General features: G+C 37.1%; 1 pseudogene; it reads left to right on the top strand.

The window, feature by feature from the left end:
* Nucleotides 1–778: 778 nt before the first annotated feature.
* On the top strand, nucleotides 779–38,671 carry LOC110635751 (uncharacterized; annotated as a pseudogene).
* Nucleotides 38,672–60,076: the final 21,405 nt, after the last annotated feature.

Here is a 60,076-nt window from a genome sequence, read left to right as displayed (position 1 = left end):
CTTTGACATAAATATTTACTTTTTTTTTAATAATTACACTCTTTTCGAGATTAACTTTTCCACATTTAAAATAAATTAGTAATCTTTTCTACATTATTAAATAATAGTAAATATAATTTTATAAATAATAAAGCCACTTAACATTAATTACACATAATTAATTTTATATAATAAATATATTATTTTTGTAGCTTAAATTTTGGATATATTTTTCATGGATCCAAATTGTGATTAGATTGAAAGTTTCACGCTGCGACCCGATTGGAATAAAAAGTGAGATCTGTAGTGTTAGCAGAGGGCATAGGCCGATGCGGGGGCAACGCCTCTGCAGTATGGATTAGTATAAATATTGTAATGTCCTACCCTTTGTGGTAAAGTTGTGAGATATTCAGAAAACACACTGGATTAAGGTTTAAGAGTTCTGACTGATTGTATCTTATTCTTTTCATCATAGTGGAACTTTTTCTCTTGTCTTGCCTGTTGACATAGATCTTAAGATTGAACCACGTTAAATTATGTGTTATTTTTCTTTTCTTTTTTATACTATGTGATTGTTCGATTTTTGTGTATGCCTTAGATTTGCGTGCTAGTCATAACAAACTGGTATCAAAGCTTTGTGCGCAAAACCTAGGGTTTACAAATGGCGTTGTCTTCAACAAAGTATGAGATGAAAAAGTTTAATGGTGGATCGAATTTCACTCTGTGAAAGATTAAAATCAAATCTTCCTTGATCCTGCAAGGTCTATGGAAAGCAATTGAGGATAACTTTCCAGAATGTATGAAAGAGGCGAAGAAGGTTGATCTGAAGGAGAGAGCCTTAAGTGCGATTTTCATGAGCATAATTGATAATGTCCTACGCGAGATTCCTGGTGAAAGCTCAGCGTCTGCGGCATGGAAGAAATTGGAGGAGTTATACTCTGCTACATCGCTGACCAACCACCTGTATTTGAAGAAAAGACTTTACAATATGAGAATGAGTGATGATACGCCCATTAAAGAACATCTGGATGAATGTGAAGATACGCCCATTGAAGAACATCTGGATGAATTTAATTCAATCATTATGGACCTAAAGAATATTGATATTGAGATTGATAGTGAGGATCAGGCCCTTATTGTGTTATGTTCTTTATCACCCTCCTATGAGACTTTTGTTGATACTCTATTGTATGGGAAAGATAGTATTTCACTAGACGATGTTAGTAATTCTCTAAAATCGAAAGAGTTAAAAAAGAATTTTCCCGATAATAGAGAAAGATTTGAGGGGGAAGGTTTGGTGAGCAGGGGAAGAACGCATTCAAGGGAGGGTTCTTCCAGCATGAAGAAATCTAAGGCCAGATCTAAGTCAAGAATGAAAAAGGCTAACTATTTTGGGTGTGGGGAGCAAGGTCACTACAGTAGAGACTATCCCAAGTTGAAAAATAAAAAGGGAAAGCAACGAGAAAGTTCTGCGAATGTGGTTGATAGTTTTATCAATTCTGATAGTGATGATAGTGCTGGGGAAATTTTATCCGTGAGTTCAAATCATGCATGAAATTCCTAGATTCTTGATACTAGTGCTACTTATAACATGTGTCCACACAGAAACTGGTTTGTCACTTACAAACAGATGAGTGGCAAGGTGTTTTTGGGCAATGATCGTGCATTATCTGTGGAAGAAATTGGTAACATCAAATTAAGGATGTTTGATGGCGTTGTCAGAACTATAGAGTGTTGGTATGTTCTAGGACAAAAGAGGAACCTGATTTCTCTTGGGACACTTGACTCTCATGGATTCAGATACCATGTAGAGAATGGAGTTCTCAAAGTGTGCAAGGGCTTTATGGTACTCATGAAGAGCAGTTTGGTTTCAAGATTGTATTTTCTTTAGGGCAGTACAATTTCAAGGGAAGCTACAGTAACATCTGAAAGCAATAATCTGAATTAAACTCAATTGTGGCAGCTGCATCTTGGTAATATGAATGAAAGAGGATTATCTGTTTTGAGCAAGCGAGATTTATTGAATGGGCAAAAAACAGAATCTGTGGACTTTTGTGAATAATGCGTGTTTGGCAAACAGATCAAGGTGAAGTTCGATAAAAAGGCAGTGTGCAAGACCAGAGGAATGGTGGATTATATCCACTCAGATCTATGGGGTCCTAATAGAATCCCTTCCAAGAACGGTGCCAGGTGCTTCATGATTTTGATTGATGATTACTCTCGGATGGTGTGGGTGTATTTTCTAAAAATAAAAGATGAGGCATTTTCAACCTTTGTAAAGTGGAAGACGATGATTGAGAAGCAGATAGAAAAGAAGGTCGAGCATCTTAGAACTGATAACAGGTTAGAATTTTGCAATCGTAAGTTCGATGCATTCTGCGGCAATGAAGGTATAGTGAGACATCGTACTTATGCAAGGACACTACAACAGAATGGTATTGCAGAACGCATGAATAGAACGCTTTGTGACAAAGCACGAAGCATGCTCTCACCTTCAAGATTGGGAAAAGATTTCTGGGCTGAAGTAATTAATATAGCCTGTTTTGTGGTTAATAGATCTCCATCTACAGCTATTAAGTGCAAAACTCCTTTTGAGATCTGGTCCGGTTCACCTGTTGATTACTCTCAGCTGAGAGTGTTTGGTTGCTCTACTTATGCTCATGTGAGAGATGGTAAGCTTGAGCTGATGGCAAGAAAATGCATATTTCTAGGGTATGCATTTGGAGTGAAAGGCTACAGGTTGTGGTGCAATGATCCAAAGTCTCCAGGATTAATTATCAGCAGGGATGTGACATTTAATGAGTCTGCTTCATTAGATAGTCAGAGGGAGAAGTCAATAGCAGAATCAGATCACAGTGTCAGATAACAGGTAGAGCTTGATATTTATACTTCAGCAGTTCAATCCAGTGATTCAGAGGATGATGTAACACCCTCACATTAGGTAGTTCTGTACATTCTACTGTTTCGATGACTAATGTCTATTCGGACAGCTAGAATATCTAGAACCACACTTAAATTAGAGTGAAAAGTTATAATTTAATTTAATAAAGATCTAGTAAGATTGTAGAAAAATAAAAGACGTGGTATGTAAATCGGTTAAATGAGCTCAAGCCCCGGTGATGGGTAACCTCACTAGGAAGTGACCATAGGTCCAGTGGCTATTATAATTCTTGTGAAATCTTGTAAGACCCTTAATTAAGACCTAATTGAGGTATTATTATGAAATTAAAAAGGCAAGGAAATAAAAAGAAATAAGTTCAAATAAGTAGATTTAAAGTTAAGGTGAAAAATGGAGTTAGGGACTTATTGGTTATTATGAAAAAGATAAGCTGAACACGGTAAAAGGAAAATTTGGTCAATTAAATTTAAGAGTCCAACATTGACAAAAAATGAGACAAATTGAGTTAATAAAGTTAAATTAGTTTAAGTAATTGTGATTAGAAAAATTAAACCTAATTAAGAAAAAGTCAAATTCAAATGATAAAGAAAGACTACTTATTTACAAGTTTGCCATTCTAATTAATTACAACTTTGCCATTATACATTAAAATAAGTTAAATATCATTTTTATCATCATCTTCCTCATTTTTCTTCTTCTTGGCCAAAAATCACTCTCCCTTCTCTTCCTCCATTTTTGATTTCCCAAGCTTTGGGTTACCTTGAATTCTTAACATCCTTCACTCCTAAAAGCCTAAACTAGCTTCAATTTGGTGAGAGCTCTTCATCTAAACAAGAAATTTCAAGGATTAGGAAGCTTTCAAGAAACCAAGGAAGGACCCCAAGGTTGAGTGGTGGTAGATTGAAGTTGTTTGAAGTTGATTAGAGCTTGTGAACAAGGTTAGTGTTAAGTAATCTTATGAATTTGAGTACTTTGTCAATTGGGAGTTAGGGTTTTTATGCCAATTAGGGTTTTTATGCTATGTGGCCTATTTAGTGATTTTATGCTTGTATTATGATCAAATGATGTTCAATTGTTGGGAAATATTGATGATTTGATGAATAAATTAAAGGAATGGGTGTGGTGCATTAAGTGCTGAATTTGGACAGCTTGAGTTCAGTAAGGTTATTAGCTCATAACTTTGGCTACATAACTCCTATTGATGTGAAACCAATGGGAGAAGAAACGTAAGACAAAATGCTAAAACTTTCATGTAGAACACTTGACCTGAAAATGGCTGAAAAGTACCTCAATCAGGGCTAGAATCCGGTAATGAAAACCTGAAACCTGGAAAACTGATCAAATAAATAGTACGTAGTAAATTAGGCATAATTCACTCTACAAAACTCCAAATTGAGTAAATCTTGAACCTGTATAATCCTGAGACACATGGAAACAATTCATATGAAGACCATGAAGTCAAACTATGATTGTAACCTATCCAAATTAGCTAGACAAAGTAAGTCCAGAATTCTGCCCTGATTCTGGAACTAACCTAAAAACCTGGAAAATTGCCACTTGAATAGTTTTAGAAAAATGACTATCACTAAGGCTACATAAATGCAAATTAGATTATTCTAAAGCTAAAATACACATAATACATAGAACTACAACTTTTATATTTTGACCTAGACCCAGATGTGAAGGCAAATTGGTTAAAATGTTAAAGTAATTTAGAACATTAGAACTGAGAATTTCCTACAACTCAGTAATTTTACCGTGTGACCTCCGTGTGGTTAACAGAGCATAACTTCCTTTGTATATCTCCAATTGAGGTGATACAAAATGATTTGAAAACTTAAGATAAAGGCCTAAAACTTTGTTTTAGAGACCTGATACAAATTCTGAGCACAAAGTGCTCAATTATGGAATGTAAGTTTAGGTGAAAATCTAGAAAACTTAAGAATCGCAGGGTAACACACCCAGGAGTAGTACCTAGTATTTTGACCATAAGTGGTGATCTAGACCTCCAAATTAAGTGATTCAAAATGATAATTAAAATTAAGATATAGAGGAATAATTTTTATGAAGATCACTTTGATAAATTATAACTAGAACTAGGTTAAAATTGAGTTTTAAAATCAGGTGCAAATGCTGCCCTGAATCTGGAAAAGTTGGAAAATGTAGTTAGTTTAGGAATTTTACTAGGGATTTATTTTATTTGTTTTTGGGGATATTAGAATGAGTATTGGAGCTTTGAAATTGTGTATTGTCAGTAGAGAAGGAAACCTTGAAGTAAAAGAGGGAAATGGTCAAGAGGGGAAATTAAAACAAGGTTTGCACACAACTTGATTTCCTTGTGTTTTATTTTTCAAATGAGATGAATAAATTTTCTATAAATCAAATTTGAGTTTCTTTTGTAATTGTGAATTATTTATATTGTTTTGAGATTATTTGAATGTTGAAATGAGTTTATTAATGGGTTGAAAAGGCGGATGTTGGCCATTGATGTTATTGTAGCAAGGGGGTGATCAGAATGAATGCCTTTTAGAAGTGTTTGAGAAATTATTTTGTTTCTAACCCTATGTGTTGAATTATGATGATTTGAAATGCTTGGGTATTTGAATGGAAATTGTTTAAATTATTTTAAAATAATAGTTGGCATGATAGATGTAACACCCTCCCTGTAGCAACTCCGTACATTCTACTGTTCTAGTGACCAATGTCGGACTGGACAGCTAGAACATTCGGAAAAATATTTAAACTAAAGTGAGGAACCATAATTAACTCAAATATTAATAAGAAAAATTTAGGAAAAATTTTAGAAATAAAATACAACCAAGTTAAATGAGCCGGTACTCTAGTGATGGGTAACCTAGTGGGAAGTTGCGGTTCTCGCAACTAGGAGCCCTCGACCCGGGGAAAAATTCATAAAATAATTTTTAGGACTCCAAAGAAGGGTCATTGAGGTTCCTATGGCATTAGAATGCCAAGAAAATATTTAGAAAAATTTTTCAATCGGTACAGACAATTTTGACCAGTTAAGCCAAACAGAGGGCATTTTGGTCATTTCGTCTTCAGAGATGATTTTTGACCAACTTGTCCAATTAAGTACATAAATTATATGACATAAATATGAATTAATGTTGATGAAAAATTAATTTGAAGTTAGTAGAAATGAAAGAAAAAAAAAAGGGAATAAAATGCCTAATTATGACATCATAATGATGTCATTTAAAACCTCCCACCAATCACCATTTAGCAAGTCGTCTTAAAACAAATAAAAGAGATAAAAATTAAGAAAAAAAAACTCCAGAATTTTTCTTCTTCTTCAACCAGCCGAAAATTCTCTCCCCCTTCCTCCATAACTCTTATTCACTTATACCTTCAATCCTTTGATTTCTCACCCCAAAATCTATAAAATCATTCACTAAAATTTATCACCCAACCTTGCTAGAGTGTTTGGTAGCCAAGAAAACAAAAGAAAGTGAAGAATTAATAAGAGAAAATTCTGCCCTACTAAGGTTAGTGCCATCTTTCTCTTTCTTTCTTTGGATATCCATGTTAAGACACTAAGTTAGGCTAGGAATTTGTGGGAATTGAAGAAAATTATGCATGCTAGGGTATATGGTAAATTTTGGCAGCCTATTGGGGGTGGTGATTTTGATTGTTTTGATGGGTTTAGAGTGGATTAGAGATGGTGTTTGAAGTGTATATATATTGATAATGAATTAGTAGGTTTAATTAATGTATGTTGTGTGAATTGGAATGGGGAACTAGGGTTTTGGAGAGAAACTTGGGCTTTGCTTATGTAATGGTGAATGAACATTCTAATGGTCAATTAGTGACTATTTGAGATAAATTGACCATAACTTGGAGTGAATTGTAGCATTAAAAACTGATTTGGTATGCTGCCTAGTGAGACCTGCAGGTTGGGATGTGAGTCCAGCCTGTTTGGACAGCCATAACTTGGGCTGTGTAGGTTCAATTGGTGTTTGGCCAATTGGAAATGAAACTAGACACAAAATGGCACAACTTTGGTGAAGAAACCATGCCCATAAGACCAAACCAAGTGGACCAAAAGCCTGCCCCAATTCGGGTGTCCTGCAATCTGTTTTTGCAGAATGACCAAATAAACAGTGTTCATTTGGCCATAACTCAGTGTAGAATGCCCCAATTGACCTGAAATTTTACCAGCAACAAGCTAAGATATAGACCAACAACTTTCATGAAGAAATCCACCCAAAATTATGACTAGAACCTATCCAACAAGGGAGTTGCGATTACTGATTCCTTGCCTTTGTAGATATGGTCAGTCCAGAAAAATTCCAATCCGGCCAGTTGTGGTTTTTAGACCATAACTTGAGCTACAAAACTCCAAATGGAGTGATTCAAAAAAATAAATTCAACTAGACAAAATAAGAAACAACTTTCATGTTTATCATTTTTCCAAATTCCCACTACAACAGTAACTAATGGAACAGTAAAAATAAGGTATCAAAACTGAAAATTCTGCCCCATTAACTTTAAACTTAGAAATGGTATTGGCAACCAATACCAACAAATTTTGAATGCAAAATGTGGTATGTTGGGAGTATTAAAACCAATGTACCTATTTTCTATGCAAAAGTCAACATTTTTGTTGACTAATGAAGGGAATAGTAACACCAAAACTTGAAATTCAAAAATTGTAAAACTCAAAAGTGTCAAATGCCCCAGTATACCTAACAAGATTGGTTTGGATAGCTTAGCATGCCAATAGGGTTCAGTTAGCAGTACTGCACATAGCATTATGCCATTCTGTGATTTCATGGCTTTTAGCCATTCCGACATTGTGTTAAGATTTGGCCTTGTGCCTGATGTTATTACAACTTATTAGCTGTTCTGTTGCACACCGGGAGATACATATGCGACCGATGGTGTGACGGCCCGAGGTACTTGATACCCAGTGCCAGTTTACCCGTTTATCGATCCGATCGTCAAAGATAGGTTACTTGGGCAACCAAAAATGAAAGTGGATAAATTTAATGAAATAATGAATATAACCAGTACAAAATAAGTATGACTACAAATACTCAACAAAAATTTATTTACAATGAGACATCAATACATTCACTACATATTTATTTTCTGTTATTTCTTTTTATTTTATTATTGGCACCACTAAGCATTATTGCTTAGCGCGTTGCTTTTGCCACGCGTAGGTTCTGGAGATACTGACCGAGAGCCCAGTAGACCACAGACTGGGTGAGACCTCCTATAGCTCTGTATAGTGTCCGTGTCACCTCACCATCTTCAGTGCATTGGTAGGACACTAGGTTTTATTTTGGTATTTTGTAACCAACTTTTATTTTCTCTTGTGTAATTGAGACTTATGTAATGTATTTTGATGTTAATGTAAATAGTGAAAATTGTGTTTATGAATGGAAAATTGAGTATTTATTTATTGCTTATATATGAATACCATGAGAAATGAATGATTGAGAAATGGATATGTTGTTGAAAAATATTGAGATTTTGATGATTATTGGAGTTTGAGAATGATTGGAAATGATTATTGGAAGTGTTTCTCACAGGTTCCGAAGAACTGTTTTTTCCATTTTTAACCGGTACTCTGTCGGATTTTCTATAAAATTTTCGGAACCTCAAATAAATTATAATTTTAATAAATGACTTAAATGAATTATATTTCACAAATTATATTCAAAACTATGATAAGAATAAATTAAGGAAGAATAAAAATGATTAAGATAAAATAGAGTGTTCCGGTACACCGTGTGACATATCTTACTCGGATATACTGTAGACGGGTAAGGGGTGTCACAATAGACTTGTTTGCTTCCCTCATTAGTAACGGCTAGTGAGGTTGAGATTAATTATATTACTTCCCTCTCCGGCTTGCCAGTTGAGGTTGAGATCGAATGAGTACTCATATTTGCTAGCTAGCCCTCCCTCATTAATAACAGTTAGTGAGGTTGAGATAGTTTTATCGTGGTGTACAACACGGCATTGATCGTGAAATTTTGTGTCATGACTTAAACTGTATGATGTTGGCAATACTAATGATTTTTTAATGTTTGAAATGAATGAATTGTTGATACTTGGAAAGCGTTACTAAGGTTTTATGATTCATGGAAAATTTAATATTTCAAATATTTTGTCATGAATTAAAAAATTATGTTTTATTGGGATTTTGAATTAATAGTTGTGCACCACTGGGTTATATACTCAGCGATAGCAGTTTTCATACTGTTGCAGGTAAAGGAAAAGAGAATGCAGTAGAGTGAGCTTACTAGAAGTTATACTTGGTTTGATCAGTGGGTATATTTTAGGTATAACCCTTTTTATATTTTACTCAGATGTAAATTAATGACTATATGTATGTAAAAATATTTGAGCAGTTGTACCAGAAACAATGTAATGTTATTTTTAGTTAATGGAGCAAACTTTTGATGAACTATGAATCTAATGAAATGTGGATTTTATAGATTTTGAATTACCTATACTACACAGGTTTTAGACAGGTTTATAAATTTTTGGATTGTTGAAATTTCAACCATCACTACACCGATTTTTCGTAAAATTTTTCTTTAAGTTTAAAATGCTTATTTTATTTCTTAACTATGTTCACAGTACTTCTCTCAACTTTTCATCAATAAGTTTACTTGAAAATGAATTTGAATCGTTTAAAATCCCTTATAGTATGTTTAATGGATTATCGGTAGACGAAGTTCGGTAATTCATTAGGCATATTATGGGATCATGTCATATCTTATGGAAGGATAAGGTGTGATAGATGAGGTGTAAGATCCTGATCAACAAGAGGATGCACCTGAGCAACAGCAACAGGAACCATATAGCATTGCAACTGGTAGAGAGAGAAGACAGATTAGACCACCGCAGAGATATGCATATGCAGATCTAGTAGCGTTTGCCTTATCAGTTGCTAAGACAGTTAATGTGCATGAACCCAGCAATTATAGAGAAGCCATTTTTTATTTAGATGCAAATTAGTGGGTCAGTGCTATGAGTGAAGAAATTGAATCTCTTCACAAGAATCAGACTTGGAAGCTTGTAATATTGCCTAAGGGATAAAAAGTGGTAGGTTGCAAATGGGTGTTCAAGAAAAAGGAAGGCACTCTAGGTATTGAAGCACCTCGATATAAGGCACCGTTGGTAGTAAAAGACTTTACTTAGAGGGAAGGGATTGACTTTAATGAAGTATTTTCTCTAATTGTGAAGCACAGTTCTATCAGAGTCTTACTTACTACGGTTGCTCTTCATGATTTAGAGCTTGAGCAACTAGATGTGAAAACAACATTTTTGCATGGTGAGTTGGAGGAGCAAATTTATATGAGTCAACCTAAGGGATTTGTCATTTCAGGTATGGAAAACCATGTTTGCTTGCTTAAGAAATCTTTATATGGTCTGAAACAGTCCCCTAGGCAGTGGTACAAAAGATTTGATACATTCATGGTTCATAATGGCTTTAATCGTAGTTCATATGACAATTGTGTGTATTATAAGAAGCTTTCAGATGATTCCTTTGTTTATTTGCTGTTGTATGTGGATGACATGCTCATTACTGCTAAAAGTATAACACCCTCATACTAAGTAGTCCTGTACATTCTACTGTTCCGATGACTAATATCTGTCTGGATAGCTAGAATGTCTAAAACTATACTTAAATCACATAGAGAAGCCATAAATAAAATTGATAAAGATCAAATGAAGTTGGATAAAAATAAAAAAAATGGAGCACCAATAGGTTAAATGAGCCTAGGTCATAGTGATGAGTGACCTATATGGGAAGTGACTATAAGTTCAGTTGCTACCTTAAATTCGTGTGGGACCGTATGGAGACCTTAATGAAGGAATTATTTAGAAATTATTGGGAATATGAAAATCATAGAAATGAAAAGAGAATAAGTACCAATAAGTGAATCAAAACTTAAGGACTCATCGGGTACTATGGGAAAAAGATACCGTATAACCCGATGAGGGGCATTTTGGTCATTTCACTTGAAGAGGTGACTTTTGATCAAAATGTCAATTAAATTAAGTGAAATTAATGTATTGAAAAATGAAGAAATGTTGATGAAAATTTAAGTAAAAATGTGAAAGGAAAATAAAAGAAATGAAAATTCAAAATTTAATTAGCATTATAACCTAAGCATGACCTCATGATGATGCAATTAAAATTAATGGCCTATTAACATTAGACAACCATTCTAATTATCAAAATTTAAAAAACAAAACACCTTCCTTTTCCTACTCAAACCAGCCAGCTCACTTCTCTCTCTCCCTTCTTTCATTTTTCCTCCATTGATGAACACACCAAGCTTTGAATTCTTGAGTTTTCTTCCATAAATTACCTAGCCACTTAAGTAGAAACTTGAAATTAGACCTTGATTAAGAGATTGGGAGCAAGGAAAATCAAAGGAAGTGAAGATTTGGAAGATACAAAATCTGCCTATTAAGGTAAGTGACCTTCCAAGTTTAATTAGTGTTATATCTTTTGAAATTAAGTTGAGTTGAGTAGAAATTGACTTGAAAATGGATGAATCATGGTTGTTAGGAGGGGTTTGAATTTCGGCCAACAGTAGGAAGGCTAGGGTTTTGATGTAGTTTGATGAAATTAAACATGATTCCTAACTTAGGTGATGATGTATGCTTGATTGGTGTGTTTGAGTTGCATGAAATTATTTGAATTGGAAAGTTGAGCAATTAGGGTTTGGAGAATTAGGGCTTTTGTGCTAGGAGTGTCATTGATGTGTTTAATATTAAATTATGGCCATTTGGTATGAATTGAATGTAGTTTGGTGTTGGTTGGTAGAAGGAATTAATGGAATAAGAAAGGGGTGAGTGTGCTGGAATTCTGGACTCTGGAGTCCAGCACACTTAAATGCTCATAAGTTGAGCTCACAACTCCAATTGGTGTGAAACTAATTGGAAATGAAACATAAGACATAGAGCTAAAACTCTCATGAATAATGCCTGCCTAGAAAATGATCATAAGTTACCTCAAATTTGGCTTAAATCCGAAATTACAATTCTGGACCTGACAAAAATGACCAAATGAACAGTACTTAGTAAATTATGCATAATTCACTCCAGAAAACTCTAATTTAGGTGATTCTTGAACCAATGGAAAGTTGAGACATAAGTTTTATGAAGACTATAGAGCTAAATTATGACCCTAACCTGATCAAATTGCTAGACAAAGTTAGTCCAGCAAATCTGTCTTAGTGCTAGACTGAACCTGGAAAATGTGAAGCAGTAGGCATCCGATCAGTTTTGGAAAAATTATCATAACTTGGGCTACAAAAATAAAAATTAGGTGATTTCAAAGTCAAAATTCTCATAAGATATAGAACTAAAAACTTTATGTTTTGACCAGAGCCCAATTCTTACGGCAAAGTAGGAGAATTATTGGGATAAGTCGGGTGGAATTCCTGCACCTTAGCTAATTTACCCTATGACCTCCAAATGGTTATCAGCCCATAACTTCCTCTACAAAACTCCAATTTAAGTGATTCAAAATGATTTGGAAACCTATGACAAAAACCTAAAACATTGTTTTAAGGACTAGGGCCAAATTATGAGCTTAAGATGCCCAGATATAGAATACAAAATTAAGGTATAAATCTGAAAAACCTGGAATTTCAGGATATAGCACCCAGAACAATGTTTAGTAATTTGGCCATAACTTGAGATCCAGAACTTCAAATTGAGTGATTTAAAAAGGAAAATAAAACTAAGACATAGAAAAATAACGTTCATTGAGATCATTTTCCCAAATTATGACTAGAACTAAGTTTAAATGGGATTGTAAAATTAGGGTTTCAAACTGTCCAGAACCAGAATTTATTAAAATTGCATAGCCAAATTAGGAGACGTGTCTCCATCCTTTACACCCACATAATTTGAACCATCAATAGTGAAAGTCTGAGGCAGTAAAATGTCCTTTGCCCATAAAAAAATTATCATTAAATAGATTGATAAGTAAAATAAAAGATTATCATAAAAAATTATTGTTAAAACTTGTATAGGTAAAAACTAATTTTTTTAAATAAAAAATTATAATTATTATCTAATTATTATAAAATGTAAAATTAAGCTATTCAAATTTAGTTTTTTAAAAAATAATCAGAAGAATTTTAAAAAATAAAAGAATAGTCCATGGTAAAAAAAAAAAAGAGCATGCGCTGTTTGAGCGTGCCACATGGTATTGCAATGCCACATGTCGACACCATATTTTGGTCGACCCCTAGAATCAATAAAAATTCTTCTTTGAACAGCTAATCACGTTTCCGATCCCTCTTTGATAGGCGGTCACATTTCCGATCTTTCCTCACAAAGGATTGAATCAATGCCAAGTCCTCATATTCATTAAAGCCTTGCCGATCTCTCAAATCATTTACTGACCTCTCAAACCCGTTGTCGAATTTCCGGACCTGTCAAGTATATTCCTGATCTCTGTTGATAAATAAAATGAACTGGCACTAGATCTTTTCCTACCAGTTTTATTGCCGACCTCCTTTCCGAAGGTTTAAGAGCTAAAGTTTTAGTTCGATTTAATGAGGATTCCGATCTTAAGTGTTCGAGTTAAATTTTCAATCAAGTTCCGTCAAAGATTTCTTCCCTACCGATCTCATGCTTAAAGTGCTTTCCGATCTCTCATACTTAGATTAATAATCACATTTAGTTTTTGTTTCTTTGTGCTCATACAATCAAATACTCGGACAAACAATGGTTTAAAATTTTCCGATCACAATCATTCATTGAACAAAGAGGCATTTCATTTCATGTCATAATCAGTACAGTTATTCGGTGAGGATCACCCCACTGATCTACATTTGGATGACTCTCCCTCTCTCCCTCACCTTGGCTTCCTCCTCACTATCTTCGCGCCGCCTGGAGCCAGTCATCCATCCAGAGAAGTCCTCTTGTGGTAGCGCTTTTGGAGTTCGGCCAAGAGATCCTTATGAGCATTCACATAGGCTCCGGCTATTCCTGACACCATCTCTTCATCTTTTTCCTTAAGCTCTTTGCCTTTCTCGGTAAGCTCCTTATCCTTCGCGTTAAGCTCCTCTATAAGTTGAGCGACCTGAGCGGCTTCGTTGGCCTGAAGTGCCTGGACTTCTCTCAGAGCCCGTTCTCTTTCAGCCAGGTCACGAGACTTCTACCACCGTGGTCTTCATGGTACTTCGCCCGTCCCTCGACTTGAGATATATAATCCCGAGCGGATGAGAGTTGGGATCGGAGGGAAGCCAATTCCTGATTTTTCTTCCCGACCTCCTTACCCAGACGTTGAATCTTTTCCCGAACCATGGTCTGGTTCACCAGACACTCCACATTCAAGCTCATGGTTCGAGTCAAGATATCATCGAGACCATTCCGGGATAGCCTGTCCCGATCCTCTTGAAAGAAGATGGTAGATCCCAGGACTTTGGCAAAATCGGAGTTCTCCCTAACAGTCCGGTTATTCTTCAAGCAGTCGATCAGTATCTGAGCGCCACGAGAAGAGGTCCTCCCAGAAGATTGAGAAGGCTCCCTTTCCGTGCTTGGAATAACTGAGAGAGGCGGGGGCTGCTCTTCCGATCTAGGAGGAGATCGCGGCCTTGATGGTCGGCGGACCCGAAGGTTGAGGTGGGTCTCTTTGTATCTCCCCAGGTTCGTGACCGGGTGTTTGAAGACGTTCCGAACGCTTCATCTCCTTTATCTTCCGGGAGATCTCTCTTTCCTTCTTCCGCTTCCTAGAACCCTCACCACCCGCCATACCTGCACAGAAAAGAGGTTAGTGAGATCGCTAAGGTCCTGAGAACTGAGATATAGAAAATACCAATGCCGAGGTCAGAGAGCGGAAGTTCGCGATCTTGGCCGGTGATCAGTTGCATGGTCCAATGGTGCGATTCAGCCACCGCATTTGGACAGAATATTTTAGAGTGGCGGCCCGACTTTTCACTCCATCACTATTAAGCTTTCCTCTTGACTCGGGTAATGTGCTTGGAAGCGAGGGGCCCCTGGTACCACCAAATACGAGGAAAGTCCTCAAAGCGGCTCGGATCTTTACTCCTCGAATGAAGAACCTGGTTCTTCCAATTCTTAAGGGATGAGGCAGATCGGAAAAGAGTCCGCAATGAGGCTTCGCTGAAAGAACCGATGTTCGTCATCCTTTGGCGAGTTAGTGCATGCTCTGGCGAACACCTTAGCCGTAGGTCTGATTCCCTTAGCTCGGCATAGACCTCGGAAAGCTACCAAGATCCGCCACGAGTTGGGGTGAATTTGAACAATGGATGCTCGGTGAAGTTTTAGGACCTCCTTATAGAAATCGGCTAGAGGGAACCTCAGACCGCCTTTAATCGTTCCTCGTACACCATGACCATGTCATTCTCTTCAAAAGAGTGATCGACACGAAGATCGCCATGGCACTTGATCAGCTCATATGAATCAGGACAAATATTGTATTCTTGAACAAACGATTGCAGATCGGATTCTCGAAGAACCGACGGAAGCTCGTCTATAGGAAGGGTCTCTCTCCTTGAAGAAGGTGCGAGCCTCGATGGTATGACCAGCCCCCGAGTTGGAGCGGAGGCCCTGGGAGGTTCTTGTTGAACGCTTGGCCCGACTGCCTCTTCTTCAGACGATGACCACGAGAACTGAATCGAAGGAGGGCTTGCCGCTCTCTGACCTTCGGCACCGTTCATTTTCAAAAGAAACAAAGAATTTAAATTAAAAAGAGGATCAAAGCCCTTACCGGAGTCTGATCGGCATCGGAAGAACTTGAGAAAATGAGAGAACTTCGAAGTTGTGAGCAGAGGATTGAAAATGGAATGAGAGAACAACTGGCTAACCCTCCCACCCCTATTTATACTAGTCCGAGCATTTAATGCTCGCGAGGTTCTAGGCAGCGCATCGATTGGTGGAACTCGACAGCTGTTCTGACACTTCTCTCAAATATCTGAATGTTCAGAGATCGGTTAATTAGAGATCGGCATAATGAGCTAAATATTTTGAATAAAGGATCAGTTAAGTATCATTCAGGTAAAAAAACCAGATCGGATAACCACATTAGAGATCGGAAAATAATCAATGCAAAAATAATAAGATGATAACCGATAAAATAAAGTCTTTATTTTCAAAAGTTCGGATTACATCATTTGGGCGATCTCTAGGGATCGGATTACACTAACATTGGATCACATCATTTCTGTGATCTCTAGAGATCGGATTGCATTGAAAATAAAATACATCATTTGGGCGATCTCTAGGGATCGGACTACAATAAAGGTCTAACTACATCATTTGGGCAATCTCTAGAGATCTGATTACATTTCAGGATTACATCATTTGGGCGATCTCTAGAGACCGGTGGAACATCCTATCTAAAAGGCCTATGTCAAAGCCTAGTCTTGTGGCTGAATCAAAAGATGTGTTTGACCAGGAGACCTACTGTTGGCATCGGATAGATGTGCAGCTAAGATGGTGTGACTATGACTCCCATTTAGATTAGAGAAATCGTCACCGATGTTACCACTCGAAACCGACCCGCTGTCGGAACACCAAATGTGGAGGAAAGACGCTGTCGGAACACCCAATGCGATGAGAAGCCGAATGAACTCAGTTGAGCGACTCGAGATCGGTACAACCAAAGTCCGCAATACAGATCGGTCAAATCCAGTCCTCTCACCATCATCAGTAAAGGTCATTCGATCACCGGATCGTGAATTTTGATCGGTAAGTAAAGAAGTTCATCGGAAAAGATCAAAGCCACGATTATAGCGTAACTTCCACCGAGCAGCTAGAACAGGAAAGTAAGAAAAGAAGAGAGGAAAGTCGATGAAGAAAATGTCTCCGTCATGTGGGTATATATAGGGGAAATGGGCATTTAATGTCGAATGAAACGGCGACGCTTCGAGAATCCAGATCTAATTAATGCATGGACCGAATCGGCATCGATTAAGGGATAATAGAGATCGGAGATAGGAGATCGCATGAGAGATCGGAATAGGAGCTAGGGAGGGATCGGAAGACAAAAGAATAAGACAAATCCCAATAACCGCCGCCGTAATCGAGCCGAGGTAGTTAAAGCGTGGCAGACGAGATCTCCACCGCACGCCTAAGAATCGCCCGCAATGCTGACAGGTGCCAGGGTATGTCATGACAGTCCTGTACATCCCAATCTCCACCGTTGATCCCACTTGTAAGGACAAACCCGGAACCCTTAGATCAAGAGAGAAGACGACAATACCAGCGTCTTTCACTCTTAGCCCTCGGATCGTTCCGGACAAGGAAATTTGAGACCGTCAGATGGAAAGAAGAAAAGGACAAATATTATGAAGAGTGATCTCAACCATTCATTTTGATTCTCTTTAATTCCTGAACCTCCGATCATGTCCTTCGAGATCTCGACCCTCCATCTCCCTCAAATAAATCCTGACCCTTCACGAAGAGCACCCGATTCCTATAAATACCGGCATAGAAACTGTTCAAGGGACGGACGGAAAAACAGACGAGAGGCTGTTATTATAGCAAGAGGAACTCTGAAAATTCATTTAGTTTGTTACTCTGCTATTTAGAAGTGTTGATTAAAAGGACTTTGGAAACTAGTTTTCTGAAGTGTTTTCTTGAAGAGATTTTGAATACTGGAACCCTATATTTCCAGTTTGTTCATTATCAGGTCATACTCTCACTTTCTGTCTTTTATCATCTCTGTTTTCACTGCCCAAGATCAACTCCATATCACTCATTTCTTTAGGTAAGTACCCTCCAGTTCACGAAGAACACCACCCTCAGGCTAATCAGTCTACTTTCTCATCCCTGTTTGCCACCCCGTAACTATTTTAGTAGACCCGGCTCCTCACAGGTAAGAGTTCATACTGCTGTTTACGTTTATTTTCTGCACTTCCTTTGTTCTTCATACATCTGCAACTTTCTTCAAGATTATTTTGTACGAGAGAACCCAAGAAAAATGTTGTTGTAAGAGTTCATGCTACTGTTTTATTAAGTGTCTACGTTTATTTCCCGCATTTTCCTTGTTCTTCTTACATCTGCGATTTTCTTCAAGACCATTTCTGCACAAGCAATCCCAAAGAAAGTCACTCTCAAATCATCTTTTTAGTGATCAGTTCATTTTATTGATCTCCGTCATTTCTGAAAACAAGTTTTCTAACTCCTAGTAGTATGTAAATGGTTGGGTAAACGTAGGTAGCTGCAACTTAGAGGTCTCCTTTAAAAGAAAGGACCTGAATAACACGTCTGGAAGATAGCCAAACTATTAGGTTGGCGTAAATGACCACTCGACAAAGATGTCATAGAGTGGAATAAGACCAAAGTAAACGAAATGAGAATAGGTCGGGCGTCAATAGATCTTGTAAAATGAATACATGGGAGGTCGGTAAATCAAGTCTAGTTTTCCCCATCTAGCCAAAAGGTATTGAGAAATCTTATCCTCAACATCTTTAAACTTCAGGACCCTTATTTTTAGGTTCTTAGGACACCAAAATTCGGGACATCGGAGAAATCCCTTTCAGGCTCCTTTCTAATTTAAAAGAGATCGGAGGAGAGTTCTTGTCTGGTCTCAACTCAAAATATAAATAACTATTAGATAGGGATCGGAGGAGAGTTCTTATCCGGTCTCAACCCCAAATTTTTAATAAACGTCTAAAAGAGATCGGAGGAGAGTTCTTATCCGGTCTCAATCCAAAATTTTAATAACTATTAAATAGGGACCGGAGGAGAGTTCTTATCCAGTCACAACTCAAAATATAAATAACTATTAGATAGAGATCGGAGGAGAGTTCTTATCCGGTCTCAACCCCAAATTTTAATAAACGTCTAAAAGAGATCGGAGGAGAGTTCTTATCCGGTCTCATCCTCAAAACTTCAAATAAATAACTTAAAAGAGATCGGAGGAGGGTTCTTATCCGGTCTCCCCTCAAAATTTTAATAAACAACTTAAAAGAGATTGGAGGAGAGTTCTTATCCGATTCTCACACCCATTCACTGAGGTTGTCTCATTTACTTATGTATCTGGGTGATCCAAATTTAGTGAAAAATCAAATATTCCTTCTACCAAAAGGATTAACATTGCCGCCTAAGCCCTCCTAACTAATTTGTAAAGGACGCAGAATTAAATCTACTTACCCTTATTAAGGGACGAGGTGGGGTGCCTAACACCTTCCCCACCCGTTTACGGACCCCGAACTTAGAATCTCTGTTTTAAAGTGGTTTCATTTTTAATTTAACTTCTCAAATGGTTTTCTTTAGTTTCCCTCAAAACTAAGGTGGCGACTCCTCACTTTTTCCCACTTCGGTGAGTGATCGTTTAGGCGACCGCAAAATCCCATTGCGACAGCTTGGCGACTCCGCTGGGGAAGTATCCCGACTTAACCCCGGTCTAGTGGTCCAAAATTAGATTTAATTTTTGTCCGATCAAATTATAGTTAGATGGGCTCACTCGGCGATGTCTTATATGTTAATTATTATTGCTGCTAACTATTTTGTTTTGCATGTTCTATCTCTCACAGTGTTCTTCATTTCAAAAAGGAAGAAAAACGAAAAAATGGGAAAATAAAATCCCCCTGAATTGGGAAGAGGTAAAGGTGTCCCTTCACACACCGAACACTCACACAATGTCCTCACACACTATGGTCCTAACCCGGGCTTTCTTACCCTTTTAGGAAAGTAGGAGGGAGTCATGTAGCGGTGCAGTGGGTTTTACCCGTTAGTATCCGTGAAGGCTTACTCAAATTGAAACTCGCTCTATCCTTTGTGATACTCGTGGAATTTTCCGATAACATCACGGGGTAGAATGGGGCTCTCTTGTTTACAGTAGGGGCAATTTGGGAACCTGTGGCTTTTAGAAAATTAGTTCCTGAGCTAAACTATCACAATAGTTGAAGGTCGTAGTAAACTACCTCATAAGATAGAACTATCCAGGTAGGTAGAGCTCACCGGTGTTAGGCCTAAACCGACTATAGGACGAAAGGGGCATACTTTCTCTTACCCTATTCTGCTTTAATTTCCTTTTGTTCATTTCTTTTGAGGGTAATCTTGAATCCTACTAGAACACCTACACATTTTCCTACTTTGATAAATGTGTACGTGTCACTCTGTCAACAGTATGATTCAAAATTACCCTAATTTGTCTTACTAACGAATTTCCTCACAGGCATTACCAAACCAAGAGTCTGTAAAAGGATAGGCATCATTTTTATCATGGCATCCTCGAGTCAGTCGGCAGGAAAGGTTCAGAATGCTAAACTTTGGTCCAAATCAGCTCATTGTCCGGTACCCTCGCAAAATGATGCTTCCGAGGCACCTGCTGGCTCGCTACCTTCGCTAGATCTGAATAAAATAGAGGTCGAATGAGCGACCTAGAGGGTCTCTAACGGATGGAGGTCGCTTCCGATCAAGCCAAGGCGTTTTGAAGAGAAATGCGGAAGATTGCAACCTTAATGCAAGTCAAGGTCCAAATCCCGGCATTAAAAGCCATGTTGTCGGTTTGGAATCCTAAATATGGGGTATTCTCTTTCAATGACATTGATACGGTCCCCACTATGGAAGAATATCAGGCATTGCTGGGGATCCCATACTCATTGCAGAGCCGGATCTACTTACACCTCGAGCATAGGCAAACCTGGAAACGGTTGGCTCATATGTTGGGTTCTCCCCCAGAAGAAGTAAAGTCCAAAGAAACTGCCAAGGGAAAAACACATGGTTGGTATTGGACATATCTCCAGAAATGTTTAGATCAATACCTCCAAGAGAAACAGTGGGACCGGGCTTCAGTAGCTCTCGCTTTGGGAATCTACGGTCTGATTCTGTTCCCGGGACCATTGGGAATCATAACTTGCAACGCGGTGGAAGTGTTCTGGACGGTGGAAAGGCAGCAGATTAATCCAATACCTGCAATCCTTGCGGAGACTTTATTAACCCTTACCTACTGCAGACAACAGGGCAGAGGATCCCTTAAGTGTTGTTCTCAACTGTTATACCTCTGGATTATCAGTCACATGTGTCCTGTGGAGACAAAAGGGTTGACTTGGTACCTTGACCAGCCTCCCATTGAGAAGATGATCCGGTTAGTGATCAGCCCGAAGAGTGAAAAACAATGGTGGGAACGGATTTTGAGTTTCAATAGCCATGATTACTGTTGGAGGAAGTCGTGGGCGTCAAGCCAACCCGTTTGATCGATGCGAGGGTATTCGATCGGTGTCACGATCGGAGTAACCGATACACAAGTTACACTCCGGCATTGGTAATGAGGCAGTTCGGCTCAACACAGTCTGTGATCAACATTGAAGAATACCACCAAGGTTGCTTCTACCACGAGCTCAAAGGAGAAGAAGGGTTAAAAAAGGCTCGCAAGTCTTGGGAAAACGTCACTCTGATGGAGAGATCGCCTAAGGGCCCAAGCATCTCGGGCGATTATCTTAAATGGAGAGCTGACAGGGACCGAGAACATTCAACTGTGAAATTCGAAGACAGCAACCCGCTCCGAGATGTCCTATTAGAAGAAACGAATGGCCATCTGGATGACTCACTACAAGAGGCTAATCACGAGAACTCACAAGCTGCGGGAACAAATAAAGCAGTGAAGGACCAACAGCAGAAACTTAAAAGGAGAGTAAGAAGACTTAAGGAAGAGGTAAGGGCCGAAAGGATGGGGTTCGAGGAGCAAGAGGTACAGTGGGAAAAGGAAAAGGACTCTCTTCAAGATGAGACCAAAGAAATAAAAGTGCGGAATAGTAAGCTTCAGGAAAAGATGAAATACCAAGAGATACTCATCGAAGAGTATAAGCAAGAAAACAAAAAGAAGAAGCTCGAATTGAAAGAACAAGCACTACTCATCAACGATATCTTGAAAGAGTGTGCTAAAGAAAGGAAAGAAAAAGAAAAGCAAGCTGCTCTCTATCAAGGACTGAAAGAGAATGTTGACCAGCTGGAGAGAACAATAGCATGGGGAAAACAAGAATTATTTCCGGAATCCGAGTACGCTCTGAAAGCATTCAACCCCGCCAAGCAAGAAGAAAGGTTATATGAGTATCTCAGAAAATGTCATCTTATTATAAAGAACCTTCCAGAGCCTAGGCCAATGTAAAAGATACGATGTACAAATTACTCAGTTAATGAAGTGATTTTTGGACCATTGTTTAGCAAAATTTGTGAATGAATAGTATGACTCCCGTAGGAACTTCCTCGCTAGGGTTATGTGAAAAATTGAAATGCGCTATATGGACAGGTATCATAAATGCGCATTCAATCCCGTCATTCACGGTCAGACTATCGAACGGTGCCATGATAAAGCTGAGGCGATTATCCTTTTTACAGATTTCAACCTGGCTCTCAAATGCCACTGTATCCTTTGTCCAGACCAGGACTTTTAGTTTCTTTGCAAAATTCGAAGTTTATTTAAAATTTTCTTTTTTACTCCTCACAGGAAATCAATATTGCTTCTAACAACGCAAGTCTGACCAAGCACACGGTTCAACCCCAGCGAGTGTACTTAACAAGATCTCGAACAAGAAAACTAATGGAAGACCAGGAACAAGTACAGAACCTACGAGGCAAGTGTCCGAACTAAAAGACCAGTTTGAGAACTTATGAAGATGATGAGGAGATGTCCCAAAATAGGCCCACTTGGACCCTAACCTACCATTACCTCCCCACCTCCTACAGCGGTTGATTCTCACTACGCTTCAACCTCCTTCACTTTCCGACCATCAATCCGGACCGTCACTGTTAATCCGGTGACCATAAATAAAGAAATACCTTTTTCCTATTAACCGGATAACTCAAATGCCGAGCCTCACACTTCAATCCCGATCCCTCCAGTTTACTCCACCCCTCAGATCCAAGTTGGAGGAGCGCATCATCTGATGGAAGGAGAACATAGGGCGAGAGAAAATGAGAAACTATCGGCTCTAGAAGAAAGGCGAGAGCAATAGAAGGGCTGAACATGTATGGTTCGATCGATGTGTCATCACCGAGATTGGTGCGGATGTGGTGGTACCACCCAAATTCAAGGTTCCAGATTTCGACAAGTACACCGAAAACTCAGATCTCCGCATCCACTTGGCAACCTACATTGCCAAAATGTCTGCCTTAACAGAAGACGATAGACTTCTCATTCACTTCTTTCACGAGAGCCTCTCCGGAGCAGCTCTGAGATGGTGCATACAATTGGACAGGAGCAAGCTGCACTCTGGAAGGATTTAGCCGATACCTTTCTAAAGCGGTACAAATTCAATTGTGATGCGGCACCCACAAGGAGGGACCTCGAACACAGTGTACAGAAGGCAGGGAAGGTTTCAAGCGGTATGCCCAATGATGGAGGAGAAAGGCTGCGAAGTATATCCTCCGATGACCGACAATGAACTCTGCTCCTATTCATCGAAACATTGAAGGCTCCTACTTCAACTTTGATGATTGGAAATACCTCCAACGACTTCTCGGATATCATCCAAGTGGTGAGAGAATTGAAGCTAATCTGAGAATAGGAAGACTACAGGAGTTGGTGAGAACCACTGAAGAAGGCGCCAATTTTGGCAAGAAAAGGAGAGTGATGTGCATTCCATCACTCGGCGAATAATTACCCCAATTTTCCCAAAATAACTACGGCCATATCCTCCCTCTCATGGCGGACCATATAAACATTCCACCTTCTTTCCTAATTATCCACAACCACGCCCACAATACGCCCCACCTACAAATTTCCAACCAAGACCACCTCCTCCTCGGCTCAACCAAGACCACCGCAAAACAACCCGAGACCTCCAAGAAACCTTGATCCACCTCTTCCCCTTTCTCTCAATGAAATATAACGATACCTTGTCGGTATAAACCAAATCGTACCAGTCCCCTTAGACCTAATCCAGCCGCCATATCCCAGGTGGTATGATGCCACTGCCCGGTGTGAGTATCACGGAGGGGCACAAGGGCATTCAACTGATAACTGCGGGGCACTCAGAGGGAGAGTGCACGCTTTAATCCGAAACGGGTGGTTGAAGATCGAGAAATGGTTCCCTCCCCAATGTTACCTCAAACCTTTGCCTAACCACAATGCGGGCGGTGGTGTAAATATGATAGAGTCTAAGGAGAGGATCAACACCGAAGTGGATGAGTGGTTCCATACTTGAGGAGATTTTCTTGTGGCAACGAGGGAAGGCTACCTTTGCCCTCAGGTAGCGGGATTCGAAGAGAGTACGAGGTGTCCTTACCATGGAGGGGCAGCTAACCATGAGCTGCGAGATTGTGAGGGGTTCAGGCAAGAAGTCCGGAACTTATTGTCACTCAAGGTTCTGAGATGCCAGACAAGGCTGAAGACGGAAAAAGGAGTGAACACCACCGGATACAGCCAGAACGCCTCTACCTCCAAACCCAGAATCACCTTCTCACCCCCGGTAGCCTCTCGCCGTGCTGATTATCAAAACTCCACCTCAGCTCCCCATCACCAATACTCACGCTGTCCCTTGGAACTATAACTTCCAAGTTTTCACTCAGGGAGCGTCAAGCAGTACATCCGCTCCTAGTCTTGCCTCACCTCCGGCACCACCAAAACCATGTTTCGCTCCTCACGAGCACTTCAGAATGACTTATGCTGGACCTGCTAGCAACACTACTCCCCAAACCAGTTCTAGGCCCGTTATTGCAACAAAATCCTCTCCACCTGAGCAAGAAGTCGAGTTTATAACTCGAAGTGGGAGGTGTTACGGGAACGAAGAAAGAGAGAAGAGAAAAGGGAAAGTAAAAATGGGAGAGTCATCCAGAAACACGGAAGAGGAGGTTGAGAAAGCGAGGAAGCGAGCCTATTGAGCACAAGGAAGATGAAGAAGCTGCTGCTCCAAATAATGAAACAGGCGAGTATGATGTGGTAGAGCGATTGAGAAAACACACCGCCGGATTTCATCATTATCACCGATCCCGAGCTCGGAAGTGCACCGACAATCCTTACAAAGAATCTGGATCAAGCCTTTGTGAACCCCGACATTACTCGGGGCAATTTGAGAAGATAGTAGAACAAATCCAGTCATCGGCTTTGTAGCCTTTTACGAAGAGGAGGTAGACCGCAGCTTAGGGCACAATAAAGCTCTGCATGTAGCGTGAAATGCAAGGGTTGTATAGTGGCCAAGGTCCTCATCGATAACGGATCGACCCTCAATATCTTGCTAGCGCTACCTTAGCGGTGCCGTCGACCAATCATATATACGTCGAGTGCTATGGTGGTAAGAGCCTTTGTGGTACGAGAAGAGAGTCTTTGGGGACATTGACTTGCCAATCAAGTCGGTGCATGTACTTTCAACATCACGTTCGGTCATGAACATTGGTAAACTTACACTATCTTTGTTGGGAAGGCCGTGGATCCATTCTGCGAATCTTTGTTCCTTCGACTTTGCACGGAAGATCAAATACATTAAGGGCGGCAAAATCATCACCGTGAGGGGCGAAAAGGCCATCTTGGTCACCAAGCGCAATCACTTCCCTATGTGGAGCGGTAGAGAATCATTGGAGAGTTCTTTCCAGGCCCTTGAGTGTAAGATCTTGGGAAGGAGGGGCTATGGCTATGGTAGCCAAAGTCTTTGTCAAAGAACGGGTATGAAGAGGGTAAAGGCCTAGGCGCCACATTACAAGGGATCGTGGAACCCATACCGGCTATTCAGAAGGTGGGCCGTAGTGGTTTGGGATATGAGGAGGATGCCCTCGTGGATGGGCGATTCTGGATGAGGAAAATACTTCGGGATCAGAGGTTTGACGGAAGATGGGAAAGATGAAAGTAGTCCGAGAATCACGGAGATCTTCACCAAACCGGTCATTCAACATCAAGCAAATCTGGAAGAATCACCCGATGATCCATCCATCGATGTCATCCAAGCTGGACTCCTTGTATGAGGCCCTAGTCTACTTGATGGTTGAGGCGGGAGTGAACAAGCTGGACAACGGAGGATATCCACACTCAATCTCGAGTAAAGTACCTGCAGTTATCTACACTTGATCACTTTGTCCATGGTGACAAGTGTAATACTGTAAATGGACCTTTTCTTATGGCATTAATATTATTAATGAATTGATAGCGCATTTTTAAATCCAACACTCTCTTTCTTTCCTTTTAAATTCCATCCTTATAACATGTTCTATTCTTTATTCATTCAGGACCATTCATCAATTAACACCTAATAATCCAATAGATTTAGAAAATCCTCTGGTTAATTTTGAAATCCCCATAGCGCCATTACTTCAAGTGATTACGAGGAAGACCTTATAGAAGAAGACGATGAAAAACATGAACCCTCCTCATGCCTTGTGAAAGCGAAGCGCACAATAAACTTAGGCACGGAGGAAGTAAAAGGAACTTAAGGTAGTGGAGAGTGAGGAATTGGGAGATATGATCATGCGCTAAGGAATTCCTCGACGTGTTTTCCTGGAGCTATGAGGATATGGTGGGTTTGGACCCTCGGATAGTAACGCACAAAATTCCCTTAATCCGGGAACAATTAGGTGAAGCGAAACTAAGGAGAATGAATCGACACCTTGCTTAAGGTTCGGGATGAAGTCAAGCGATATGTGCGGATTCTTGGAAGTGGTCAAATATCCCCAATGGGTGGCTAACGTCGTTCAGGTAATGAAGAAAGACGGGAGAGTCAGAGTGTGCGTTGACTACAGGGACCTTAATAAAGCTAGCTTGAAAGACGATTTCCCTCTCCCCCACATTGATGTGCTAGTTGACAATGCTGCGGGATTGGGTAGGTGTTCGTGCATTGATGGGGCTTGAGGTACAATCAGATCCCAATGGACGAAGAAGGCAAGGATAAAGCGCTTTCATCACTCAATGGGAGTGTTACGCTATCGGGTCATGCCCTTGGGTTGAAAAATGCAGGGGCTACTTACGGTAGCGATGGTCACATTATTCCATGACATGATGCATAAAGAAGTGGAGGTGTCGTGGATGATATGATCATTAAATCCGGGGAGAAGAGAGCCACGTTCGGTGATGAGGAGGGTATTGAAAGGCTCGGAAGTACCACTTGAAGCTGAACCTGCTAAATGCATATTCGAGCTAAATCGGGAAAGTTGTTGGGATTCATAGTAGCGAGAAAGGGATAGAAGTAGATCCGGACAAGGTTCGAGCTATTCAAGAAATGCCATCCCCAAAAGCAGAAGGGAGGTGCGATTTTAGGAAAGGTGAACTACATTTCGAGGTTTATTTCTAATCTCACTTGCCAAAGTGAGCCTATTTTGATTACTCGGAAAAACAACTCTACTCAATGGGATTGATTTGTCAATAGGCTTTTGAGAAAATCAAGCGATATCTCATCAAATCCACAAGATTGGTCACTTTGTGGCGGCGGGCCTCGATCTGTACATGGCGATCCAGAATTCAATGGGATGTGTTTTGGGACAACATGATGATGCCGCGAAAAGAGAGGGCCATTTATTACCTAAGCAAGAAATTCAACGATTGTGAGTCAAGGTATTCTTCATTAGAAAAGACTTGCTGAGCGTTAGCCAGTACAGCAAATCGCCTCAAGCACTACATGTTGAATCACAAGACATGGCTCATCTCCAGGATGGATCCTATTAGATATGTATTCGAGAGCCCATTCGTGCCAGGAAGGATAGCCAAGTGGCAGGTTATACTCTCCCAGTACGACATAGTCTACATGACCCGAAAAGCGGTGAAAGGTAGCGTGATCGCTGACCTCCTAGCGGAAAATCCTATCCAGGATTATGAAGCTCTGGATTTTGAGTTCCCTGACGAGCATATTAATGAAGTAGACTGCGAAGAAGAGGGGCCCGCCGATGTATGGGAAATGTATTTTGATGGAGCAGTCAATTTATCCGGAAACGGAATCGGAGCTGTACTGGTATCCCCGGACGGAAAGCACTTCCCGATAGCTGTCAAGTTGAGGTTTGACTGTACCAACAATGTCGCAGAATATGAAGCTTGTGTGATGGGTCTACAAGCTGCTATCAAAATGAAAATCAGAAAGTTGGAGGTGTACGGAGACTCGGCTCTGATAATTTATCAAGTCAAGGGAGAATGGCAAACTAAGGATCCCAAGTTGATCCCATATCAGAAGTACTTACTGGAGCTGATCAAGGAATTCGAGGAAATCTCTTTCACTCATCTTAGCAGGGACAAGAATCAATTTGCTGATGCTTTAGCTACTCTAGCCGTTATGGCCCAAATGGAAGAAGGGCAGACAACTCAAGCATTGAGGGTTAAAGCAAGGGATGAGCCAGCTTATTGCTTTATGATTGAAGAAGAGCCCGATGGAAAGCCCTGGTATCATGACATCCTGGTCTACTGTAAAACCAGAGAATTCCCTTTGGGGGCAAGCAGAAATGAAAAGAAGATGATTCGGAGATTAGCATTGGGATACTTCCCCAGTGGAGAAACCCTATACAAGAGGAGCTCCAACGGCGAATTACTGAGATGTGTAGATGCGAAAGAAGCAAAGAGAATCCTCTTTGAGACACATGAGGGAAATTGTGCGACCCATGCCAATGGACACATGATGGCTAAGCAAATCATGCAACGTGGGTATTTTTGGACCACAGTGGAAAAGGATTGCGTCGAGTACTTAGAAAGTGCCATAAGTGTCGGTTATGCGGATCCAATAAATGTACCACCTCACAAGTTATTCAACCTCGTCTCACCTTGGCCTTTTGCAATGTGGGGCATCGATGTGATTGGTCCCATCAATCCTAAGGCATCCAATGGGCACAGATTCATCCTGGTGGCCATAGACTATTTCTCCAAATGGGTCGAAGCAACGTCGTATGCCCACATCACACAGAACACATTTCTCAAATTCTTCAGAAGCAATATCATCTGCCGGCATGGTCTCCCGAATGAAATTGTTACTGATAACGCCAAGAACTTGAATGGTCCAAAGATTCAGGAATTATGCGATCGGTACAAAATCCGGCATCTCAATTCCTCCCCGTACCGTCCCCAGATGAATGGAGCAGTGGAAGCTGCAAACAAAAATTTAAAGAGGATAATCCGGAAAATGACGGTCACATATAGGGATTGGCATGATATGCTCCTTACGCTCTTCACGCATACCGGACTTAGTGAGGACTTCAGCAGGGCAACTCCATACTCATTGGTCTATGGTATGGAGGCAGATGTGCCATTGAAGTTGAAATCCCTTCCTAAGAATCTGAAGAGTCGAGGAATTGATGAGTCGAGAATGGATTGATCAAGGTTGGATCAGTTAAACTTGCTTGATGAGAAAAGGTTAGCAGCAGCATGTCATGGGCAATTATATCAGAGGAGAATGGCTAGGGCATTTGATAAAGGTGTTCGCCTACGCGAATTCCAAACCGGGGACTTAGTTCTGAAGAAAGTGCTGTCGAACCAAAACGATCCACGGGGCAAATGGTCACCAACATACGAGGGACCCTATGTGGTTAAAAGGGCATTTTAGGAGGAGCCTTGATCTTGACCCAAATGGCCGGAAAAGATTTTCAGACACCTGTGAATGCCGAAACTGTAAATAGGTATTATGAATAAACAAGCGAAGGATTAAAACCCCAAAGGGCGTCCAAAAAAAAAAAAAAAAAAAAAAAAAACTTGGGGTGAAAACCAGAAAGGGCATCCCAAGAACCAAAACGGAGAAATAAGGAAGGGGTATGAAACCAAGGATGGAGACCGTTCTGACGGGAGGCTTGAGAGAACTGAAATAATGGCAGTTAAAAGACTTCAAAACCAACTATAAGGATTATGTGAAATCTATCCTTGTACCTTCCCTTTCAGCCATAATAAAGTCATACTTTATTCCTTCTGCTTTTGTTTTCCTATTTACTCACCTTTTAATACTATCCTTGTTTAATGTGCTATTAATTAGTTAAATTTTTGCCATAAGATTTGAATTCAAAAATTGATAACCTCACGTACTTTATTATGAGATTTGCAGGGAATCGTCCGTTAAAAAAAAAAAAAAAAAAAACTAGAGGTGAAAACCCGAAAGGGCGCTTCTGGTTAAATGGGCGGAAAGAAAGTGAAAACCCGCAAGGGCGCTTTCCATAGAATAAGAAGAAAATCGGGAACAGAAGAGGGGCATTTGAAGAAATGGGGTTATAGGTCAAGTCTTGCAACTTCTTTTCCGTTAATCGTCGGCCTTCGGTATCTTGTTAAGTACACTTCGTCAGGGAAAGAACTTCATGTGTCAGGGTTAGACTTGCCTTGTAAGTTGATTTTAATTTCATGCAATTTACATTTCTGTTATCAACCTCTGGTTCCTTGATCTAAGTTGATTTTAATTTCTTGCAATTCACATTTCCACCATCAACCTCTGGTTCCTTGATCTAAGTTGATTTTAATTTCATGCAATTTACATTTATGTTATCAACCTCTGGTTCCTTGATCTAAGTTGATTTTAATTTCTTGCAATTCACATTTCCACCATCAACCTCTGGTTCCTTGATCTAAGTTGATTTTAATTTCATGCAATTTACATTTCTGTTATCAACCTCTGGTTCCTTGATCTAAGTTGATTTTAATTTCTTGCAATTCACATTTCCACCATCAACCTCTGGTTCCTTGATCTAAGTTGATTTTAATTTCATGCAATTTACATTTACATTTATCAACCTCTGGTTCCTTGATCTAAGTTGATTTTAATTTCTTGCAATTCACATTTCCACCATCAACCTCTGGTTCCTTGATCTAAGTTGATTTTAATTTCATGCAATCTACATTATCTGGTTTTAAATTTCATGCAATTTACATTTCTGTTATCAACCTCTGGTTCCTTGATCTAAGTTGATTTTAATTTCATGCAATTTACATTTCTGCTATCAACCTCTGGTTCCTTGATCAAAGTTGATTTTAATTTCATGCAATTTACATTTCTGCTATCAACCTCTGGTTCCTTGATCTAAGTTGATTTTAAATTTCATGCAATTTACATTTCTGTTATCAACCTCTGGTTCCTTGATCTAAGTTGATTTTAATTTCCTGCAGTTTACGTTTTCCGTCATCAACCTCTGGATCCCTGATCTAAGTTGATTTTAATTTTTATTCCCCGATTCTTTGATCCAAGTTAATTTGGGTCTAACACATTGCCTATTTCTAGGTCATTAACTTAGGTGTGCTTTAGTTCCTTAACTTCAAACACCTAATCGTCCAAAATATGAGTCGGAATCTTTACATAATTCCTATACGGAAATTTTTCCTTTAATAGAAATTATGTAAAGAGGGGCAGCTGTCGACACCATATTTTGGCGACCCTAGAATCAATAAAAATTCTTCTTTGAGCAGCTAATCACGTTTCGATCCCTCTTTGATAGGCGGTCACATTTAGATCTCTCCTCACAAAGGATTGAATCAATGCCAAGTCCTCATATTCATTAAAGCCTTGCCGATCTCTCAAATCATTTACCGACCTCTCAAACCCGTTGTCGAATTTAGGACACATCAAGTATATTCTGATCTCTGTTGATAAATAAAATGAACGGCACTAGATCTTTTCCTACAGGTTTATTGCCGACCTCCTTTCCAGAAGGTTTAAGAGCTAAAGTTTTAGTTCGATTTAATGAGGATTCGATCTTAAGTGTTCGAGTTAAATTTTCAATTAAGTTCCGTTCGCATTTCTTCCCTACCGATCTCATGCTTAAAGTGCTTTCCGATCTCTCATACGTAGATTAATAATCACATTTAGTTTTTGTTTCTTTGTGCTCATACAATCAAATACTCGGACAAACAATGGTTTAAAATTTTCCGATCACAATCATTCATTGAACAAAGAGGCATTTCATTTCATGTCATAATCTGTACAAGTTATTGGTGGGGTGATCCCCGGCTGATCTATTTGGATCACTCTCCCTCTCTCCCTCACCTTGGCTTCCTCCTCACTATCTTCGCAGTCGCCCTCGGGAGCCGGTCATCCATCCAGAGAAGTCCTCTTGAGGTAGCGCTTTTGGAGTTCGGCCAAGAGATCCTTATGAGCATTCACATAGGCTCGGCTATTCTGACACCATCTCTTCATCTTTTCCTTAAGCTCTTTGCCTTTCTCGGTAAGCTCCTTATCCTTCGCGTTAAGCTCCTCTATAAGTTGAGCGACTGGCGGCCGTTGGCTGAAGTGCACGGACTTCTCTCGAGCCGTTCTCTTTCGGCCAGTCACGAGACTTCTCGGCGGTGGTCTTCATGGTACTTCGCCCGTCCCTCGACTTGAGATATATAATCCGGCGGATGAGAGTTGGGATCGGAGGAAGCCAATTCTGATTTTTCTTCCCGACCTCCTTACCCAGACGTTGAATCTTTTCCCGAACCATGGTGCGGTTCACGGACACTCCACATTCAAGCTCATGGTTCGAGTCAAGATATCATCGAGACCATTCGGGATAGCTTTGTCCGATCCTCTTGAAAGAAGATGGTAGATCCGGGACTTTGGCAAAATCGGAGTTCTCCCTAATAGTCAGGTTATTCTTCAAGCGATCGATCGATGTCGGCGCCACGAGAAGAGGTCCTCGAGAAGATTGAGAAGGCTCCTTTCCGTGCTTGGAATAAGCGAGAGGCGGGGCTGCTCTTAGATCTAGGAGGAGATCGGCGGCTTGGTGGTCGGCGGACCGAAGGTTGAGGTGGGTCTCTTTGTATCTCCCAGGTTCGTGGCCGGGTGTTTGAAGACGTTCGACGCTTCATCTTCTTTATCTTAGGAGATCTCTCTTTCCTTCTTCCGCTTCCTAGAACCCTCACCACCCGCCATACACACGAGAAAAGAGGTTAGTGAGATCGCTAAGGTCTGAAGCGAGATATAGAAAATACCAATGCCGAGGTCGAGCGGAAGTTCGCGATCTTGGCGGTGATCGATTGCATGGTCCAATGGTGCGATTCGGCGATCCGCATTTGGACAGAATATTTTAGAGTGGCGGCACGACTTTTGGCTCCATCACTATTAAGCTTTCCTCTTGACTCGGGGTAATGTGCTTGAGCGAGGGCCCTGGTACCACCAGCTACGAGGAAAGTCCTCAGCGGCTCGGATCTTTACTCCTCGGAATGAAGAACAGTTCTTCCAATTCTTAAGGGATGAGGCGGATCGGAAAAGAGTCCATAATGAGGCTTGCTGAAAGAACCGATGTTCGTCATCCTTTCGTGAGTTAGTGCATGCAGCTCGGCGAACACCTTAGCGTAGGTCCGATTCCCTTAGCTCGGCATAGACCTCGGAAAGCTACCAAGATCCGCCACGAGTTGGGGTGAATTTGAACAATGGATGCTCGGTGAAGTTTTAGGACCTCCTTATAGAAATCGGCTAGAGGAACCTCGGGCCGGCCTTTAAGCATTCCTCGTACACCATGACCATGTCATTCTCTTCAAAAGAGTGATCGACACGAAGATCGCCATGGCACTTGATCACTCATATGAATCGGGACAAATATTGTATTCTTGAACAAGCGATTGCAGATCGGATTCTCGAAGAACCAGCGGAAGCTCGTCTATAGGAAGGTCTCTCTCCTTGAAGAAGGTGCGAGCCTCGATGGTATGACCCGCCCCAGAGTTGGAGCGGAGGCCACAGGAGGTTCTTGTTGAGCAACGCTTGCCTCTTCTTGAGACGATGACCACGAGGCCCGAATCGAAGGAGGGCTCGCCGCTCTCGACCTTCTGACCGTTCATTTTCAAAAGAAACAAAGAATTTAAATTAAAAGAGGATCAAAGCCCTTACGGAGTCGATCGTCGAAAGAACTTGAGAAAATGAGAGAACTTGAAGTTGTGAGCAGAGGATTGAAAATGGAATGAGAGAACAAGCGGCTAACCCTCCCACCCCTATTTATACTAGTCAGAGCATTTAATGCTCGCGAGGTTCTAAGCGCGCATCGATTGGTGGAACTCGGCAATTTGTTCGACACTTCTCTCAAATATCTGAATGTTCAGAGATCGGTTAATTAGAGATCAGCATAATGAGCTAAATATTTTGAATAAAGGATCAGTTAAGTGTCATTCAGGTAAAAAAACCAGATCGGATAACCACATTAGAGATCGGAAAATAATCAATGCAAAAATAATAAGATGATAACCGACAAAATAAAGTCTTATTTTCAAAAGTTCGGATTACATCATTTGGGCGATCTCTAGGATCGGATTACACTAACATTGGATCACATCATTTCTGTGATCTCTAGAGATCGGATTGCATTGAAAATAAAATACATCATTTGGGCGATCTCTAGGGATCGGACTACAATAAAGGTCTAACTACATCATTTGGGCAATCTCTAGAGATCTGATTACATTTCAGGATTACATCATTTGGGCGATCTCTAGAGACCGGTGGAACATCCTATCTAAAAGGCCTATGTCAAAGCCTAGTCTTGTGGCTGAATCAAAAGATGTGTTTGACCAGGAGACCGGCTGTTGGCATCGGATAGATGTGCAGCTCAGATGGGGTGACTATGACTCCCATGAAGATGAGAGACATCGTCACCGATGTTACCACTCGAAACCGACCCGCTGTCGGAACACCCAATGTGGAGGAAAGACGCTGTCGGGACACCCAATGCGATGAGAAGCCGAATGAACTCAGTTGAGCGACTCGAGATCGGTACAACCAAAGTCCGCAATACTGATCGGTCAAATCCGGTCCTCTCACCATCATCGGTAAAGGTCATTCGATCAAGGATCGTGAATTTTGATCGGTAAGTAAAGAAGTTCATCGGAAAAGATCAAAGCCACGATTATAGCGAACTTCCACCGGGCGGCTAGAAACGAGGAAAGTAAGAAAAGAAGAGAGGAAAGTCGGATGAAGAAAATGTCTCGTCAGCGAGGGTATATATAGGGAAATGGGCATTTAATGTGGCGGAAAGCAGCGGGCGCTTGAGAATCGAGATGTAATTAATGCTTGGACCGAATCGGTGATTAAGGGATAATAGAGATCGGAGATAGGAGATCGGCATGAGAGATCGGAATATGTGCTAGGGGAGGGATCTGAAGACAAAAATAATAAGACAAATCCCAAGAACCGTCGTCGAGAATCGGGTAGAGGTAGTTAAAGCGTGGCGACGAGATCTCCACCGCACGCCTAAGAATCGCCATAATCTTGGCAGTGCGAGTATGTCATGACGATCCTGTACATCCCAATCTCCACCGTTGATCCCACTTGTAAGGACAAACCCGGAACCCTTAGATCAAGAGAGAAGACGACAATACCAGCGTCTTTCACTCTTAGCCCTCGGATCGTTCCGGACAAGGAAATTTGAGACCGTCAGATGGAAAGAAGAAAAGGACAAATATTATGAAGAGTGATCTCAACCATTCATTTTGATTCTCTTTAATTCCTGAACCTCCGATCATGTCCTTCGAGATCTCGACCCTCCATCTCCCTCAAATAAATCCTGACCCTTCACGAAGAGCACCCGATTCCTATAAATACCGGCATAGAAACTGTTCAAGGGACGGACGGAAAAACAGACGAGAGGCTGTTATTATAGCAAGAGGAACTCTGAAAATTCATTTAGTTTGTTACTCTGCTATTTAGAAGTGTTGATTAAAAGGACTTTGGAAACTAGTTTTCTGAAGTGTTTTCTTGAAGAGATTTTGAATACTGGAACCCTATATTTCCAGTTTGTTCATTATCTGGTCATACTCTCACTTTCTGTCTTTTATCATCTCTGTTTTCACTGCCCAAGATCAACTCCATATCACTCATTTCTTTAGGTAAGTACCCTCCAGTTCACGAAGAACACCACCCTCAGGCTAATCAGTCTACTTTCTCATCCCTGTTTGCCACCCCGTAACTATTTTAGTAGACCCGGCTCCTCACAGGTAAGAGTTCATACTGCTGTTTACGTTTATTTTCTGCACTTCCTTTGTTCTTCATACATCTGCAACTTTCTTCAAGATTATTTTGTACGAGAGAACCCAAGAAAAATGTTGTTGTAAGAGTTCATGCTACTGTTTTATTAAGTGTCTACGTTTATTTCCCGCATTTTCCTTGTTCTTCTTACATCTGCGATTTTCTTCAAGACCATTTCTGCACAAGCAATCCCAAAGAAAGTCACTCTCAAATCATCTTTTTAGTGATCAGTTCATTTTATTGATCTCCGTCATTTCTGAAAACAAGTTTTCTAACTCCTAGTAGTATGTAAATGGTTGGGTAAACGTAGGTAGCTGCAACTTAGAGGTCTCCTTTAAAAGAAAGGACACGAATAACACGTCGGAAGATAGCCAAACTATTAGGTTGGCGTAAATGACCACTCGACAAATATGTCATAGAGTGGAATAAGACCAAAGTAAACGAAACAGAATAGGTCGGGCGTCAATAGATACTGGTAAAATGAATACATGGGAGGTCGGTAAATCAAGTCTAGTTTTCCCCATCTAGCCAAAAGGTATTGAGAAATCTTATCCTCAACATCTTTAAACTTGGGACCCTTATTTTTAGGTTCTTAGGACACCAAAATTCGGGACATCGGAGAAATCCCTTTCAGCTCCTTTCTAATTTAAAAGAGATCGGAGGAGAGTTCTTGTGCAGTCTCAACTCAAAATATAAATAACTATTAGATAGGGATCGGAGGAGAGTTCTTATCCGGTCTCAACCCCAAATTTTTAATAAACGTCTAAAAGAGATCGGAGGAGAGTTCTTATCCGGTCTCAATCCAAAATTTTAATAACTATTAAATAGGGACCGGAGGAGAGTTCTTATCCGGTCACAACTCAAAATATAAATAACTATTAGATAGAGATCGGAGGAGAGTTCTTATCCGGTCTCAACCCCAAATTTTAATAAACGTCTAAAAGAGATCGGAGGAGAGTTCTTATCCGGTCTCATCCTCAAAACTTCAAATAAATAACTTAAAAGAGATCGGAGGAGGGTTCTTATCCGGTCTCCCCTCAAAATTTTAATAAACAACTTAAAAGAGATTGGAGGAGAGTTCTTATCCGATTCTCACACCCATTCACTGAGGTTGTCTCATTTACTTATGTATCTGGGTGATCCAAATTTAGTGAAAAATCAAATATTCCTTCTACCAAAAGGATTAACATTGCCGCCTAAGCCCTCCTAACTAATTTGTAAGGGCGAGAATTAAATCTACTTACCCTTATTAAGGGACGAGGTGGGGTGCCTAACACCTTCCCCACCCGTTTACGGACCCCGAACTTAGAATCTCTGTTTTGAAGTGGTTTCATTTTTAATTTAACTTCTCAAATGGTTTTCTTTAGTTTCCCTCAAAACTAAGGTGGCGACTCCTCACTTTTTCCCACTTCGGTGAGTGATCGTTTAGGCGACCGCAAAATCCCATTGCGACACCACATATTTATGGAAAAAAAAAAAAAAAAAACTGAACTGGTTTCACAATTTTGGCATGATTACATTCATGGACTTCAAAAGGGAGTTGATTGATTATCGATTTTGATTTAGACCGAATTCAAAATCAATTAATTGGTTCCAATCTCAATTTTAATAGTTATAAAACTAAATTTAATTTTTTAATTTAATTTCAAGTTATTTTCTTTCCTTCTTGGCATGCAAATTAAGATATTTTTTTCAAGAACAAATAGGGACTAATTGAGTTCATTCGGTCGCTTATTGACATACTTACTATCATTGAAAGCAAGTGCTCAAACAGGAATACTCATTAAGCACTACGTATAATGGAATGCCAATTATAATGACACATACTTTTTTTTTCTCAAATTAGTTTAGCTAAAAATATTGATAAAAATAAGAGACCTAACAATGATTAGTTTAATAATACTGAAGTTCTTTCAAAAAACCAAAAAAATCAGCCGCCCAACGCCTTCACCATCACCACCCCCCGTCCATTTCATCAAATACTTGGCGTGTCGATAACTAAACCAAAGCCATGCACAAATTTGCCCACATTGTGCTGTCAACTCCCAAACCGGCACATATCCAAAATCCTACCCTTTTTTCCTTTAAATCAAGGAAATACACCGCAGTAACATTATCCGATAAAGGCCCACAGGCAAAGCCACTATAATTAGCTGACAACCACTTCCCATCTCTCGTTATATTATCTTCTGACTGCTGCTGCTACTGAAAGAGGGGTGATAGTAGACGAGAAATTCTGTTTCCAACAGGAAATCGACCTCACAGTTCGTAAAACCTCCGTATTCTTTCCTGGAGACGGTTTTGTCGTCTATGATCCTGACGGAGACGTCATCTTTCGATTCGATTCTTACGGTCCAGACTCCCAACCTAAGGATGAGCTAGTTCTCATGGACGCCTCTGGCAAGTGCCTCCTCTCCCTCCGTCCAAAGGTTGGTTGTTTGTTTAGAAACTGAAATTCGTTTAGATCGCAAAGCATGCTATTGAGTTGTGGTGTTTGGTTTTTGTGATGAAAATTAAGCAGAAGCCAAGTCTTCATCAACGGTGGGAAGGCTTTTCAGGCGAGAGAAAGGTCAATGACGATGATCATCATCAGGATCCAATATTTAGTGTGTTTAGATCAAGTATCATTCAGACGGTCCAGCTTAGTGGTGGAGGTTTCTCGTGATCCGAGTGAGCAGTACCACATAGAGGGCAGCTACCCCAGCGACGCTGTAAAATTTACAGAGTTGCTGGTGCTTCCTCGGAGTATTCATCAGTGCAAGCAGTGGCGGAGATCACAAGAAAGGTGGACCCCACAACTCATGTGATGCTTGGCAAGGATGTCTTTTGGCTTTGTATTCAGCGAGGGGTTGACGCTGCTTTTGCCATGGGATTAGTTCTTGTTCTTGACCAGATTTTCGGCGATGATGATAGGCACGACGTAGACCCTACCTCAGAGAATGATTCTTCTACTTCCTGATTTTTGAATCTTTCATTAATTGGGTGAATTTTTATTAGTTCTTGCTCGTGGTAATTCTAACCTCATGGCTCACATTAGGCCCATGTGTCGAATTGAAATTTTGATTGATATAATATTTAAATAAATATTAAATGTATTATAAAATTAGTAAATTCTTTAAAAATAATAAAAATAATGAATTATTATGATTAAGATTTTAATATATTTTATAATAAATAATTTTTAAAAAATAATTTAAAAGTTTAGTTGAAATCTTAAATGATAATACTGTTATAAATGAATTATACGTTAGATAGTATAGAGAGAAAGAATTTCTATATTGTTAAAATATAAGAAAGTGAAGTAATGATAAAAATGAAATGTGTATAGAATTATATATATAAAAATAAATATATATTATTCTATTATGGCACTTAGCACGTATATGTGTGAAATAAAATAATTATCTTATTGTAATATCTGTAAATAAATTACGAACAGATGTGTTTATTAACAAGTAAATATGTCTATTAATAAACAGACATGTCAATTCTATACAAACAATCACAACTGTTTATATAAGTGTCTGTTAATAAATAGATATGTCTATTCTATACAAATAGTCACAACTATTTATATAGGTGTCTGTTAATAAATAATTATGTCTTTTACACAAACAGTTGTATCTATTGGAGATAGATAGATGTGTCTATCTAGAAAATATGTCATAACTTTTCATTCTTTATAAATATGGATGAGTTTTTCAATCCAGATATATACTACTTCTACTTCTTCTTCTTTTCTTCTAGTCTCTCTAAAATCGGTTCGTATAAAGAGTTCTTAACGGAAATTTTCTGGAGTTGCTGTCTGTAGGTTTCAGGTTTTGTTGTATCCTTGATTTATATTGCCACAACCTTGCAGCAATCTAGTAGGGGCAATTACTACCTTAAATATAGTGATTCATCACGCCTCAAAGCCTATTATACACCCACTGTCTCAACAATCTTAAGGTATTAATCGCAATGAAGTCCAAGGCTATTTTCGTGATGAATTAAGAGTTCATGAAACTTGATCGTGTTGATGGGATAAACTATGTTCGTGGGAAAGACAAGATGCTATTCTTACTCACCACATTGAAGATTTCTTATATACTTGATCCAAGTCTGCCTGCCATTTCACCACCAACTCCAGAAGATTTTGAACAAGTGAAAGTAGATCGAGACAAACGTGAAGAAGATGAATTGCTATGCAGAGGTCATATTCTTAACAACTTGTCAGATAGGCTATATGATCTATTTACTTCTGTCAAGTCTCTAATGGAAATCTGGAAATAACTGGAGTTCAAATACAACTCAGAAAAATAAGGTGTGGATAAAATTTTCATCATGAAATATTTTGAATTCTAAATACTTGTTAATATGCCTGTTATGCATAAGCTCATAAGTTGTATATCTTTGTTTCAAAGTTTAAAGATTTGAAAGTGGTAGTTCCTAAATCACTGTAATTAGAAGGAATGATAGCACATCATACTTTTAGTTTGAATGATTATAGAAAGAAATTATTGTATGCCACATATGACTTTTCTCTTAAACAGATTCAGAAACACTTACACATTAAAGTTCTTTATGTGATAATTTATCTTTATGTTGATGACATACTTATAATTAGAAAAAATATAAGTTATATTATGATGCTAAAACTCATGGTGAATATGTTAAAGAAGGTAATAAGATTTATGTGCATAAGTTAAAAAACACTTTTTATATGTATAAATCCTAATTCATATTGATTGTGTCTATCACTAACTTGGTGGGGATATTGTTAAAAATATTAGTGATAAGAAAATTTATCTCATTTTGAAAGAGTTATGTCTGTTTATTAAAAGGCATTAAAATAAACTATTTATTATCGATAGTTATATCTGTTCTAAGAGGTATAAGTGAACAAATGTAATTGTTCTAAGAGATACAAAGTGAACGGTTATATCTATTGTAAAAGGTATAAGTGAACAAATATAATTGTTCTAAGAGATGCAAAGTGAATGGTTGTATCTGTTCTAAGAGGTATAAGTGAATGGTTGTATCTATTCTAAAAGGTATAAGTGAACGGTTGTATATGTTCTAAGAGGCATAAGTGAACAGATGTAATTGTTCTAAGAGATACAAAGTGAACGGTTCTATCTGTTATAAAAGGTATAAGTGAACAAATGTAATTGTTCTACGAGATACAAAGTGAACAATTGTATTTATTCTAAAAGGTGTAAGTGAACAGATGTAATTATTCTAATAGATACAAAGTGAACTATTGTATATATTCAAAGAGATGCAAATACTTTATAAATAGCAGGTTGGAACAAAAATTTATTAACTTTTCTTTTTTGTCTCTTCTCTTCATTTTTACCTACAATCAACATTATTATTCTTTAATTTATTCTTGAGAGAATTTTAAAATTACCGTCTAGATTTATATTTTAGTTATTATCCTTGAGGGATCTGCTTAAAACTACCTAGCTGTAACATAGTGAGTGTTTTACTCTTTGTTAATTTCATTATATTGAGAGAAGCAAATACTTCATATGATATTTATTACAAATTGATTAGAAATTTTGATAGAATAATTACTCAAATTGAGTGTGCTAGTGTTATTGGTAGCTTAATGTGTGCTATGCATTGCACTACTCCTGATATTGTTTTTGTAATATGTAAATTGTTAAGATATACTAATAATCCTAGTATGAAATATTGGAAAGAAATTTCAAGCGTTTTTGGATATTTAAAAAATGAATTATAAACTATAGATTATTCTGCGATAAATTTCTAATTTTGTTAAAACCATATAAAGAGTTGTATCCATGCAAGAAATTGTGTCCCTTGGCCAAAAGATGTTATTTTTCTTAATAGCTACATGCATGAAGAGATGAATTTATTGGCCAAAAGGTTGGTAGTTTATGAGTAGTAAAAATAAGAGCCGTACAAGTCATTTGTAAGAAATGACAAAAGGACAAATGAGTATGCATTTGTGTGTGTGTGTAAGTTTAGCTTGGTTCTTTATTTTTGGATGCTCTCATTTTAAACAAGTTATGGAGCAATTTATTTCTGCAAAGAAAGTACATATCTAGACTGTGAATTATTCATGTAGTTTATGGTTGATTAGTGAAACAAATATGGTGAAGATCCTAAGGTTATACAAATGCCAATTAGATAAGTAGTACTAAGGATAATAAGTCAACCTTTGGTTGAGTGTCCACTTTAGGTAGAGGTTCTGTTTCTTGAGTATCAAAGAAACAAACTTGTATAACTCATTCTACAGTAGAATTCGAATTTATAATTTTGGCGAATGTTGGTAAAGAAGCAGAATGACTGAGAAACTTATTATCGGATATTAAGTTGTGGCCACAACTTGTGCCATCTATTTCTTTATATTGTGATAGTCAAATCAATTGTATATACATATAAGCTTAAGACATGAAAATGTAAGACAATTAGTCTCTAATGGTGTTATTACCATGTTTATGTTAAATCCTATAACAATCTAGCAAATCCTTTAATAAAAGGGCTCTCGAGAGTTATGATCATAAGTACATGTGCTGATTAGGATTTAGAATATTCCATTAAATTTACTACTGATGGGAACCCTACTTTATAGTATTATTACTAAATAAAGTTTAAATGGTAATGACAAGTCATTAGTAAATGTTATAATTAAGTACTTAGTGTACTAAGTTAATGGAATGATGATGAGTATTTATACTCTTAATGAAGTTTAATATTATTACAAAAGAAACTTCACCTATATGAATATAGGAAGTGGTGCCGCTTCAACAAAAGTGAGAATAGCTTTTGTAAATGTTCATGAAAACAGAATGTAGCACAAGGTCATATTCGTGCTAAAATTTTGGTGAACTTTTAAGTCGAACTAATTCATTCGTGTGTGTAGTTTTTTCGGTTCTATTTAATAGGAATCTAGGTTTAAGCTAAGGCCACCATGATTTCTTTAGCACTTTGAAATATTTACACTAAGGAAAAGTTTAAATCGAAAGATAATTTTCATTATGTATGAAACGATGGAATCTAACATTACAAGATAAGTGAGGGATTGTTATAAATAGCTTATATGTTAGATAGTATAGAGAGAAAATTCCTATATTGTTAAAATATAAGAAAGTGAAGGAATAGCAAAAATGAAATATGTATAGAATTATATATATATAAATAAATATATATTATTCTATTATGGCACTTAGCACATATATGTGTGAAATAAAATAATTATCTTATTATAATATTAGTAAATAAATTAAGAACAGATGTGTTTATTAACAAGTAGATATGTCTATTAATAAATAGACATGTCAATTCTATATAAACAGATGTCTGTTAATAAATAGATATGCCTATTCTATACAAACAGTTACAACTATTTGTATAGGTGTCTGTTAATAAACAATTATGTCTTTTACACAAACAGTTGTATCTATTGGAGATAAATAGATGTGTCTATCTAGAAAATGTGTCATAACTTTTCATTCTTTATAAATATGGATGAGTTTTTCAATCCAAATATATACTACTTTTACTTCTTCTTCTTTTTTTCTAGTCTCTCTAAAATCGGTTCGTATAAAGAGTTTTTAACGGAAATCTTCAGGAGTTGTTGTCTGCAGATTTCAGATTTTATTGTATCCTGAAGGTATATTGCTATAACCTTGCAGCAATCTAGTGGGGATAATTAATACTTTAAAGATAGTGATTCATCACGCTTCAAAGCCTATTCTACACCCATTGCCTCAACAAATACTTTATGATAAAATGTATTTAGAATACAATTTTCATAATAATAAATTAATTCTTTCATGTCAATAAAAAATAAATTTTAACATATTAAAATTTTATACAACAATTTATAGAGAAAATTAAAAATAAAAAAAGAATTAATCATGGTAATACACTAATAATATAAATTATTAGTAGCATTAATTATTTAAATAGAAATTAGTGAAATAGTGAAATTTTTAGTTTTTGCAGTTGTTGATTAATATTTAATACGATAATATATATACAGATACATAATGGGAAAACAAGATTGCAAGCTTTGATAGTAGTTGCAGTGGTAAGCATCATCAAAAACAACTCTTCCCTGGCTTCCTTTCTTTAGCTACTCATCTTCTATTTCCTCTGATCTCTAAGAAATGATGAAGATAAATCTAATAAGAAGAAATCAAAAGAAAATATAGGAGAGGAAGTCATTGTTTCTTGAGAAGATGGATAGGAAATTATCTTTAAGAGATGAGAGAGGAAGGAGATGAAGTAGAGATGAAGGAGAGTTTTCTCTCTTTTATTTTCATTCTTTTAGATATTTTTAGCTCCATTCTAAACATTAGGACATTGTTTAGCCAAGTATCATGTTAAGAGAGGTCATGGATAATTATTCCATAACTCCATTCTTGTCATGAAATTTTATATTGATTGTCCTTGGTCTTAATGTTTATAAATTCCAAATCCTCCACTTTTCCACACTAATTTTTTTTTTGTTAATAATAGTTTTGTATATTTATTTCCAGTCTCACTGGGCTTGAGATTCGGTAAAATGATGTTATTAATTTTCTCTCTAAAAGCATATTTATTCACTAATTATGTAGTCACTGTACCTTTAGATTTTTAAAATGTTATAAGATAAATTGTAACACCCCTATTTGTATAGCTAGGTATATTTCACTGTTCCAGTGACCGGAGTCGGTCCGGACAATTAAGAGAATTAGAACCACATCTAAGATACCTAGAGAAGCTATGAACACGAATAATTAGTAATTGCCAAATAGTTAAGTATAAATAAGAAAAACAGAACATAAGAAGTTAAACGAGTCGAGAGTCACAGCGATGGGTGACCTTCTCGAGAACGACTGCGAAGTCGATTTAAACTCAAATTTCGAACCGTAAAATGTGACGCCGTGGTCCTTAGGACTATTACGAACACAGTGGAAAAGAGAAAATCATGGAAAAAGGTTGTTAAGCCAGTCAAATAATTGGGTCAGGGAGCCGGAAGAAATATTGAATTATTTATAAACTGGGTTAAACCGGCGAGGGGCAATTTGGTCAATTGACCCCGAGAGCTGACTCCTGACCTAACTGTTAAATAAAATCAAAGAAAAGAAAATTTCGGAGTTGGGAATTAAATTAAAGAACTAATAGAAAAATAAATAGAAAAAAAAAGAAGAAAATGAAAAAGGCGTAGGGAGATGACATCATGCATGACATCATGCATGATGCCATAAATAGTATAATTAATAAATTCAATTAATTAGATTTTTTTTGGGGTCTTCCATAAGACAAAATAAATAAAAGAAAGGAAAAGAAAAATAAATTCATTGTCTTCTTCCTTTCTCCCATGCCGCCTCGCTCTCTCCCTCACCTCTCCATGAATGTCCACCATTAAAGCTTGCACTCAAGCTTTGAAATCCTTACTAAACCTCAACTTCTCCCATAATTGCTTCATAAAAACTTGTTCTAGTCACTTGAGAGGAAGATTGGTCATCAAAGAAAGAAGAAAAGAAGAAAGAAAATTGGAAAAAAGGGGAGTTAGAAGTGCTACACAAAGGTTAGTGATTTAAGTTGCAAAATTAGTTTATTTGTTGTGTTTTTAGCTTGATTAACTTGTAAATAAACTTAAAATGAAATGAAACAAATTGTTGAGGGACTAAGCTGAAATTCGGCCAGCATGTGTATGGTGGTTTATTGCATGATTTGAATGGTTTGAATGGGTATATGAACTTTAATTAGTTGAATGGTTATGATTAAAGGCTTTGAAGGTAGCTAAATGCAAGAGTTTGTGAATTAGGGTTTTGGACATTAGGGTTTAGAGACCAAAAATGTGAGAAACTTGTAAATGATGTCTTTAACCTAATGTGAAGTGAGAAATGGTCATTTGTGACCAGATGAAGTGTGTTGGAATGGTTGGAGTTAAGGCCAAATTCGGATTGAGTGTGGTCATGTTGCTGGCAGCATGACCAAGTCAATTTTGAAGGACCAAAAATGAAATTTTACAAGTCCAATTGGTATGAGACCAATTGGGAATGAAAATAGACACTAAATGACACAATTTTCATTTAGGAAGCATGCTCAAAAAGTGACTAAAACCTAGTGAACAAATTGACCAAACTTGGAAAATCTCAGTCTATCCCTGTACAAACTGACCAAATGAACATTTGTTCATTTGGCCATAACTTGAGCTAGGCAGGTCAAAATGACCTAAAATTTTACCAGTGGTTAGATGAGATATAGTCCTAAACTTTCATGAAGAACACAAACCCAAATTATGCCATTAACCTAGTCATTTGGCCACCCAAAGTTGGTGACCCAAAACTGCTAGAACCAAAAATTGCCCAGAATTCTGGATTGTGTCCAATTCGGCAGCCATGGTTCAAATGGCTATAACTTGAACTACAAAACTCCAATTGGAGTGATTCAAAAGGGAGAATAAACTTAAGACAATAGGAAACATTTTCTATGAAGTAAGTTTTGCCAAATTCTATAGTAAAGTGACCAATGGAACAGTGCAACTTAGGACACAAAAACTGAAAATTTACAAATTCGCCTAAAAGACTTAGAATTTGAGTAAACAACCAAAACCAACAAAATTAGTGATCAAAATGTGGTATGTGGGTGAAGTTGAAGTTCCCATACCTATTAAGCCTTAGAAAGTCAACAAATTGACTTGAATAGTACCATGAATAGTAACTCCAAAATGAAAATTTCTAAGAATGTTAGTTTAAGCATATTTGGGCTAGAATTGAGTATTTATGAATTAATTATTGGATTTATTGTGAAATAAGATACTGAAATACTAGAAATTTTGTGTTTCAGCTGAAAAAGACCCGAAAGGCCTAGAGGTGATTAAGTCCAGGTTTGTGCACAAAAATTTTAAATTATAGTTTTCATAATGGAAATTGATTTGTTATACATTGTGAATGTGTTTGTTCATTATGAATTTCGAGAATGTTGTGTTGCCTATTCTACAATGGAAATTTGGAAGGAAAATTAATTATTGATTTGTATGAAATATTTGAACAATATGGTTTTGAATTTAATTATGGCTTTGAAAATATTATTTGAAAAATAGTGTGTTGCCTACTTTGTAAATGAAAAGTTTGGAATGAAATATGATTTGTGAATTGTATGAAATGTTTGAATCATTTAATTTAAATTGTTTTTATTCACACTTGGCATAGCAATATTAATATGTTCCTCCTCCACTTGTGGGGTGAGTATGATATTTGATCAGTTTTCTCCCTCTCTGGCTTCCCAATCTGAGGGGTGAGTGTGGATGAGTACTCATTAGCTAGCTAGCCACCTCCCTCATTGATTTCGATTAGTGAGGGTTTTTGCCTTGTCGTGATGTACACACGGCATGTTCGAAAATTTTGTGTCATGGCCTAAGTTGTGTTATTGTTTGGCAACACTATGTTTATTAAATTGTTTGATCAAGTTGTGCTATATTAAGCTTTGAAAATTATGATTTGTTATAAATGTGATTTGAAAAAAAAATTGTGAAATGCGATTAAGAGATTTTTGAATGGCGATTTGTTTATAAATGTTTTATATTATACATTTTGTGCTTTATTGTGCACCACTGAGTATTTATATACTCAGCGATAGCTTTAACTTGCTGTCGCAGATAGAGAAAATGACATAGCAGCAGAGCGAGCTGCTACAATTAGAGAGAAGTACAATTGAAGAATTTTATACGGTTATTTGTCTATACCCTGGTAGTTTAGTTTGATGTAAATATGATAGTATGCATATGTATCCCTGTAATTTGAGCAGTTGTACAGATAAAAATTATAATAATATTATTTTTGAGATTTTGCATTTGTAAATTAACTTATGATTGTAAATTAATGATTTAAAATGTAATGTGCATGAGTTATGAAATGTTTTGAGATATTAATTCTTAATTTGAAATTTGGATTTTGAATTGAAGTGTTGCTATTGCTGTTGATTTGAGGTTTGGTGGTTGCATTTGGAGTTGTGATTGAAAAATATATTGGGAGTGTTTCTATTTTCAGGTTTTGAAGAACTATTTTCTCAAAATACAAACGACACTCTGCCGAAATTTTTGTAAAAATTGCGGAGATTTTAAATATTCAAAAATTAGATTTATGTTTGGACTCTAAATGAAGGTTTTTAAAATTTGAAAAAAAATTTTACCCACCAATTCTAAAATGAACGAAAATCGTTTTAAAATCCCTTGTAGTATATTTAATGGGTTACCGGTAGGTGAAGTACTGTAATTCATTAGGTGTACTACAGGAACATGTTACATCTTACGAGGAGTAGGGTGTGACATATTTAGTGGTATCAGAGTAAGGTTTTAAAATAAATTTTAAACTGTGAATTTGAAATATTTTGTCAGTAAATACAACTGCTCAAATGTTTGATATATATGACATATTTACATCATAAATATGCACTAACGAAGGTCAACCTCCTTATGTTTGTTATCAGAGAGTAGAAAATTTCTGAAAAATGAAATGGAAGAGGGAGATCATTCCGTAGAGCAATCTGTTGAGGCTGAGGCCCGAGGAGAAGCCCCAACACTCCAGAATATGAGTGGGTCAGCCACTCCAGCTCCTCCTCAAGCACTGCAGTTCCCTACTCAGTTTGCACAGTAGATGGCTGCGTTCTTTTAACAAATGGCGGGAAATGTGCCATCTCAGCATAGACACAAGCACCTGTAGCACAACCACAGCCTCCGACTCGGCAATATGAGAAATTAATGAAATTTGGGTCTACAGAATTCAAAGGAACAATCGATCCACTGGAAGCAAAACAGTGGTTAGAGAGGATGGAACGGATTTTTAGAAAACTACAGTGTGCTGAAGAGTTGAAGTTCGAATATTCATTATCACTTCTGCAAGGGGATGCATATGAGTGGTGGAAGACCATCCCCTACAGTCTGGTAGAGCCACCAGTCCTTACATGGGCAGGCTTTTTAAGGGAATTTCGGCAAAAGTGGGTCCCCGATACTTATGTAGACATGAAGCTGCAAAGAGTTTTTAAGGTTGAAGCAAGGGGATAGAACTGTAGCAGAGTATGAGCGGGACTTTTCAAGGCTAAGCCATTATGCTGGAAGCTTAGTCTCCACCCCAAGAGATCGGTGTAAAAGATTTGAGGCTGGGTCAAGGCCTAGCTTGAGAATGCAAGTGGTAGGGTTCCGACACTAGAATTTTTCTGAATTGATTTCACAAGCCCTAGAACTAGAAAGGATAGAATCAGAATGGGCAGTGAAAAAGAGTACACAAGAGAAAGAAAAAACTGAAAAGGTTACTAATCAAGCTACTGAGAGTGGCTCTGGGAAAAGAAAACATTTTGAAGGATCTAGCTAGCGCAAATCGGGTAGAGGTATATCTTCTAAACAGAAATCATCTCAATCTGATCAGCAAACTCAACAGACACGCAGAAAAATGCTGTCAGATCGACTTTGTGAGACTTATGGTAAACCAGATAGTGGAGTATGTTATAGAGCTATAGGAGCATGTTTCAATTGTGGAGGGACTGGTCATTTTGCTAAGTATTGCTTGAGTCCACGCCGTTATGGATCATTTACCACAGCAGAAAGATCAGCCCAAGTACTGTAGGGGTAGTATACCTGGAAGTCAGAGTACTGTGAATCAACCAGGACAAGGTAATGCTCCAGTGAGAGTATACACTATGCTACAGAGGGACGAGGATAAGACTTCTGATATGGTTGCTGGTATTTTCTCAATTCTTAACTGAGATATGTATATGTGTAAAAAAAAAAAAATCAATTTTGATATGTTAGTGACTAGTCTTTTTAAATATTAATTTTGGAACAGTTTGTCAGTGAAAAGTATTTACTAGCACACAAGAATTTGTAAAGTTAATTAGTAAGCCTAATTATATAAGAAAATAGAACCTAAAAGTAAGTTATAGTAATATAGCTACCTTAGATGCAGGTTAGGGTATTACTGCTGATAGATGTCAGTGGGTGCCATAATCAAAATAAGTTCAAGATATTAGTGAATTTAAAAGAAATAAGATATAAGGAAGTTTGTTCTATTGGGATGTATCGTAGTAACTATGCAATATTTTTGATGTTTGTGCTGTAAGCTACAGATTACAGTACGGACTTGGGATTTATTGTGTAGAGCTATGTACTACCCAATAGTACACAAGAACAAGAATAGTTGCAAACGACATCTGTTTTGGTGCAGTTATGATAAGATAAAGTTTTCTCATTGGAAAGGAGTTTGAAAATCCTAACCTGGGATTTAAAACTCTAAAGTTAGAATATTGAAAGGTTATAGTTCAGTACAAAAGAAATAAATGACTACACATCAGTGCAAAATAAGCTATAGAATATCGATAGATAAAAATAAATAGAACAATAAGAAATGAGAAAAATACTATATGAGGAATTGCCACCAAGGCAAGCAATTTACTTAAGATGCGTAACGATATTCCGAATTATTTTATCGAGAATTAATTAAGTTAAACCAAAGCAAACAAGATAGTGCAAAATGGCACATAGGCCTTAGTTATAAATGGAGATGGTAAGATAATGGTTATGGACCTATTGCCAAGAAAGAAAAGACTACAAAAGAAAATAATTGCTAAAACAACAGTAAGAAAAGACTAAAATATTCTAAACTAAACTGAAGGTTACATCAAATGATTAAGAGATTTGATAAGAAAAGAGTAAAACTAAGTTCTTACTCATAGGATCACACGAGGTCCTAGAAAAGTGGATCCACTAGCACACAGATTTGCTTACCTCTAAAATTGAAATAAATTTGAATCTAACTTATGACAAAAGCTCATAAGGAACATGACACACGAGTTAAGCAATCGATGAGTAAATAGTGTTGGTTAAAGCGCTATGGACCATTATTCCAATTATAAAGTTATGTAAAAATGTGAGAAAAACATGAGAAAACAACATGAATGACTATTTGAGGATAGATAGTGGACACAATTTCGAGGACGAAATTATTTTAAGGGGGGCAGAATTGTAACATCCCTATTTGTATAGCTAGGTATATTTCACTGTTCCGGTGACCGGAGTCGGTCCGGACAATTAAGAGAATTAGAACCACATCTAAGATACCTAGAGAAGCCCTGAACACGAATAATTAGTAATTGCTAAATAGTTAAGTACAAATAAGAAAAACAGAACATAAGAAGTTAAACGAGTCGAGAGTCACAGCGATGGGTGACCTTCTCGGGAACGACTGCGAAGTCGATTTAAACTCAAATTTTGAACCGTAAAATGTGACGCTGCGGTCCTTAGGACTATTACGAACACAGTGGAAAAGAGAAAATCACGGAAAAAGATTGTTAAGCCAATCAAATAATTAGGTCAGGGAGCCGGAAGAAATATTGAATTATTTGCAAACCGGGTTGAACCGGCGAGGGGCAATTTGGTCAATTGACCCCGAGAGCTGACTCCTGACCTAACTGTTAAATAAAATCAGAGAAAAGAAAATTTCAGAGTCGGGAATTAAATTAAAGAACTAATAGAAAAATAAACAGAAAAAAAAGAAGAAAATGAAAAAGGCGTAGGGAGATGACATCATGCATGACATCATGCATGATGCCATAAATAGTATAATTAATAAATTCAATTAATTAGATTTTTTTTGGGGTCTTCCATAAGACAAAATAAATAAAAGAAAGGAAAAGAAAAATAAATTCATTGTCTTCTTCCTTTCTCCCATGCCGCCTCACTCTCTCCCTCACCTCTCCATGAATGTCCTCCATTAAAGCTTGCACTCAAGCTTTGAAATCCTTACTAAACCTCAATTTCTCCCATAATTGCTTCATAAAAACTTGTTCTAGTCACTTGAGAGGAAGATTGGTCATCAAAGAAAGAAGAAAAGAAGAAAGAAAATTGGAAAAAAGGGGAGTTAGAAGTGCTACACAAAGGTTAGTGATTTAAGTTGCGAAATTAGTTTATTTGTTGTATTTTTAGCTTGATTAACTTGCAAATAAACTTAAAATGAAATGAAACAAATTATTGAGGAACAAAGCTAAAATTTGGCCAGCATGTGTATGGGGGTTTATTGCATGATTTGAATGGTTTGAATGGGTATATGAACTTTAATTAGTTGAATGGTTATGATTAAAGGCTTTGAAGGTAGCTAAATGCAAGAGTTTGTGAATTAGGGTTTTGGACATTAGGGTTTAGAGACCAAAAATGTGAGAAACTTGTAAATGATATCTTTAACCTAATGTGAAGTGAGAAATGGTCATTTGTGACCAAATAAAGTGTGTTGGAATGGTTGGAGTTAAGGCCAAATTCGGATTGAGTGTGGTCATGCTGCTGGCAGCATGACCAAGTCAACTTTGAAGGATCAAAAATGAAATTTTACAAGTCCAATTGGTATGAGACCAATTGGGAATGAAAATAGACACTAAATAACACAACTTTCATTTAGGAAGCATGCCCAAAAAGTGACCAAAACCTAGTGAACAAATTGACTAAACTTGGAAAATCTCAGTCTGTCCCTGTACAAACTGACCAAATGCACAGTGTTTGTTCATTTGGCCATAACTTGAGCTAGGCATATCAAAATGACCTGAAATTCTACCAGTGGTTAGATGAGATATAGACCTAAAACTTTCATGAAGAACACAAATCCAAATTATGCCATTAACCTAGTCATTTAGCCACCCAAAGTTGGTGACCCAAAACTGCCAGAACCAAAAATTGCCCAGAATTTTGGGTTGTGTCCAATCCGGCAACCATGGTTCAAATGGCTATAACTTGAACTACAAAACTCCAATTGGAGTGATTCAAAAAGGAGAATAAGCTTAAGACAATAGAAAACATTTTCTATGCAGGAAGTTTTGTCAAATTCTAACAGTAAAGTGACCAATGGAATAGTGCAACTTAGGACACAAAAACTAAAAATTTACAAATTTGCCTAAAAGACTTAGAATTTGAGTAAACAACCAAAACCAATAAATTTAGTGACCAAAATATGGTATGTGGGTGAAGTTGAAGTTCCCATAACTATTAAGCCTTAGAAAGTCAACAAATTGACTTGAATAGTACCATGAATAGTAACTCCAAAATGAAAATTTCCAAGAATGTTAGTTTAAGCATATTTGGGCTAGAATTGAGTATTTATGAATTAATTATTGGATTTATTGTGAAATAAGATACTGAAATACTAGAAATTTTGTGTTTCAACTGAAAAAGACCTGAAAGGCCTAAAGGCGATTAAGTCCAGGTTTGTGCACAAAAATTTTAAATTATAGTTTTCATAATGGAAATTGATTTGTTATACATTGTGAATGTGTTTGTTCATTATGAATTTCGAGAATGTTGTGTTGCCTATTCTACAATGGAAATTTGGAAGGAAAATCAATTATTGATTTGTATGAAATATTTGAACAATATGGTTTTGAATTTAGTTATGGCTTTGAAAATCTTATTTGAAAAATAGTGTGTTGCCTACTTTGTAAATGAAAAGTTTGGAATGAAATATGATTTGTGAATTGTATGAAATGTTTGAATAATTTGATTTAAATTGTTTTTATTCACACTTGGCATAGCAATATTAATATGTTCCTCCTCCACTTGTGGGGTGAGTATGATATTTGATCAGTTTCTTCCCTCTCTGGCTTCCCAGTCTGAGGGGTGAGTGTGGATGAGTACTCATTAGCTAGCTAGCTACCTCCCTCATTGATTTCGATTAGTGAGGGTGTTTGCCTTATCGTGATGTACACACGACATGTACGGAAATTTTGTGTCATGGCCTAAGTTGTGTTATTGTTTGGCAACACTATGTTTATTAAATTGTTTGATCAAGTTGTGCTATATTAAGCTTTGAAAATTATGATTTGTTATAAATGTGATTTGAAAAAAAAAATTGTGAAATGCGATTAAGAGATTTTTGAATGATGATTTGTTTATAAATGTTTTATATTATACATTTTATGCTTTATTGTGCACCACTGAGTATTTATACACTCAGCGATAGCTTTAACTTGCTATCGCAGATAGACAAAATGACATAGCAGCAGAGCGAGCTGCTACAATTAGAGAGAAGCACAATTGAAGAATTTTGTATGGGTATTTGTCTATACCCTGGTAGTTTAGTTTGATGTAAATATGATAGTATGCATATGTATCCCTGTAATTTGAGCAGTTGCACAGATAAAAGTTGTAATAATATTAATTTTGAGATTTTGCATCTGTAAATTAACTTATGATTGCAAATTAATGATTTAAAATGTAATGTGCATGAGTTATGAAATGTTTTGAGATATTAATTCTTGATTTGAAATTTAGATTTTGAATTGAAGTGTTGCTATTACTGTTGATTTGAGGTTTGGTGGTTGCATTTAGAGTTGTGATTGAAAAATATATTGGGAGTGTTTCTATTTTCAGGCTTTGAAGAACTGTTTTCTCAAAATACAGATGGCACTCTGCCGAAATTTTTGTAAAAATTGCGGAGATTTTAAATATTCAAAAATTAGATTCATGTTTGGACTCTAAATGAAGGTTTTTAAAATTTGAAAAAAAATTTTACCCACCAATTCTAAAATGAACGAAAATTGTTTTAAAATCCCTTGTAGTATATTTAATGGGTTACCGGTAGGTGAAGTACGGTAATTCATTAGGTGTACTACGGGAATATGTTACATCTTACGAGGAGTAGTGTGTGACATAAATTAAGAAAATAGATAGAATCTAACTTCATCCTAAAAGTTAGTTCGAGAAAGAAGGTTTATCCAAGTCTTGTATATAGTACAAATATTTTATCCCTCATGCCTAGACATAAACATATGGAGCATAGAGTTTGCTGACAAATACATCTTTAGCTATCTTAACATTAAAGCAGGATAGACTCTTAGCTCTGATATCATATTGAGAAAATGGATCGAGTCTAACTCCATCCTAAAAGTTAACTCAAGGGGAAAAAGTTTATTTAAGTTTTATATATAGCTTAAATATCTTATTTAAAATCACTGTCAGAGAATAATATGTATATATATATATATATATATATATATATATGATTCACATTGTGTAGCATGTTAACATACACTTATCTTTGATATTGATGGGTGGTCAATCAATGCAATGCTAATAAGGGCAAGAAATGATTACGGAATAAGATTTTCAAGAGGTACGAGTGGTCTAATTGGATTAGATTTATATATTTCAACATTTTTTTGAATTTGGTGACATCTTTATTCTATTTAATATGGATTAAAATTTACAATCTTAACAAAGATTGCCAAATAATTGCTAAGTGTACGCATGTCAATAGTGATTATTCAACAAACATCCAGTGCATGGAAAAATAGTAAATGAGACCCAGTATAGTATGAACATGAAATTATTAAAAACACAAGCTTTCATCAATGATTGAATAAAAGCCAACAACTATTTGTTATGACAATGGGTGTAGAGTACGCTTTAAAACGTGATAAATCACTATCTTTAAGGTATTAATTATCCCTATTCGATTGCTATAAGGTTATGGCAATATACTTTCAGGATACAACAAAGTTAGAAATATGTAGATAACAACTTTTGAAGATTTTCCCTAAAAACTTTTTATGAATTGGATTTAGAGAGACAAGAAGAGAAGTAGAAGAAATATATATGATTTGAACAACTCATCCATATTTACAAACAATAGAAAGTCATGACATCTTTCTAGACAAACACATCAAACTATTTCCAATAGACACGATTATTTATTTTAAATTAGTACCTCTTCTAACAAATATGATTGTTTATGTGTAATAGACATGTCTGTTTATAACAAACACATTTATTATGGAACTTCTCCTAATAATTGTAATTATTTTTGTGTAATAGACATATCATTTATTAATAAACACATCTACTTGTTAACAAATATATCTATTAGTAATCTAATTATAAAATTAAAATAAAATAATTATTTTCACACATATAAGTGCCAAGAGTCATCATAAAATAACATATATATATATATATATATATATATATATATATATATATATATATATATATATATATATATATATATATATATTTCACTTTATTTCCACTTATTTCCTTTTTTATATTTTAATAATGTGGAAATTCTTTGTCTCTCTACTATTAAAGATATAAACTATTTATAACAATCCTCCACTTAGCTTGTAATATTAGATCTATTGTTTCATGCATAATGAAAAATATTTTTGGATTTAAACTTTTTCTTAGTGTAAATATTTCAAAGTTCTAAAGAAATTATGGTGATTTTAGCTTAAATCTAGATTCCTATTAAATAAAACTGAGAATACTACACATATGAATCAAAAGTTTACCAAAATTTCAGCACTACCTTGTGTTGCATCATATTTTTATAAATATTTACAAAAGTTATTCTAACTTTTTGTTGAAGCGGCACCACTTCCTATGTTCATATAAGTGAAGTTTCATTTGTAACAATATTAAACTTCATTAAGAGTAAATACTCATCCTCATTCCATTAACTTAGTACAATAAGCACTTATGTCACGACCCAACTCTATGGGCTGGATCGATACTAAGACTTAAACTAGCATAAAACCCCTAAAATCCGTAGTAAACCTTACTGCTTCCAAACACATTATCACACCCAAATTCAGGTCTAACATGCAAAACAAAATAAAATATTATAAATTAATTTTGGTGAACTCAAACCAATAACTATTAGAAATTCACAACTAGGGGAGTCTAACTCAACCCTAATAATCAACATGTGCAAACCATTTAATATCATTAATTTTCAGTAATTAATACATTACATTTGACAATAGAGTTCTAATAATTAAACAAATAGATAAATAAATAAATAAATAAAAATTATAAAACTACTAACTAAAAAGTACCACAACCTGCGACAAAAAATACAGATTAGACCCGAAAATAAATTTGCTCCTCTTGTAACCTGGGAAAAATATTTGAATAGGAATGAGCGTTTAACTCAGAGAATTTAGATATTAATTATAGATGTAATTTCTATAACTACCTAAAACTAATGCTAACCTATCATGAAATGCATAGTCCATCATATATAATAAATAATTCATTCAATATTCGCACGAAAAGATAATTTGGAACTATATCCGCACACAGTGTATCACGTTAATACACAATATGGAAGCTGATCCTCTGTATAACTTTCTTAGTCCAAATCCCGCCAGCGAGCTCAACTTAAGCCGGACTTTCACTTAAATCTATATGCGAAAGCCAGCGAGATCAATTAAAAGTCGTGCGTCACCCTGACTTTCCATATCCATAAGATCCAGGTTTCAGCAAGACTAGCTCAAGCCACGACTACCCATTCAATTCATATCCATCATATACCATGTATAAATATAACCACACCTCTCCGAATTATCCTCATTGCAATAAACACAAATAATTAACAATAATTAAATATATCGCAACAGGAATGCCCCTAATATATTTTAACTAATTATATGCATAAATAATTATTTATAGAATGCATGAGCATGCTAGATATATAAATAATATTGAAATTACAAAAATAACTAATATCTAAGTCACAGACTGATCGACCCTTCTATAGTTGGTCCAGTTAGAGAGAAGAAGATGGTTAGCCCAATCACCTATACATGCAAATTGACCTCTATCAATGGATTGACAAAAAAAAAATAAATTAATATAATTTAAGAAGCAAGACTTTAATCCTAAAGTGTCACACCTTACCCCTCTGTAAGGCATAACATGATCCCGTAGAATACTTAATGAACTACCGAACTTCACCTACCGATAACTCATTAAGTACCCTACAAGGGATTTTAAAACAATTTTTTTACATTTTGGAAGTGGTGAGCATTTTGGTAGGAATTAAAAACCATTTATTCAAAGTTTAAATACTAGTAAAAAATTTTGTCCATTTTAATTTTGTCGCAAATTTTATAAAAATTTTGACAGAGTTCCGTTTGTATTTGGAGAAAACAGTTCTTAAAATACCTAAAAAAAAAACACTTCCAATAATTTTCTCAACTCCCAACCTTCAACTAATCTCAAATCAACTCAATTCAATTCACATCAAAATAATTCCACAATCTAAATCAAAATTTATCATCTCAAAATATTTAATAACTTCATTCACAATGCATAAAGTATGAAATTCACAAGTACAAATATTAATTTACAGAAGGAAATCCAAAAATAATATTATTACAATTTATTTTACAACTGCTCAACTTTACATTGATACATAAAGCGTTATAATATTTACATCAAAATTAACTACAAGGGTATAAAATAATACCCGTACAAAAGATCAGTGTGGTCCTCAATTTAATAGCAGTTCACTCTACTGCTTTTTCCTTGCTCTTATCTGCGATAGCAAAATAAGCTATCGCTGAGTATAAAAATGCTCAGTGGTGCGCAATAAAAATTTAAAATACAATACAAAAATCATTCATTGATAAAACACAATTTAAATATTTCTCAATCACATTTCACAAATTATCAAAGCTCATAATAACGCAATTTAGTCAAATAATTTAATAAACACAGTGTTGCCAAAATCATATACATCTTAAGCCATGACATAAAATTTCCGATCAATGCCGTGTTGTAAACCACGACAAAGCAATCTACAACCCCATTAATCGAAATCAATGAGGGAGGTGGCTAGATAGCTAATGAGTACTCATCCGATTTCAACCTCAACTGGCAAGCCAGAGAGGGAGGAAAATAAACAATCTCAACCCCATAAATGGAGGAGGAATAATGTGATACTGTCATGCTAAGTGTGAACACAAAATCAATTCAAAACAATTTATTTAAATAATTTATGAGAAATCTGATCAATTTCCAAAGTCATATTTGCGATTATAAAATAGTAACACAGTACATAATAAATCACAGAAGTCAAATTTTTTAGAATAAAATATTTAAACAAGAATTATTATGCATAGACCTGACGTGAGTCACCTCTAGGCCTTGACTCAATCTCTCAGAGCTTCCAAGCCTTTTTCAGTTGAAACACACAATTCACAGTGTTTCAGTACCATAACTTAGCATAAATCCAAAAAAAAATTTAACTTCACTTTTACCTAGCTTTAATGTGCTAAATTCGACGTTCTCGAAGTTTTTGTGTTTCGGGTTACTATTCACTATACTATTTAAGTCAAATTATTGACTTTTTAAGGCTTAATAGGTATGGGAACTCCAACTTCACCCACATACCACATTTTGGTCATTAAATTTGTTGGTTTTGGTCATTTTCTCAAAGCTTAAGTCCTTTAGGCAAAATTGTCAAATTTTCAGTTTTGGTGTCCCTAGTTGCACTGTTCCATTGGTCATTCTACTGTTAGAATTTGGCAAACCTTTCTCTGTAGAAAATGTTCTCTATTGTCTTAAGTTTATTCTCCTTTTTGAATCACTCCAATTGGAGTTTTGTAGCTCAAGTTATGGCCATTTGAACCATGGCTGTCAGATTGGACACAACCCAGATTTTCTGGGCAATTTTGGTGCTGGCAGTTTTGGGTCACAAACTTGGGGTGGCCAAATGGCTTGGTTGCTGGCAGAATTTGGGCTTGTGTTCTTCATGAAAATTTTAGGTCTATATCTCATCTAACCTCTGGTAAAATTTCAGGTCATTTTGACCTGCCTAGCTCGAGTTATGAACAAACATTGTTCATTTGGTCAGTTTGTACAGGGCAGCCTGCAATTTTTCAACTTTGGTCAATTTGTTCACTAGGTTTTGGTCACTTTTTGGGCATGCTTCCTAGATGAAAATTGTGTCATTTAGTGTCTATTTTCATCCCCAATTTGTCCCATACCAATTGGACTTGTAAAATTTCATTTTTGGTCCTTCAAAGTTGACTTGGTCATGCTGCCAGCAGCATGACCACACTCCCTCCGAATTTGACTTTAGTTCCAACCATTCCAACACAACTCATTTGGTCACAAATGACTATTTTTCACTTCACAATAGGTCAAAGACATCATTTACTCATTTCTCACATTTTTGGTCCATAAACCCTAATTCACCAACCTCATGCATTTAACCACATTTAGTGCTTTTAATCCTAACCATTCAACTAAATAAAGTTTCTAAACTCATTCAAATCCATCAAACCATGCAAAACACACTCCCCATCATGCTGGCCAAATTTCAGTTTAGTCCTTTACAAGTGTTTTTATTTCATTTCTTTAGTTTCTAAGCTCATTTCAATAACTAAATATGCATTTGATTAGATAATTGGTAGTTAGAAGACTAACCTTTGCTTGGAGGGTTTCTAGGCTTTCCTTTCTTCAATTCTTTCTTCTTCTTTTTACTCTCTAATGTTTCCTCAACATGTAAGGAGAATTTTTTTTGTGTTGGGACTTTGTGAATTTATGGGATAGAGTAGGGAAAATAAAGCTTCCTTTCCCTTAACAATGGTGGAACAAGGTGAAAGAATGGGGAGAGAGAGGTGAGGCGGCAATGAGGATAAGCAAGATGAC

The sequence above is a fragment of the Hevea brasiliensis genome, chromosome 17 (assembly GCF_030052815.1).
Source record: "Hevea brasiliensis isolate MT/VB/25A 57/8 chromosome 17, ASM3005281v1, whole genome shotgun sequence".
NCBI classification, from domain to species: Eukaryota; Viridiplantae; Streptophyta; class Magnoliopsida; order Malpighiales; family Euphorbiaceae; genus Hevea; species Hevea brasiliensis.
This window is presented reverse-complemented; position numbering and strand designations above follow the sequence as displayed.